Source organism: Aegilops tauschii, chromosome 4, assembly GCF_002575655.3.
Source record: "Aegilops tauschii subsp. strangulata cultivar AL8/78 chromosome 4, Aet v6.0, whole genome shotgun sequence".
In the NCBI taxonomy this organism is placed as follows: Eukaryota; Viridiplantae; Streptophyta; class Magnoliopsida; order Poales; family Poaceae; genus Aegilops; species Aegilops tauschii.
Genome location: NC_053038.3, coordinates 167,893,100 through 167,965,188, shown reverse-complemented (window position 1 = coordinate 167,965,188; position 72,089 = coordinate 167,893,100).

Below are 72,089 nucleotides of genomic sequence, written 5' to 3'. Positions count from 1 at the left end.
GGCCGACGCAACACTCACGGTCGAGGTGGACGGAGCAGCGCACTCGCCACACCTCCCCTAACTGCTCCAACTCCAATAGATGGCCACATGGGAAACACGACGCCGGAGTTCATCGTTAGGCTGCGTGAACCTCCACACAGCCGCTTGCGGCTCCCTTGTCCCTTCGCCAGGGTGATGGAGGTTGACCAGTCGCTCAGGTTGAGGCTGTGCATGAGTGGCTGCTGTAATGGCGCCATGTGGGTGAACGTTGAGTTCCCCACACCTCATGTCATGGTTCTCCGGCACGGCTGGAAGACTTTTGCCTGTGCCCATAGCCCTGCGGAAGGGCACTTTCTCCGCTTCAAGTTGTTGGAGTCTGATATTCTTTCCATCAAGGTCTTAGGGCGCTCGGGCGCTTGCCTAGGGTATTGCATGGAAACCTCGAGTGATGACGAAAGCTCCACCTCGAGCAACGATGACGGGGAGGACACTGACGACGAAGACAGCGATGACGAGCCCTCGGCCATCAAGTATGAAGACGAGGACTCAGACTCTGACTAAACATTGGATGCACCGTCACCATCAGCTAGGCGCTGGCAGCACCATCATCTGAAGTTGGATCCCAGACAGAGCGATTTGCCAGGGGTGCTTGTCCTGGACATCACTGCCACCTCCAGCTGGACCTCGGCTGGCTCATGGACTCTGGCTTCATCTTCCCTGACGGTGTCCCAGCCGAGCCAAGCTCCTCTGGTCCTGGCGGGGGTGACCAGGGCATTGCCTAGCCGCTCTCTCCGTCTCCGGCCTCTTCTTCCTTGCCAGGGAGGCGCCTTCCCGATCTTGTCAGGCTGTGTCCCGCCGGTCCTGAAGGGGTCAGGCTGGGCTCTTGCCGGAGCACTTATCTTTTTAGAAACAAAAAATGTAGGCAGTTGCCAAATTCGAAACAAATTCATGTAATCCTTCACCGATGTTAGTTCTCATATGATTTGTACTTGTTTGCCCATGCAATTCTGAAAATAAGAGCTTGTCGGATACTTGTGCATGTGCTTAAAACATGCTGAAGGACGAACCTTCAATATGCCTTTGTAAACAAAGTTTCCGGAAAAAACCTCTTGCCAGCCTTTAACGCAGCTACGACTAAACCGCGTTTATTGGGCTCAAAAACGGGCTAGGAGCGCGAATAAAGGCCGGTCCCTCGCCAATCCCGCCAGACGCAACTGTCACCAGCCTTATCGAGTGAACTAAAATCGAGGATAGGAGCGTGAATGATAGATGTGACAAGGTTTCCTTGCGTCCAAGTTTCTCATACATAGGTATAACATGGACCGATGGGATGTAACAAAGTGAACTTATCTCTCTTTGTTGTTATTCTTATCATCTTATATAAGAGAGGATTGTCGAGAATCAAATGCACGGGCTTGCTTGCTTCCATGCTCCTCCCGGGAAAGTTGCTCGTGAGGAAATCCTTATGTTTTCATCAAAAGAGAAAGAGGAAAGGAAGAAACATATGGCCCTTCGCAGTAAGTTAGTCACCTTATCTAAAAACTAGTGTAATCACAATAAGATAATACTTAAACAGGCAAGAAATCATGCATGCAAGTTTTGTGAAAACACTTTGTTTTATTCATCTACGCACAGGGTCTGCGCCTGGCTTTGTGTAACACCCTGAGAATCATGATACAGTGATCTCCCCTTTAAGATGCCATGTCATTATGTTTTTCAAACTAAATTGCCACTTGCTGAAAATCCAAACCAAATTCCATTTGAAATACAAGTCGAATATTTACTTCTTCTGTCATGCAAACAAAAATGTTCATGATGTTGCAAATTATACCCAAGTATTTTTCATGATGAAAACCACCTCTATTGGATTTCCAAAATCCCCCTTGGATTTAATGTAGTGTTCCAACAACATCTTAATGAACCTTTTAAACTCAAAAACGATTCTAAACTTTTCAAAATAACCTCAAACTTTTTGTGACAGTGTCAAAAATTGCAATTCAAATGATGAGCCAAGTTTCATATTTTGAAAAATCTTTCGATAGCTTAACTAAATAAAAATAGTGCCATTTATAAAAAACAGAAATCAGAGAAGGAGAAAGCCACTGTGCAATTGGCCCATCATCTCCACTGTACCAGGCCTAGCCCACCAACCGGCTCCTCCTTCAACCTCCTGTTGACAGGAGGCTCGATGGCTGCCGTGCGTCCTTCCACGCCGCGGATCAGCCACGTGTCGGCCATCCGCCGCACTCCCCGGCGTCCTACAAGTACCCCTCGACGCCCTGGCAAACCCGAGCCCTCTCATTCGTCCCCTCGTCTTGGCCCCTTCGGTTTAACAGTCGCCCGAGAAGCCCATGGCTGCAACGCCGTGAAGCTTGCGGCCACCGTCGTCCCCTTGCCAACTATGTGCGTCCATCTGCTCCATTGTCGACCACAGCCTCGACCACAACCACCAGATCAAACTGGGAGCCCCTACATCGACTGGATCGAGGTCATCTTCAATCTCCGCCCCGCCGCTCGCTATCTTCGATTCGGCCTCACCAGAGCCTCCCCGAGCCCACCTTGCTCACCTGCAGGCTCGATGTGAGCTCATATCCCCGTTCCCCCTTTCTTTCCCCTCAAATTTGTTGTCGTTAGGCCACCCCACACGTTGGCCACCATGACAGGGAGCTCGGCTCCGCGCGCCCACGGCCTCCTGTGCGCCCCACCTCGCCTCTAGGCGTGTCCTGGCCACGCCCGTGGCCCTTCCTACTGCTTGTGCCGCTGCTGCTCGCTGCACTGCTGCGTGTTGCCGCTGCAGCCCGCCCGCCCGTACTGCTGTTGTGCTCCCGATGCTGCTCCTTCTGCTTCTCCTGCTCAATGATGTGCTCCGTTCTGCTGCTGCCCCTGCATATTTGCTGCTAGTTGCTGCTGCTTAGGTCGATGCGCTGCTGCTTTTGCTTGCTATTGCCGCTGCTTAGCCATAGCTGCTGCTGCTTGCGGCTAGCCAAGGCCATGGCCGGGTGTGCCTGCGTGTGTGTATGTGTATGTGGCTGGCCCTATGCCAATTAGCTTAGGAACTACTCCCTCTGTCCCATAATATAAGAGCGTTCTTTACACTACACTGGTGTAAAAAATGATCTTATATTATGGGACGGAGGGAGTAATTAGTAGTTAGGTTAATTAGTTTCTACCCTATGACATGTGGGTCCCCTAGTGATTAAACTAAATAATCAAAATCAATTCAACTATAGTCAATGACGTCTGGGCCCCACTGAACAGTACCCACTGCTGACTAGTCAAATGTTGACTTGGTCAACCCAGCCCTCTAGTCCCACCTGTAAGCCACTGTGGCTAGCCCATAGTTGGGTACACATAGCCTTTTCCTTTGTAATTTCGAATTAATAATAACCTAGTAATTCCAGAATATTGTTTCAAACTTTGAAAAATTATAGAAAAATAAACGTAACTCGGATTAAAATGTTTTTTATATGAAAGTTGCTCAGAAAAATCCAACGAATCCGAATATGCCATATATTCATCTTTCACGATCCTCTATCACAGTGAACACGGATTCATCCCCTCTGATTCATTTGTCCAAAAAATGCCAAACGCTGGGAAAACATTCTCGGATGTTTTCTCTCTTTGTGATGCTTTGATTGCTCTGTTATTTATTGTGTTCCCCTTTCGCTACTTCTTTCTGGTAGATCCCGAGTCCGCGATTGAACCAGTGATCGACTACTTCACCTTCGAGGGTTATCTGTTTGCAGAGCTTCCAGGCAAGCAAACCCCCCTTTGATCATTCTGATATCACCCATTTCTTTCCCTCTCATGCTTGCATTAGAACTACTACTGTTTTTGTATGATCCTATTATGATGCATTGCCTTTTTTGTTAACTGCTTTCATACCTTACGTGTTTATCCTAAACTGCTTAGTATAAGTTGGTTAGTGATCCACCAGACACCCCTCTCCTTGTCCCAGTCGCCCCCGCTTGATGGCGGATGACTCGATCAACGTGATAGATGTCCAGACCCTGACACCGCACATCACCTCCTTAGTTGTACGACTCTGCAGAGTATCGAGTGCCGAAGGTGATACCTCGTCAGCACTTCTGATGTTAACCCTATAGCGTAACTATTCGGTCGTGGTCATCAAGGGTGATTCCTCCTTCACCACTCCCGATAACGACTCTGTCGTGCAACCCCTCAAGTGTGGACCACCGAGGGTGATTACTCCAAGTCCACACTGAAGGTTACATCGAGTGGGAATCCATCGAGGGTGATTCCTCAGGTTTACCCCTTGCTGTTTTGGACACACGGTTACTTTGACTTACCACAGAACCATGATGACATCGGGTCCGCCCCGAGGGGTACCCGCGAGTGATGTGAAGTCAGGTTGACTTGGAGGGTAACCGAGAGATAATTACATGGCACGGCGGGGCATTCTTAGTCCTTGTCGTAAGTCCACGAGACGGGGCGACGGGGTCACATGATCGTGAGTCTCTGCTCGTTACCGCGCACTACCAAGACACTAATAGTTTGGATATTTGATCCGAGTAGGCCATTGACCTTTTCGCACTGACCACCACACGGGAATAAGTATGGGCACTTAGTGTCGTATGTATCAGCTGAAAGCTCAACAGACGTCTGCAATGGAGGGGCGCGCACCAGGTTGGACTGCGTAAGCACCTGCCTTATACAAGGAGGTAGCTATGTCTACTCACCAGCCACGTACGCAACATGCAGGAGTTCAAAGGATGATGGGCCCAAGACCCCTGCGTGCTTAGGATGTAGACCGACGTGTTGGCCGCTCTGGTGAGCCTAGGTAGGGTTGCGGCATGTTGATCGGCTGAGCCCGGTCATGACCTGAAGATGTGTCCGACTAGAGTTGATCGAGCATGTTGGGTAAGTTTGTGCACCCCTGGAGGGAAGTATTTTATCTACTCGAATAGTTGTGTCCACGGTAATGGACGCTCGGAGTTGTATCCCGATCGATACAACTAGAACTAGATGCTGAGGCATGAGAAATGGATATGATGGCTCCGAGATTGCTTTCTCACATGGAGTCGAGGAAGTGATCTTCGGGCGATGTTACAACATACATACTAATGATATAATATGCTCATCTTATCTCTTCTAATGTTGCAAGATGCTTGAAGATGCTACTCTTCAATAGGCTAGGCTTTCCCCCTTCTCTTCTTGCATTCTACAGTTCAGTCGACAGATACAGCCCATTTCATTGATACTGATGCATATGTAGTGTAGATCCTTGCTTGCGAGTACTTTGGATGAGTACTCACGGTTGCTTTGCTCCCTATTTTCCCCCTTTCCATTCTTTCCAGATGTCACAACCAGGTGGTGGAGCCCAGGAACCACACGCCACCGTCGACGACGACTACTACTACCATGAGGGTGCTTACTACTACGTGGAGGCCGCCGAAGACCAGGAGTAGTTAGGAGGCTCCCAAGCAGGAGGCCTCGCCTTTTCGATCCATGTTGATGTTTGTGCTAGCCTTCTTAAGGCAAACTTGTCTAACTTAGTTTTGTAATCAGATATTGTTGCTTCCGCTGACTCTTGTCTATTCGAGCTTATGTATTCGAGCCATCGAGGCCCCTGGCTTGTAATATAAGGCTTGATTCATTTTAATTTGTGTCTAGAGTTGTGTTGTGATATCTTTCCGTGAGTCCCTGATCTTGATCGTACACGTTTGCGTGTATGATTAGTGTACGATTGAATCGGGGGCATGAAAAGTTGGTATCACAGCCAACTGCCTGTAGGTAGCCCCCTTTCCAACTCCTTGGCCGAAGTTTAGTCTAGCCTTTGAAAAACATTTACTAACATTGTTGTGTGGCTTACAGGCCCACATCGCAATTGGGTGGTTTTAGGATCTTTTTATTCCTCGTCTTTACTCGGGGACTCTGATCCCTCTTCTATGCGGGTTAAAGATTTTACTAACTCTAACTTTAGGTTCTCGTAAACACTTCCTACCGGAGAGCCCCTTCATTCCAGATGATCTCTTGCTTTATCAGAAGATTCCAAAGATACTCCTCAATGTTTTCCCGAGACCGTTGTGCTCATCGCCTTTACAATTCCCTACGTCCGATAAGTCCCTATGAATAACCACATATGGTTGCCATTCTTACATTCATTCCAGTTGTTCTTGTTATTACAAGATACATCGAAATATTCTCCGACTTTTAAGAATCGTTTTGCCTTCTGCCTTGCATCTCCATTTTCGCTTCAATAGGTCTACGGGTAGTTCCTCACACTTATCAAGGAATTTTTCATTCCTATTTTATCATGTGATTCACAAGATACTTTGAGATACTATCCGATTTTTCGGCAAATCAAACCTTGATTGATTGTCGATCTATGTCTATTCAACTTACTTGTCTTTTGGTCAGAGCATTGCATCTGATCCCTTGAATCGAAAATCACAATTCCATTGCATTTGAGCTTTGAATTAGTCAGTTATTTCTATAATTCAATCTCCTTGCATTCTTTCTTCTTCTTGTTGAGTATCGATGCTCACATCGGGTCTCTTGCGGACCACCAGATCCTTTGTTGGATTATTATCCGACAGTGCCCCTCATATTTAATCACCTTATGAGTTCTTCCCTAATACATAATGACATTGGTAAATTGTATCCTCTGCTTTTCTCAACCATGCTCTGCTTCGAGCTTGTGTTAATTACTCCTGGACTTCGCAGTATATGTTTCTAAGATGCCCCGATGGGTCGAACCTATGCCTTCTTTAATCTGTGTGAACCCGAAAGTTTTCACGGGTCATACTCCTATGGTATTTCACCAGGTAGGTTTTCACACTCAAATCATTTTTAATAGAGCAGTGAATGAATGGTCATGCATTGGAGAAGTGGGAGTCGACCTTGAACTTTTTGTTCATGCCTGGACACGATGTAGATCTTATCATGGAAGGTTGTCTTAAAATTAATTATCCCCTTGGTATAAGTTCATCTTATATCTCGAGGTTTGTCCTTTGCAACCGTGGTTCTGAGCAAGATTGTTCTCCTTGGATTCTATTTCTCGGACAAGTTAAAGTACTTGTCTTCTGTCGATCAATACATCTCCGCAACCTCTATTTTGATCTTTCTTCGAGTTTTATCCTCTGGTATCTCGAGAATATCAAAGAACTGTGTTGCTTCCTGTGAGTCTTCATCTAGTATTGCTTCTCACCAAATTCAGATTTCCCTCAGGTTCTGAGTTATTAGTCACTCGAGAACACCGATAAGTGAATCGATTCCGCACTTCGATTCAATAACCCTAAGTAATTTTCGTTGCTTACGAGTTTAATAATCCTTCAAGTCATTCCTAGACTGATCGGCTATATCATTATCGTGCTAAATTTTGACTGTGCTACCTGGTCCTTCTTCCCGGAGGACAATTTTTGACGATGAGCTAAGCTTACGTCGATCTTGCTCGTCATTTCTTTTCTCCTTGAACAACAAGCTTGATTTCGAGTTTGTGTCGTACTTGTGGTTCCAATAACATTTCGCTTCATCATTCCTTTGACTTGATGTCATCGTTGATCGATTACATCTTCATGAAATCTCTCGACAAACGTGCCATGATCATCATCAACATTCTGAGCTCTTTCAGGATATCAATCACCTTCATGATGAGAAATAACATCCTTGCCCCGATTTGTGTTATCATCGACAACATTCTTGCCTCCCCCCAACACAAACTTGTTCAAATAATGTTGTAAATACATCCTTTTTGACATGTCGCTGGATTGCTGCCGGGCCCATTGGCCACATCCTCATATTTTTCCCAATAAAATTGCATGAGTTGTTCTAGAAATTCCCGATGGATACTTTGTGTTCCCAAGGTCCGACCTTTACCTGATGACCATGTCAATGCTATCCCGAAGCATGACTATGGTACTCAAACATCAACAAGGAACATTGGAAGCGCAATGCTAAATGTCTCTTAATCTATTATCCAAACACCGGTGTATGGGTAACATCATGAAATCCCTCGTCCCTTTACCTAATTGGTTGTCTATTTGTTGTCCTGTCATGGACGAGAAGGATATATAGTCTTGATACCAGGGTATAACACATTTTCCTTTCCATTGTTCTGATTAATATACCAATCACATTTTCCTTTCCATAATTTTGTTTAACACTTCTTGTGATCTATATGATATAAGCAGTAATAATTCTCTACTTATGTAAACACCTCGGTGTACAACTCTGTCAGCAAGACCCTGTTACTATTGTTTGATATCTTGATGAGATGTATGTTGTGATTCCCTTCGTGTTGTCATGTGAACATCGAGTACATGGCACTTCACCATATTTGGGCCTAAGGGAATGCATTATGGAGTAGTTATTACATGATGGGTTGCTGATACATCAATTTCACATCATGTTTTCATACTGACAATTATAATTTTTTTACACATAATAATGCTTTATCGAGTAATTCTAATGCCTTTTCTCTCATAATATGCAAGGTTTACACAAAGAGGAAGAATGTCGGCAAATGGAATTCTGGACCTGAAAAAGCTACGTTAGAGTTACCTATTCGGCACAACTCCAAATGAGCTGAAAATTTACGGAGAATTATGTTGGAATATATGAAGATTACTAGAGCAAATAACTACCGGTGGGGGGCACCTGGTGATCACAAGACACCAGGGCGCGCCACGCTCCCCAGGGGCACCGTGGTGGGTTGTGGTCAGCCGAGCCCACCTCTGGTGCCCAACTTTTCTCGTACATAAGGTCTATTGACCAAGAAAAAATAAGGGGGGGTGGCTTTCGGGACGGAGCACCGCCATCTCGATGCAGAATTTGGGCAGGAGCACTTTTGCCCTTCGGCGGAGCGATTCCACTGGGGGAACTTCCCTCCCGTGGGGGAATAGAAGCCATCGACATCACAACAACCCTCTCATCTTTGGGAGGCCAATCTCCATCAACATCTTCAACATCACCATCTTCTCTAAAACCCTAGTTCATCTGTTGTGTTCAATCTTTGTACCGGAACCTCAGATTGGTACCCTTGGGTGACTAGTAGAGTTGAGTACATGTTGTAGTTGATTAATATATGGTTTATTTTGTGGAAGATTATATGTTTAGATCCATTATGCTACTTAATGCCCCTCTGATCTTGAGCATGATTATCATTTGTGAGTTGTTACTTTTGTCTTCTTGAGGTCATGGGAGAAGTCATGTTGCAAGTAATCATGTGAACTTGATATGTGTTCGATATTTTGATCATATGTATGTTGTGATTCCCTTAGTGGTGTCATGTGAACGTCGACTATATGGCACTTTTCACCTTCTTTGGGCCTAAGGGGATGCACTGTGGAGTAGTTATTAGATGATGGGTTGCTGATATGTCCATTTTACATCATGTTTTCATTCTGTTACTTATAATGTTTTTATGCATAATAACTCTTTATCGAGTAATTCTAATGCCTTTTCTCTCATAATATGCAAGGTTTACACAAAGAGGGAGAATGCTGGCAGCTGGAATTCTGGACTTGAAAAAGCTACATCACAGTTACTTATTCAGCACAACTCCGAATGAGCTGAAAATTTACGGAGAATTATTTTGGAATATATGAAAAATACTGGAGAAAATAACTACCAGAGGGGGGCCACCTGGTGACCACAAGACACCAGGGCGCGCCAGGCTCCCTAGGGGCACCATGGTGGGTTGTGGTCAGCCCAGCCCACCTTCGGTGCCCAACTTCTCTCGTACATAAGGTCTTTTGACCTAGAAAAAATCAGATGAGGACTTTCGGCATGGAGCACCGCCGTCTTGAGGGGAACTTGGGCAGGAGCACTTTTGTCCTCCGGCAAAGCAATTTCGCCGGGGGAACTTCTCTCCAGGAGGGGGAAATGAAGCCATCGTCATCACCAACAACCCTATCATGTTTGGGAGGCCAATCTCTATCAACATCTTCAACATCACCATCTCCTCTCAAACCGTAGTTCATCTCTTGTGTTCAGTCTTTATTCCGGAACCTCATATTAGTACCTGTCGGTGTAGTGTTGATTACATCTTGTAGTTGATGACTATAAGGTTTATTTGGCGGAAGATTATATGTTTAGATCCATTATGATATTTAATACCCCTCTGATCTGTAGCATGATTATCATTTGTGAGTAGTTACTTTTGTTCTTGAGTTCACGAGAGAAGTCATGTTGCAAGTAATCATGTGAAGTTGATATGTGTTCGATGTTTTGATGATATGTATGTTGTGATTCCCTTAGAGGTGTCATGTGAACGTCGACTACATGGCACTTCACCATATTTGGGCCTAAGGGAATGCATTGTGGAGTAGTTATTAGATGAAGGGCTGCTGATATGTCCATTTTACACCATGTTTTCATACTATTATTTATAATGTTTTTATGCATAATAATGCTTTATCGAGTAATTCTAATACCTTTTCTCTCATAATATGCCAGGTTTACACAAAGAGGGAGAATGCCGGCAGCTGGAATTCTAGACCTGAAAAAGCTACATCGGAGTTACCTATTCTGGCTTACTCCAAATGAGCTGAACACTTACGGAGAATTATTTTGGAATATATGAAAATACTAGAGCAAATAACTACTGAAGGGGGGGCCACCTGGTGACCACAACACACCAGGGCGCACTAGGCCCCCTAGGGACGCCCTGGTGGGTTGTGGTCAGCCCACCCCACCTCTGGTGCCCAACTTCTGGTACATAAGGTCTTTTGACCTAGAAAAAAATAAGAAGAGGACTCTTGTGACGGAGCACCTCCGTCTCGAGGCGGAACTTGGGCAGGAGCAATTGCCCTCTGCAGAGAGATTCCGCCGGGGGAACTTCCCTCCCCGAGGGGGGAATCAAAGCCATCATCATCACTAACAACCCTCTCATCTTTGGGAGACCAATCTCCATCAACATCTTCAACAACACCATCTCCTCTCAAACCCTAGTTCATCTTCATCTCTTGTGTTCAATCTTTGTACCAGAACCTCAGATTGGTACCTGTGGGTGACTAGTAGTGTTGATTACATCTTGTACTTGATTGCTGTATGGTTTATTTGGTGGAAGATTATATGTTCAGGTCCATTATGCTATTTAATACCCCTCTGCTCTTGAGCATGATTATCATTTGTGAGTAGTTACTTTTGTTCTTAAGGTCACGGGAGAAGTCATGTTGCGAGTAATCATGTGAACTTGATATGTGTTTGCTATTTCAATGATATGTATGTTGTGATTCCCTTAGTGGTGTCATGTGAATGTCGACTACATGGCACTTCACCATCTTTGGGCCTAAGGGAATGCATTGTGCAGTACTTATTAGATCATGGGTTGCTGATACGTCCATTTTACATCATGTTTTCATATTGTAATTTATAATGTTTTATGCATAATAATGCTTTATCGAGTATTTCTAATGCCTTTTCTCTCATAATATGCAAGGTTTACACAAAGATGGAGAATGCCGGCAGTTGGTATTCTGGACCTAAAAAAGCTACATCAGTGTTACTTCTGCACATCTCTAAATGAGGTGAAAATTTATGGACAACTGTTTTGGAATATATAAAAAAATACTGGAGCAAATAACTATCGGAGGGGCCCACCTGGTGAGCACAAGACACCAAGGAACGCCTGGGACCAGGCGCCCCCTGGTGGGATGTGCTCAACACGGCCCATCTCTGGTGCCCATCTTCTGGTATATAGGTCACTTTGACCTAGAAAAAATAAGAAGAGAACTTCCCTCCCAGAGGGGGAAATCGAAGCCATCGTCATCACCAACAACCCTCTCATCTTCAACAGCACCATCTCCTCTCAAACCCTAGTTCATATCTTGTGTTTAATCTTTGTAACGAAACCTCAGATTGGTACATGTGGGTGACTAGTAGTGTTAATTACATCTTGTAGTTGATTACTATATGGTTTATTTGGTGGATCATTATATGTTCAGATCAATTATGCTATTAAATTACACTGTGATCTTGAGCATGATTATCATTTGTGAGTAGTTACTTTTGTTCCATAGGTCACGGGACAAGTCATGTTGCAAGTAATCATGTGAACTTGATATGTGTTCGATATTTTGATGATATGTATGTTGTGATTCCCCTAGTGTTGTCATGTGAACGTCGAGTACATGGCACTTCACCATATTTGGGCCTAAGGGAATGCATTGTGGAGTAGTTAGTAGATGATGTGTTGCTAGAGTGATAGAAGCTTAAACCCTAGTTTATGCGCTACTTCATAAGGGACCGATTTGGATCCAAATGTTTAGTGCTATGGTTAGATTTTATCTTAATACTTCTCTTGTAGTTACGGATGCTTGCGAGGGGGTTAATCATAAGTAGGAGGTTGGTTAAAGTAAGAACAACACCTAAGCACCAGTTCGCCCACATATCAAATTATCAAAGTAGCAAACACAAATCGAACCAATATGATGAAAGTGACTAGATGAAATTCCCTCATACCCTCAAGAATGCATTCCCTATTATAAGAAACCGTTTTGGCCTGTGCTTTGCCACAAAAGGATTGGGCTACCTTGTTGCACTTTATTTACTGTTACCATTACTTGCTTGTTACAAATTATCTTGCAATCGAACTACCTGTTACCGACAATTTATGTGATTGCAGAAAATATCTTGCTAAAAACCACTTGTCATTTCCTTCAGCTCCACCTTGGGTTCGACACTCTTACTTATCAAAAGAATTACGATTGATCCTTGTTGTGGTGGAACACGATCAACTATGGTGCCATCAGGCCCTTGTGGTTCGGCAAGGGGGAAGGGCATGTTGCACAAAGAGCAGAAGCCAGGGAACAACACGACAGAGGTGACGCTGCTGGTTTTTACCTAGGTGCGGGCTACTGAGAAGCGTGAAACCCTACTCCTGCTTTGCTGGATTGAAGGGAGGACCATGGTGGACACGCAACGCCCAAGCCCCGCAAGGTCGCCTCGAGGGAAGTAGCTACACGCATACGGGTGTACAAGGGTCCGAATCCTTTTTTAGGTTTCCATGGCCCTCCTTTTATAGGCTAAGGGGTTACCACAATGGCAAAACAGTCATTATCTACTGATTAGACAGCCAACCTTACTATCATACCTAACTCTGGCAGTTATGACAAAGTGCATTAAATGCACTGCTAGGTGTCATGCTCAGGATGCAGCCCGGCAAGCCTGTCGCGCTGCCTAATAATCTTCTACATGTCTACATGACATGCCTCTGGACGGGTGTCATATCGGGGGAATCTCCGTTCCAAATGGCTGCCACATTCCAAATGACAGCCACTTAATCACCTGGGTGATCGACATCACACTAACAAGTGACTTGCATCACTGTGCGGTGGAGCGGTTGGGTCTTGGCGGGGAGATTTGCCCTTCGCAGCCCCGGCAAGCCTGACGGGGAAATCTTGGGACTTGTTCTTGGTGAGGCCTCGACCTGACCAGGTTCGCCTGCCCGGTAAGGGAGGTCTTTTCTTAGTGACATCTTGTTCCCTTGACTTACCTTGGTCTTCTTGATCCTCCCTTTGATTCCTCAAAGAGCTATGTCTCTGGCCTAGTCTCGACTTGGGAGCTTGGTGCTGTTGTATCCTCATCATTGCGCCTATGTACAGTCTGGGCAACTTACGTGAAGGTTTGTTGCACCGACTGGAGCCCCGGGCCTAGCCCAAACGTGTTGCCGAGCACCGTTGGGGTAGGCCCTATCAGGTACACAGGCGGGGCGCTTGAGGTGGCTCTCTTCTTGATACTTTCCTTGCTTCTTCATTAACCTGTGCTTGCGTCAGTTTTCGGTTTTCCTGCGCGTCGCGCGATGCCAAACGCGGTGTTGCCATCTATGTCATGGCTCGTGAATGACTTTTATTCACAGGGAGGTAATTGCCATCTCACAGTTCCCACTACAGTCGTCCTTTCTGCCACGTACACCGCATGCATCGCGCGGGGTAGGTAATGGATGTGTATGGCGCAGGAAAGATCATTGTGGCAGAAATCCAATCGTCCCGGATTGGTGCAAGAGGGCGGTCGACGAGTCCGGCCACCGTCAGCGGCATAAACGGGTCGGATTTGTAGGAGCCCGATGAGGACATCAATACCATTATTACACCCACAGCCCCTGCTGCTATACATACTGGACCAATTACTAGAGCTAGCGCACGCCAATTGAATTACCAAGTACTTTCGTTTCTTGGTGACAATTCTAATGTTCATGAGAATATGATGCTGCCTAAATTGGATACATTTGTGTTGATTACTAATGAAGGGCCTAGCATGGACAAGAGGAATGAACAATGGAGCAGGATCAAGCATGGAGATGAAGGCGTGCGCGAAGGGATCCAGAATGGCGTTTCTAGTGCATATTTGAGCACTTTGAAGCCTTCGTGATGACCTACAAGGCATGGATGAAATATACAAGATGCCCCTTCATAAATTTCGTCCATAGCTTCTTTTAGGTGCTGCGCCACCTTATTTTTGGGCCAGGCCCATGTAATTTTGAAATACAGAAGTACAGGCTGTTTTTAGAGTCTGTATGTTAGGGTTGGTTTCGGACCCCTCCTACAAGGGGCAACGAAATCCCCCCCCCCCCTCTTCCTCCATATATACAGCCCTTAGGGCGTCGTTTAGACTGTGGGTTTTGTTTAGATTGAAAGTTTGACATAGCTACAACTTCGCATACTTCGTTTGTGTTCAACGACCAGACCAAGACGTCACAGAACCCCACCTTCATTAATAAAGATTTTCTCTTATATTCGCAATATCCAGATTGCAATCTTAGTTTCTTGCTTGTTCTTCATTTGCTCACAGGAAATAGACCCTCGTGGTCAGGTTGATCGTGCTTCGGCGTGGTCAATAACCCCTCGGAAGTTGGTTTAGCGATTGCCAAGGCACAACGTCTTCGCACGTTCGTAGTCGGATCGTCAAAGTCGACTCCCACAGAAAACGATAGCTATCTCATCGAACATCGGGACACCGTCGCCTCTATCAAGTGGTATTATATTTCCAGGTTGCTCGGTGAGATTTTCCAGTTTTTCGTAGTTTAGATCGAGTCTGTTCTTCATATCGATAGTCCACGAAAAAACCAAAAAAATTTAGGGTTACTTCATCATATCCGAACCAATCTGATCCTTTGTATAGTCTTTTTAGAGTTTTGCTTTGTTGAATATGTGGTTCCATCATCGTGAAATTCAGATAGTGACAAAAGAATTTGAGGAACAAATGATCCTTTGGATAGTCTCTTTGCTATGGTTTTGTGTGGAAAGAGGCATTATTTTCATTTGAGGACGTGCCTTCCTCTTTGCCTCTTGCTGTCACTGACATTTTGCAGGAGTTTGCTGACATCTTTCCACAAGACGTGCCACTGGGATTACCACCTATTCGAGGGATTGAGCATCAGATTGACTTAATTCCTGGTGGATCGCTACCCAACCGTGCACCATACCGTACCAACCAGAGGAGACGAAGGAGACTATGTGTCAAGTCCAGGAGCTGCTTGACAAAGGTTATATACGCGAATCCCTTAGTCCTTGTGCTGTTCCTATTATTCTAGTGTCGAAAAAGGATGGAACATGGCGTATGTGTGTCGATTGTAGAGGCATTAATAATATTATTCATTATCATCATCCTATTCCTAACCTAGATGATATTCTTGATGAATTGAGTGGCTCTACAATATTCTCCAAAGTTGATTTGTGTAGTGGATACCATATAGTTCGTATGAAAGCGTGAGATGAATGGAAAACAACATTTAAAACTAAGTTTGGTTTATATGAGTGGTTAGTCATGCCTTTTGGGTTAACTAATGCACCTAGTACTTTCATGAGATTAATGAACAAAACTTTACGTGCTTTCATTGGACGATTTGTGGTAGTCTATTTTGATGATATACTGATTTATAGCAAATCTTAGGAAGAACACTCAGAACATTTACGTGTTGGTTTTATTGCTCTACATGATGCACGTTTGTTCGGTAACCTTGGGAAGTGCACCTTTTGCACCGACCGAGTATCATTTCTTGGCTATGTGTTACTCCACAGGGAATTGAAGTTGATAAAGCCAAGATTGAAGCTATTAAAAGTTGGCCGCAGCCCAAAATGGGCACACAAGTGAGGAGTTTCCTTGGCCTCGCTGGTTTCTATAGGCGTTTTGTGAGAGATTTTAAGAGCATTGCGGCACCTCTCAATGAGTTTGCAATGAAGGATGTGCCTTTTGGTTGGGGTACTGCACAGGAAGAAGCCTTCACGGTGTTGAAAGATAACTTGACACATGCTGCTTCACTCCAACTTCCTGATTTTAATAAGACTTTTGAGCTTGAATGTGATGCTACTGGAATTGGATTAGGAGGTGTGTTATTACAAGATCGCAAACTTGTTGCATACTTCTCTGAAAAAATGAATGAGCCTAGTCTGAATTATTCTACTTATGATAAAGAATTACATGCTCTTGTTCTTACTTTAGAGACATGGCAACATTATTTATGGCCCAAAGAATGTTATACATTCTGATCTTGAATCTTTGGAACATATTAAAAGTCAAGCTAAACAGAATCGTAGACATGCTAAATGGGTTGAATTCATTGAGACTTTCTCTTATGTCGCTAAACACAAGAAGGGTAAATAAAATGTTATTGCTGATGCATTGTCTCGTCGCTATACTATGCTTTCACAACTTGACTTCAAAATATTTGGATTGGAGACCATCAAAGAATAGTATGTGCATGATGCTGATTTTAAAGATGTAATGTAGAATTGTAAAGAAGGAAGAATATGGAACAAGTTCATCGTTAATGGTGGATTTGTGTTCCGTGCTAACAAGCTATGCATTCCAGCTAGCTTCGTTCGTCTTTTGTTGTTGCAGGAGGCGCATGGAGGAAGATTAATGGGACACTTTGGCGTGAAGAAGATGGAGGACGTACTTTCTACACATTTCTTTTGGCCAAAGATGAGACGGGATGTTGAGCGTTTTGTTGGTCGCTGCACTACATGTCAAAAACCTAAGTCATGACTCAATCCGCATGGTTTATATATGCCTTTGCCTGTACTAGTGTTCCTTGGGAGGATATATCTATGGACTTTGTTTTAGGTTTACCTTGAACAAAGATGGGGAGGGATAGCATATTTGTTGTCGTGGATAGATTCTCTAAAATGGCACACTTTATACCATGTCATAAAAGCAATGATGTTGTTAATGTTGCTGATTTGTTCTTTCATGAAATTATTTCTTGCATGGTGTACCAAATACAATTGTTTCAGATCATGATACTAAATTTCTTAGCCACTTTTGGAAATGTTTATGGGCTAAGTTGGGGACTCAACAGCTTTTTAGTACTACATGTCACCCCCAAACTGATGGACAAACCAAAATAGTCAATAGAACATTGTCTACTATGCTTAGGGTTGTTTTGAAGACTAACCTTAAAATGTGGGAAGAATGCTTGCCTCATATTGAATTTTCTTATAATCGTTCGCTGCATACTACTACTAAGATGTGCCCTTTTAATATTGTGTATGGTTTCCTACCTCGTGCACCCATTGATTTGTTTCCTCTTCCATCTTCGGAGAAGGTTAATTTTGATGCTAAACAACGTGTTGAATTGATCTTAAAAATGCATGAGTTAACTAAGGAAAATATTGAGCGAATGAATGCTAAATATAAACTTGCGGAAGATAAGGGTAGAAAACGTGTTGTGTTTGCACCTGGAGATCATGTTTGGTTACATTTGCGTAAGGATAGATTTCCTGATTTGCGCAAATCAAAGCTAATGCCACGTGCTGATGGTCCTTTTAAGGTGCTCGAGTAAATAAATGATAATGCATATAAACTTGACATGCCTGTAGATTTTGGGTATAGTCCCACATTTAACACTGCAGATTTGAAATCTTATTTGGGTGAGGACGATGAGCTTCCGTCGAGGACGATTTCATTTCAAGAAGGGGAGGATGATGAGGACATCAATAACATTGTTACACCCAAATCCCCTGCTCCTATATATTACTGCCTAAATTGGATACATTTGTGTTGATTACTAATGAAGGGCCTAGCATGGACAAGAGGAATGAACACTGGAGCAGGATCAACCATGGAGATGAAGGCGCACACGAAGGATCCAGAATGGCATTTCTAGTGCATATTTGAGCAATTCGAAGCTTCCGTGATGACCTACAATGACATGGACGAAATATAGAAGATGCCCCTTCATAAATTTCGTCCATTGATTATTTTAGGTGCTACGCCAACTTATTTTTGGGCCAGGCCCATGTAATTTCGAAATACAAAAGTATAGGCTGTTTCTAGAGTCCGTATGTCTGGGGAAATGAGAGTTAGAGTTGGCTTCGGACAGCTCCCACAAGGCGCCACGAAATTCCCCCTCTTCCTCCATATATATAGGCCTTAGGGCATCTTTTAGACTTTGCGTTTTGTTTAGATTAAAAGTTTGCCATAACTGCTACTTCGCATACTTCGTTTGTGTTCAATGACCAGACCAAGACGTCAAGATCCCCACCTTCATTAATAAAGCTTTCCTCTTATATTCGCAATATCCAGATTGCAATCTTATTTTCTTGCTTGTTCTTCATTTGCTTGTAGGAAATAGACCCTCGTGGTCAGGTTAATCATGCTCCAGCATGGTCAATAACCCCTCGAATGTTGGTTTAGCGATTGCTAAGGCGCAACGTTTTCGCACGTTCGTAGTCGGATCGTCAAAGTCGACTCCCACAGAAAATGATAGCTATCTCATCGAAACATCGGGACACCGTCGCCTCTATCAAAGCCCCCAAGGGAGGGAGTTGGAGAATCAACCCCTAGTCCCAGCTCATCTATAAAGGGAGGGCGAGGGGGGAACGGAGGCATTCATCCTGGCATCTTCTCCTTCTTCTTGCTTGCCTTATTTTTCTTTACGCCGAGGGAAAGAGGTCGGCGCCTGGGTCCAGGCCTCGGCTTGGGAGTGATGATTCCGGAGGCTCGTGTTGATACTCGGGGAGTGAGTCTGGTCCGTGGCCGAGGGAGACGCGGTGGTTGTGGTTGGGGCAGTCGTAGTTGGTGGCAGCGCACCCATGGCTGGCGCATCGACTCCGATATGGAAGGAGCGGCGCCTCTCCTTAATCGCAGAGCGCTTGCACCCTCCATACGAGCTATCCATCTGGGGCAGGGGTGTCGCCTCTGTCGCAAGCTGCTGGAGTTCGAAGAACAGTTGGTGGAGTCTTTGGGGCTTCTTTGGCCCGCCTGTGGCACTGTGCTCGGTATCTTTAGTGATCCCAGCGCTGCCCTCTCCGGCGAGGCCGGGGGCGACGGTGAAGATGGTGACGCCATCCTGCCCACCAATGTGGGGGCGTTGTCCTCAATGCACCTTGGGCGCCGCCACCAACATCAGTAGCCTCTCCATGGGAAGTGACGGGCCAGGGGCCTGGTAATGCGGAGCATGCCCCGTCATCACCACCACAAGCACCGAGAGGACCAATGACAAGGGCTCGTGCACGCGCCACCGAAATCAAGGTTAACTCCTTCCTCTTCGAGCTCATTTCAAATTCACATGAGAGTTGGGTCCTACCTCAAATGGAAGTATTATGCATGCTTAGGTACCAAAGTGATGATCATGAAGAGGCTAGCACGGAGACACAAGCACCTACGGACAAGGATAAGGAAGAAAGGAACGAGAAGTACGAAGGAAAGGTGTTCCCGGACACCCCGGGTACATGGACAGAAGGACCCCGGGTGCCTGGACAAGCAGTCGCGGGGAGGGCCAACTCCCTTGGACACCTCGGGTTCCAGGCATCCACCTGGGCCACGCCCCTGCCTACCCCGGGTGCCCGGCCCTAAGGCCCCGGGTGCCCGGCCCTTCGCCCAGCCACCACCTAGGCTGCACCCCGGGTGCCCGGCCTTTGGCCCTGGGTGCCCGGCCCCATCAGCCACCAGGCCGCAGCACCCCTGGCCGGACCGGGGTGCCCGGTCCTTCGGCCCCGGGTTCCTGGCCACCTCCGACCGCGCCCTCCTCCGGGTGCCCGGGCCCCTTTACCCCGGGTGCCCGGACCCCTCTGACGTGCCTACGCATTTTAGGGTTAAAATGGACCATTGTACCACTCTTTTCCCCAATTTCATCGCTAGCCTATATAAATTCTTTCCCTAGTTCATTTGTGGGGTTAGCAAAGTATTTCATAGACACTAGAGCGCTTTGCTCCTTGTATCCCCTCCTCTTGGAGATCAAGACCCCACTTTGGGAAGAACCCATGTGGATTATCAAGGCCTCCTCTTGGAGAAGATCAACATCAAGACCTCATCTCCTAGGAGTGGGAAGAACTTTGCCCTAGTGCTATTTCCCTTGAATTGTGCTTGTATGCTTGTGGATCTCTTTTATACTACTCCAGTGGATGTGTTATTTGGGTTTGTTTGAGTGATTTCCTCCTTGTATTCTTGTGTGTTCTTCCTCTTTTTTCCCCCTCCAAGTGTGAAAAGATCCCATCTAGGGTTTCACCCTACAACACCCGCGTCTTCCCAGAGCGATAGTGGCGAGGAGGAAACCGGTGAAGACGAGGAAGGTTGATGGTAGGCCGTCGGGTCGGAGTACGGTGGCATCGACGCCTTCGTCTCATACTGCCTTCTTGTCGCTCCGTTCTTTGATTCTTCCCCTGCCCCGGCACCATCATCACCAGCCTCTTCTGCCCTGTTGCCGATGGAAGCTCTCTTGGTGCCTTCTGCCGCGTGCACCTCGCCTAGGCGTTCCTTTTGCCCTTTTCGCACTCGAGACGAACACTTGGAGAAGGAGGGCAATACAGGCATTATGAGGCATCTACCCTTTTTATATTTCAGAGGATGTAGGCGCTCGCCAAATTTTAGTCTTAAATATGTAACCTCTTTTATCCATGTTTGTGCTCTGTAAGGTTTGTACTTGTTTATCCGCATATTAATGAAAAAGACAAGCCTTGCCGGGTACTTGTGCATGTATCTTATCCATGCAGAGGAGGAACGCCTCTATATTTTTAAGTAAACAAGTTTTCCTGGCAAGCTATCTTGCCGATGCCTTCTGTTGTTGCTGCGGGGCTTGGCCTGCCGGGCTTAAATCTATAGAAGGGAACCAACTCCTTGTCGATCATTCTCTGTCAGATGCCACTACAACCATCTTGACCGAAACAACGTTCGGATCAAAGGATGGGAGCACAAATGTTTTGAAGGCGACAATGTTTCTCTATGCACAAGTTTTCTTCTTACAAAGACATGTATGGATAAAAAGAAACATATCTATTCGGCTTGTCGGGGATCGATATGTAAGCTTGTTTTCCCTCTCTTCTTCCCAGGATCAAGTCCGCAGCAAGAGCCCTGTAGTTAGTGCAGGGGAAAACATAGCAGCATATGACCTTATCTAAATGACCATGTCTAGTTTATGCTAAGCTAATCATGCATTCATGTTTTAGGGTGCGAGCACTTCGTTTTATTATCTGTGCTCACGGTCTGCACCTGGCTTTATACAAAGGGTTACATGTGCATCAGCAAGGCTTGTACAAAAGGGCCCGGCAGCTACGCCTTACGGGTAGAACTTGCAAAGATGCTCAATATTCCATGAGTTTTGCATTTTGATGCCATCTTCGGTCTCCAGACAGACAGCGCCAGGTTTGGTGACTCGTACTACCCGGTAAGGGCCTTCCGTCTTCGCGTCAACTCATTGGAACCCTTGGTGGAATGAACACGCTTAAGGACGAGGTCACCTTCCTCAAGGCTCCGGGCATGAACCATGCGGCTGTGATAGAGGCGTAGGGCTAGCTGGTAGCATGCAGCACGCACAGCAGCCCGGAGGTGGTTCTCCTCAAGGAGCACGACATCGTCATACTGGTGCTGCTCTTGCTCTACTTCATCCTAGGCAAATATTTGAGGTGACCCGTAAATGAGTTCCGTGGGGAGCACTGCTTCTGCCCCATAGACTAGGGAGAAGGGTGTCTGGCCAGTAGCTCAATTTGGTGTCGCACAGAGGGACCAAAGAACCACCGGCAGCTTGTCGATCCAGTGTATGCTGCACTTTTGCAGCTTATCAAAAGTCCTTGTCTTGAGCCCACGCATCACTTCAGTGTTCATCCTCTCAGTTTGTCCATTGCTCCTGGGATGAGCAATAGAGGAGAATGAAACCTTGCTTCCAAGGGTTTGAACGTATTGCATGAAGGCGCGGCTTGTGAATTGGGTGTTGTTGTCTGTGATAACTCTGGCAGGTACTCCGAAATGGTACACCAATACTTTCAAGAACTTGATAGCTGATTGTGCGGTTACCTTCTTCACAGGCTCCACTTCCGGCCACTTTGTAAACTTGTCGATTGCAACGTATAAGAATTCAAAGCCCCCGGTAGCACGGGGGAAGGGGCCCAAGATGTCGAGCCCCCAGACCAAAAATGGCCATGACAAAGGGATCGTTTGGAGAGCTTGAGTAGGTTGATGGATATTCATGGAGTGAAACTGGCAGGCTTCACATCTGGTGACTAGCTCAATTGCATCTTGGAGGGTCGTGGGCCAGTAGAAACCTTGTGAGAAAGCTTTTCCAACCAAGGCTCTTGATCCAATATGGGAGCCGCACGTGCCTTTGTGTATTTCTGCTAATAGTTCCTTCCTCTCTTCCTGGCAAATGCACTTCAATTTCACATCGTTGGGACTCCTTCTGTATAATGTGTCATCAACAAGCTGATACATATTGGCCCTTCGAGCTAGTCTTTCAGCTTCTTCTTGCTCTTCGAGTAGTTCTCCAGTTTGGAGGTAGCGGACTATGTGTTGCACCCAAGTTGGAGCTCGTGGCTCGACAACTAGGACCAATGTCACCTCCTCACTCATGGGAGAGCCTACCTTGATCGCAAGGACTTGTGGTCTTGTTGAAGAGTGCAACTCATCCAGTGAGGTATGGTTATTCCTGACAGCTTCTTTATCGGGGACCTGTGGAGGCCCTTCCAGTAAAGGCTTGCCGGAGTCTAGCTTCCTCCTTTTCCTAGCCATCATCAACAGAGATACAGGTGGTTGTGTCAGATGAACGACAAAGGTCCCTGGTTCCACAGGGAGCTTTTGTGCGGCACACTTTGACGAATAATCAGCAGTGCTATTTTCCGCATGTGGCACGTGCTCTGTTTGCAATCCGTCAAAGTGTTCCTCCAACCTCCTCACTTCTTCGACGTATGCGTCCACTAATGGACTCTGGTAAGCCTTGTTAGCCTGTCTCACCACAAGCTGCGAATCTCCATGGATGATCAACTTCTTCATCCCCAACTGTACTGCAATCCTGAGTCCGGCAAGCAACCCTTCATATTCTGCAGTGTTGTTGGTAGCTTTCTCCCAGGGAAAATGCATTTGGACCACATACTTGAGGTGCTCTCCGGTGGGCGCGACGAACAACACTCTAGCCCCTGCACCTTGCAATGAGAAGGCACCATCAAAGTACATGATCCACTCTTGGGGTGCCTCCTTGCCAGGGATAACTATTTCTCGCGTCTCTTCATCTAGATTAGGTGTCCATTCTGCAATGAACTCCGCCAGTGCCCTGCTCTGAATGGTTGACGTACTTTCATACTTCAGACCAAAACTTGACAGCTCTAATGCCCATTCAACTATTCTGCCGGTGGCCTCAAGGTTCCTCAATATGCGTTGCAAAGGGAAACGAGTGATAACTGGGATCTCGTGGGCTTGGAAGTAGTGGCGCAACTTCCTTGAGGCCATGATGAGGCCGAAGATCAATTTTTGCACTCCAGAGTACCTTGACCTAGCCCCCTGCAATAGGGAGCTAACAAAGTAAACTGGTTGCTGCACCACCCTCTTCTTTGTCGTGGCCTTGGGATTGCCTTTGCCACCCTACTCTTCTTTCTCCTGGTCCGTACCTAACCTTGCCATGACCGGTTCACTTCCTTCTCCGGGGAGGACAGTTGCTGCGGCTGCTCCTTCATCTACTTCCTACTGCGCCACCACCGCTGCACTAACCACTTGATTGGTTGCCGCCAAATATTGCAGCAACGGCTCTTGTGGTTTAGGAGCGACCAAGGTGGGAGTAGAGGAAAGATAGGCTTTTAAGTCCCGCAGTGTTGCTTCTGCCTCCGGGTTCCACTTCATGATCCCTGCCTTCTTCAGAATTTTGAAGAATGGCAGGGCGCGCTCGGCAGACTTGGAAAGGAACCTACTGAGCGCGGCAACACATCCAGTTAAACGCCTTACGTCCTTGACCATCTTGGGTGCTTGAATCTGCTCGATCGCTATGATCTTGTCGGAGTTGGCCTCTATCCCCTGGTGAGACACAAAGAAACCAAGTAGCTTGCCGGAGGGAACGCCATACACACACTTCTCAGGGTTCAGCTTCAAGCTGATCTTGCGCAGGTTTGCAATGGTCTCTTCCATGTCCTGAATGAGCGTTGACCCATCCTTGGTTTTGACCACTGTATCATCCATGTAATCCTCAATATTCCTGTGCAACTGAGACTCAAACCCAATTTGCACTGCCCTTGCAAAAGTGGATCCAGTGCTTTTTAACCCGAAGGGCATCCACACAAAGCAGTACGTGCCACATGGGGTTATGAACACGGTCTTCTCCTCGTCCTCCTTGGAAATGAATATCTGATGGTACCCGGAGTATGCATCCAAGAAGAAAAGTGGATCCAGTGCTTTTTAACCCGAAGGAATCCACAATCTGATCGATGCACAACAAGAGGAATGGGTCCTTTGGGCATGCCTTGTTCAGGTATGTGAAGTCTATGCAAAGCCTCCATTTCCCATTCACCTTGCGCACCACCACCGTGTTCGCCAACCACGTTGGATGCAACACTCCTCTGACCAAACCAGCTACTTCTTATTTCTTGATCTCTTCGACAATGAATTGTTGTCGTTCCAAAGCTTGTTTTTTGACCTTCTGCTTGACGGGCCGAGCGTGAGGGCGGACGACAAGGTAATGTCAAATGGTTGCCAAGAAAACACATCCACATTCGCCCGCAGGAAGGCAACGAGTGCGCTTTCCTATTTGTCATCGAGGGTGGAGCTGATGGTGACCGTACCACTAGCGCCACCCAGCCCTACCGGGACCTTCTTTACAACAGAAGAGGCAACTTTGGATCTCTTGCTAGTGGAACTCTTCGGAAAATTGTCGATGGGCGCGGCGCACTCCGGAGAGGCGTGCTTCCCAGATTCTTTGTCGGCATCCCTATTAGCTCTCTTTGCTTTCTTCTTTTCCTTGGTGGGAACTGCAGGTTCTACGGCCTCGGCAGTGACCGCATCCCGGTACATCTTGTCCACACATATGATTGCGTCCTTCTTGTCTGACGGGATGGAGATGACGACCATTGGTCCTGGCATCTTTAGAGTATTATAGGCATAGTGGGATGCCACCATGAAATTTTCCAGAGCTGGATGACCAAGGATCCCATTGTACGACAAAGGAAGCTCGACCACGTCGAACACAATCTTCTTGGTCCGGTAGTTCAGTTCTCCTCCAAACATCACAGGCAGTGTGATCTTTCCCTTAGGACGACTCCTGCCGGGGTTGATTCCTTAAAACATGCCAGTAACCTTGAGCTCTTCATCTGATATTTGCAATTTGCTGATTACCTTGCGAGAAATCAGATTCAACACTGCCTCGCCGTCAACCAACATCTTTGTGACCTTGAGGTTGCGGATTGCTAGTGAAACCAACAATGGCAAGCACCCTACCACGATAGTGCGGTCAGGGTGATCTTCTTCGTCAAAGATGATGGGCATGCGGGACCATTTGAGTGGTTTACGAGAATCTGCCGCTGGCTCTGCGACATTGACCTTACGCGCCCACTGTTTAAGCTGGCAGTGAGAGGAGTGCAAAGATGCGCCTTCGTCAATGCATAGGGCCTCAGTGGCTTTCTAGATCTCTTGCTCACTAGTTTCCTCTTCATCCCTTTCATCACTTTCGTCATCACCTTCCTTCTTCTCATAGCCTCTAGCAGGTTTCTCTTGATGCCGAGGAATCTTGCCGCGGCGGCCTTCTCTGCCGCCTCGGCCGTTCCCGCCAGCACCTTCTTTGTCTCTTTCCTTGTCACGCTTCTCGTACTCAGCTTTCTGCTTCTTGACAAGTTGCTCAACTTGGTGACACTCTTGGAGATCATGGCCCTTGGTCCGGTGGATCTTGCAGTATGGTCTATCAGCCTTCCCAGCCTTCTAGGCTGCCGCAGCCTCCCGACAATCAGTGCAGGTGGCAACTTCCTTGCAGGGGGCTTCGGTCTTGGCCTTCTTGCCGGTACTAGGAGTGCCAGAACCCTCAATAGCCAGTACTGCCTTTTCCTTGCGTTTCTTGTTCCACTTTTTATTCTGCCTCTTCGGGTTAGTGGCATCGTCGTCATCTTCTGAGTCAACTTCAATGCCATCCTCTTCTCCGGGGATCTGCCTCCCATCCTCTATACGGGCACATTTATCTGCCAAGGTGTATAGCTCATTCATAGTCTTGGGCAACCGGGCGTTCATCTTGGAACATATCCTCCTGTTACGTACGTTGGACTAGAACACGGTAATCACAGCTGCCGGGTGGATATCTAGAATGTTCCTGTGCACTCGGCTAAACCTCTGCATGTACTTCCGCAAACTCACCCCTTCCTTTTGTGGAAGGAGCTGCAAATCGTTGGGCCGTCTTGGTTCTTGATGGTCGCCCGTGAAAGCACCAACAAACTCATTGCACATGTCAGCCCAGGACGAAATGGAATTCTCCGGTAGGTGCATCAGCCATGATCTCACGTTTGGCTTGAGTGCCAAAGGGAAGTAGTTGGCGAACACCTTCTCATCTCTTCCGCCGGTGGCTTGAACAGCGATTGTGTAGATGCTCAAGAAGTCTACCGGGTTCAGCCTTCCATCATACTTTTTTGGTATTTCTGGTTTGAAAACACGGGCAGATGGCCAACATACTTGCCGCAGCTTGCGAGTGAAGGTAGGGCACCCAACCTCGAAAGGAAAGTACCTGCCTTCACTGGCATGGGTTTGTCGACATCTAGGCCATTGCGCCTGTCACATTCGTGGCGGATTTCGCGGCGCCGTTCTATAGTGACGCGCTCGTCTTCTCTCCGCCGATCTTCCAGGACCTACCGTTGGTCTCGATGGGCTTGAGGATCAGACGAAGCCATTGATGCCTCATCGGGCTCTTGGTCGCGCGGTTCTAGTTGCAGCCTCTATGTCGGCTATCGTGGAGGGGATTGCACCGCTTGAGTGGCTCGATCAACACGGTCAGCGGCCCAGGCCGTGGTTGTGGCTTGCGGGCGCCGTGGCAGGCCTGCCCGCTGTGATCCTTCCGCTTAGCAAAACCGATCAAACTGTGAATGGTGGCTCTCCACTCATCCATTTGGTCGGCCGTTGGCAGGAATCTCAGTAGGAGCTAGGCTCGCGCCATAGCTATCGAAGTAGTGCTTGGCATAGATGACGACGCAGATCGCGACGTCGCTCGACTCCTAACGGTACCGGTAGTGGCGTCGCCATGCTCTTGTCGTTGTGAGCCAGTCGCCATGGCGGTATGGTGGTGAGAAGGATGCACCTGGGGTTGACGACCCCATTTGGCGCTTCGTCTTGGTTACACTGCCCTGGGAGCTGTGCCCGTAATAGGGATAGTTGGGGGACCGTGACTGGCACCAGAGCTGGCGTTGTTGCCGCGGCTGCGCCCTCCAGTGCGGTGGGGAGGTGGAGACTAAACATTCTCCCCACCCGCGCCTTGTGGAACACGACCGTCGGGATGCTGTTGATGCCGCCCTCCCCGGCGTCTTTCGCTCCTGCTTCGGCCACATGGGGAATGACGACAGTGCCGCCTGCGCCGGTCACGTCCCCCACAGCGCCCGCGTCCCCCAACGCCACCGAAGCACCCATAGTATCAGTGGCTGCATGCGAGGGGGCCTTCAAGGTGGAAGGGTGAGCTGTTGCGCTAGACTTTTTCTTGGGTGCCATGGATGATGAAGCTAATGATGAAGAAGACGATGATGAAGATTGACGCTCTGTTCACGACCTCATGTTTGCACAAGTGTTGCCCCCTACTTGGCGCGCCAAAGATGTCATGGTGGAAGACGACCACAAATGGGGCCATCAGCCCCTTGTGGTTCGGCAAGGGGGAAGGGCACGTTGCTCAAAGACAAGAAGCGATGGAACAACATGACCGAGGTCACGCTGGTGGTTTTTACCCAGGTTTGGGCCGCTGAGAAGCGTAAAACCCTACTCCTGCTTTGGTGGATTGAAGGGAGGACCGTGGTGGACACGCAGCACCCAAGCCCGGCAAGGTCGCCTTGGGGGAAGCAGCTACACGCGTACGGGTGTACATGGGTCTGAATCCTTTTTTAGGTTGCCATGGCCCTCGTTTTATAGGCTAAGGGGTTACCACAATGGCAAAAGAGTCATTATCTACTGATAAGACAGCCAACAGTGCTATTATACTTAACCCTGGCAGTTAGGACAAAGTGCATTAAATGCACTGCTAGGTGTCACGGTGAGGATGTAGCCCGGCAGGCCTGCCACGCCACGTAATCAACTTCTACCTATCTGCATGACACGCCTCTGGACGGGTGTCATATAGTGGGAATCTCCCTTCCAAACGGCTGCCACGTGCCAAATGACAGCCACTTAATCACTTGGGGATGAACACCACACTGATAGGTGGCTCGTATCATTGTGCGGTGGAGCAGCAGAGTCTTGGCGGGGAGATTTGCCCTTAGCGGCCCCGGCAAGCCTGCCGAGGAAATCTTGGGACTTGTTCTTGGTGAGGCCTCGACCTGATCAGGCTCGCCTGCCCGGTAAGGGAGTTCTTTTCTTAGTGACATCTTGTTCCCTTGGCTTGTCTTGGTCTTCTTGATCCGCTCTTTGATTCCTCAAAGAGCTATCTCTGGCTTAGTCTCGACTTGGTAGCTTGGTGTTGTTGTATCCTCGCCATTGCGCCTGTGTACAGTCTGGGAAACATATGTGAAGGTTTGTTGCACCGACAATCCCCTATACTTGTGGGTCATCAAGACTCTTTTCTGGTGCCATTGTCGGGGAGTGAAGCACTCTTGCTAAGGAAAAAATATTACTACGTGCCGAAATTTAAATTCACTTGCTACGATGGAAAACCATTCTTTGAGGAGTTTGTTCGAGGTATCTTCACCTCGACTGGAACCACAATTAGTTGCCCCTCAACCTACTGCACCTACTGAAAATATTGGTTACGAAATTCCTTCGGGTACGATAGAACAACTGCTAGCTAATCCTTATGCAGGAGATGGAATAGAATATCCTGATATGCACTTGATCTATGTGGATGAAATTGTGGATTATTTAAGCTTGCAGGTTTACCTGGAGTTGTAGTTCAGAAAAAGGGTTTTCCCTTTATCTTTGAAGGGAAAAGAATTGACATGGTATAGGCTATGCGATGATATTGGATCTTGGAATTGGAATCGAATGAAATTGGAATTTCACCAAAAAAATTATCCTATGCATCTAGTTCATCGTGATCGGAATTATATATATATAATTTTTGGACTCGTGAAGGAGAAAGTATCTCTCTAGCTTCGGGGAAATTTAGTCAATGTTATATTCATGCCCCAATCATGAGCTCTCAATAGAAATTATTATTCAGAATTTTTATGCTCGGCTTTCTCATGATGATCGATCCATGCTCGATACTTCTTGTACTGGTTCTTTATGAAGAAGACTATTGAATTCAGGTAGGATCTTTTTAGAAAGAATTATACGCAAATCTGAACATTGGGAACTTGACGAACTTAAAGAGTCAGGTATTAAGCTTAAGTTTGATTGTGTTAAATCTTTTATGAATACCGATGCCTTTCACAAGTTTAGGACTAAATATGGACTTGACTCTGAGATAGTAGCCTCTTTTTGTGAATCATTGGCTACTCATGTTGATCTCCCTAAGGAGAAGTGATTTAAATACAATCCACCTATTAAAAAATAAATGAAAGAACCGGTAATAGCTAAAGATGAAACTATCATTTACAATGGTTTCAACCATGGTTCGCAAAAGTAATATCAAAGCACCTAGACCTTCAGAACAACTCAAAGTAGAACCTAGTGTTGCTATGGTTAAAGATCTCCTGGTAGAAAATATTGATGGGCATGTTATTTACTTCTGCGATGAAGCTACTAGAATTGCTAAACCCGATGAAAAAGTTAAACATAGAACTGTTGTTGGCATGCCTGTTGTCTCAGTTAAAATAGGAGATCACTGTTATCATGGTTTATGTGACTTGGGTACTAGTATGAGTTCTATCCCTTTCACCTTATATCAAGAAATTATTAATGATATAGCACCCGCTGAAATAGAAGACGTAGATGTTACTATTAAACTTGCTAATAGAGACACCATCACACCACTTGGGATTGTTAGAGATATTGACGTCTTGTGTGGGAAATTAAAATATCGTAATGATTTTCTAGTGCTTGGTTCCCCACAAGATGATTTTTGTCCCATTATTTTTGGAAGACCTTTATTGAACACCGTTAATGCTAAAATAGATTGTGAAAAACAAAATGCCGGTGTTAGTTTTGGTGATGAGTCTCATGAGTTTATTTTCTCCAAGTTTAGAACAACCTCATACGAAAGAATTACCTAGTAAGGATGAAATAATTGGCCTTGCTTCTATTGCCGTGCCTCCTATGATCCAGTAGAAAAATATTTGCTAGACCATGAAAATCATATGCATATGCATGAAAGAAATGAAATAGATAAAATTTTGTTTGAACAATGACCTCTGCTCAAACACAATTTGCCTATTGAAACTCTAGGAGGTCCTCCTCCACCTAAAGGTGCTCCCGTGTTGGAATTTAAAGCATTGCCAAACACTTTGAAATATGCTTATCTTGATGAGAAAGATATATCCTATTATTATTAGTGCTAACCTTTCAGAACATGAAGAAGAAATATTATTGAAAATTCTGAAGAAGCAATGAGCTGCTATTGGGTATACTCTTGATGATCTTTAGGCCATTAGTCACACTCTCTATCAGTACAAGATTAATACAGAACCTGATGCTAAACCCGTTGTTGGTCACCAATGACGTTTGAATCATACAATGAAAGAAGTGGTAAGAACTGAAATATGAAAGCGTCTTGAAGTAGGTATAATCTATCCCATAGCTTATAGTAGATGGGTAAGTCTCGTTCATTGTGTCCCTAAGAAGGGAGGTGTTACTGTTGTTCCCAATGATGAAAATGAGCTTATTCAACAAAGAATTGTCACTGGCTGTAGAATGGTAATTGATTTTAGAAAATTAAATAAAGTATCTAGAAAATATCATTACCCTCTGCCTTTTATTGATCAAATGTTAGAAATACTATGTAAGCACACACACTTTTGCTTTCTTGATGGATATTCTGGTTTTTCTCAAATACATGTTTCACAACCTGATAAAGAGAAAGCCACCTTTACTTGCCCTTTTGGAACATATGCTTATACACGTATGCCTTTTGGTTTATGCAATGCACCTGCTACCTTTCAAATATGTATGACTGCTATATTCTCTGATTTTTGTGTAAAGATTGTTGAGGTTTTCATGGATGATTTTTCTGTTTACGGAACTTCTTTTGATGATTTCTTAAGCAAGCTTGATCGAGTCCTGCAGAGATGTGAGCAAAATAATCTTGTCTTGAATTGGGAGAAGTGCCACTTTATTGTTAATGAAGGTATTGTCTTGGGGCACAAAATCTCTGGATGAGGTATTGAGGTGGATAAAGCTAAAGTTGATGCAATTGAGAAAATCCCATGTCCTAAAGATATTAAAGGTATTCGTAATGTCCTTGGTCATGTTGGTTTCTATAGGAGATTTATTTAAGACTTCTCTAAAATTTCCAGGCCTCTTACAAATCTTTTACAAAAGTATGTTCCATTTGTTTTTATGATGATTGTGTAGAAGCATTTGAAACACTTAAGAAAGCCTTGACTTGTGCACCTATAGTACAACCACTTGATTGGAACTTGCCTTTTAAAATTATGTGTGATGCTAGTGATTATGTTGTTGGTGTTGTTCTAGGACAGAGAGTTGATAAGATATTAAATGTTATTCATTATGCCAGTAAAACTACAGACAATTCTCAACGAAATTATGCTACTACCCAAAAAGAATTTTTAGCAGTTGTGTTTGCTTGTGATAAATTCAGATCTTATATTGTTGATTCTAAAGTAAATGTTCACACTGATCATGCTAATATAAAATACCTTATGGTAAAGAAAGATGCTAAACCTAGACTCATCACGTGGGTTCTTTTGCTACAAGAATTTGATTTACAGATTACTGATAGAAAAGGAGCTGAGAACCCCATAGCTGATAACTTGTCCAGGTTAGGAAATATTCTTGATGACCCACTACCTATTGATGATAGTTTTCCTGATGAACAACTTCCTATTTTAAATGTTTCGCATAATTCTCCTGGATTTTCTGACTATGCTAATTACATTGTTGCTAAATACATACCACGCAGTTTCACATAAAGAATGAGTAGATGGTATTATTAGATGTTGTGTACCTAAGCATTAACAGGAACAAATCCTATGGAAATGTCACTCCGAAGCTTATGGAGGACATCATGCGGGAGATAGAACTACTCACAAGGTATTGCAATCTAGTTTTTACTGGCCTACTCTCTGCAGGGATGCCCATAAGTTTGTTTTATCTTGTGATGAATGTCAAAGAATTGGTAATATTAGTAAGCTTCAAGAAATGCCTATGAATTATTCACTTGCTATTGAACCATTTGATGTTTATGGTTTTGATTATATGGGACCTTTTCCTTCATCTAATGGGTATAGACATATTTTGGTTGCTGTTGAATATGTTACTAAGTGGGTAGAAGCTATTCCAACTAGTAGTGCTGATCACAGTACTTCCATTAACATGCTTAAAGAAGTTATTTTCCCAAGGTTTCGAGTCCCTGGATATTTAATGATTGATGGTGGTTCACACTTTATTCATGGTGCTTTCCATAAAATGCTTGCTAAATATGATGTTAACCATAGAATTGCTTCACCCTATCATCCTCAATCTAGTGGTCAAGTTGAACTTAGCAATAGATAAATGAAACTAATATTACAAAAAATTGTCAACAGGTCCTAAAAGAATTGGTCTAAGGAATTAGATGATGCACTTTGGGCCATCATAACATCTTATAAAAATCCTATGGGTATGTCTCCTTATAAAATGGTTTATGGAAAAGCTTGTCATTTGCCTCTTGAGTTAGAACATAAATCATATAGGGCAATAAAAGTACTCAACTATGATTTCAAACTTGCCGGTGTCAGGGTACAAGAAAGGGGTGTATGTTACCCCATACTTGTGCACGGACAGTAAACCTCTAGCCCGACGACTCTCAACATCCAAAACCAGAAGATATTAGCTCTTTGAGGAATCAGAGAGCGGATCAAGAAGACCAAGACGAGCCAAAGGAATTAAGATACCACTAAGAGAAAGCCTCCCTTGCCGGGCAGGCGAGCCTGGCGAGGTCGAGGTTACTCCAGAGACAAGTCCCAAGACTGCCCCGGCAAGCCTGTCGGGAACGCCAAAGGCGAACTACCCCGCCAAGCCTCCACCACTCCACCTCACAACGATGCAAGTCATCGATCGGTGCGGTGTAAAGCCCCCAAGTGACTAAGTGGCTATTTCTTGACACATGGCAGCTACCTCCAAATGACACCCGTCTAGAGGCGTGTCAAGCCGACAGAGAAGAAGGTGGCCGAACAGCCCGGCAAGGCTTGCCGGGCATGCCATGATGTGACACTAAGTGGCGAATTTAATGCGCTCTGCCCTGTCTACAGAGTTAGGTATGATAGCACTATTTGCTATCTAATCAGTACACAATGACTGATTTGCCATTGTGGTGACCCCTTGATCTATAAAAGGAGGGCCATGGCAACCATAGAAAGGATTCAGACCCTTGTACACTCATACATGCGTAGCCTCTCTCGCCCCAAGGAAACCCTGCCGGACTAGAGCGTTGAATCTCCACCACGATCCTCTCATCAATTCACCAAAGCAGGAATAGGGTTTTACGCCTCGCGGCAGCCCAAACCTGGGTAAAATTACCCGTGTGATCTCTGTCGTGTTGTGCTACGTTCTCAGCTCTTTGTGCAATGTGCTCATCCCCCTGAAGAACCACAAGGGGTTGACGGCCCCATAGGTGGCCGTGGTTTCCCACGACATCTTTGGTGCGCCAGGTATGGGGTAGCGCTTGCGTATGCAGCGCATCATCTTCATCATCATTTTCTTCAGCAACGACTTCATCATCCGTGACGCCCAAGAAAAGGCAGGGGATGATGGGAACATAGAGGGGGAGCAATATCACTTCCCCCACACCCTGTTCAATCTCCATCACCTCCCTCCACCACAGCTGTTGCAGCGGCAACAATCAATAATGACGGCGGGGAGCCAACCCCAACGGTTTGGGCAGGGTGACCGCTGTGCAAGTTCTGTCAAGGGGAAGGGATGAAAGTGTATGAGTATGAAGTTTCTCTCTCCACCACTCTACTTATTGACAAATCGAGCCACTCTGGGTTTTAGCATTGTCAATGTCGATGAGCGTTGTGCGAAACTCGGTTCGGCATTTACCTTGCTTAGGGTAATCCCGAGTGGAGCGCTGGTGTGAATCCATTCACCGACGCCCCGGCAAGTGCGCCTCGGCAAGTGCGCTCCGGCAAGGCCGTCCACATTAGCGTGACTTCTGTGCCTGCTGCCACCAGATTCTTTAAAGTGTATGGAGAGGAGGAGAGAGAAATTGATCATGCCCTGCACCGCGTCCGGCCGCCCACCAGATACATATGATTTTTACCGGCCCCTTCCGGGAGCCGGAGGACAACACGCATGGCATCCATCCTGTCGAGGATGTGCGAACGCGGCAAGCGGCCGCGGCCGGAGGGAATGATAGGAAGCAAGGGTGGAAGCTAAGTCCATGCAGTCATTGCTACCTTATCAATTTAAGATTTCGCATTTGTTTATCCCTAGAGTACCAAAGTGTTCGTATGAGGAAATCCTTCATGTGATGGCACCTTGCTAGTTCTCTGTCTGCACCCTTGTTCTGTTCCAAGCCTACTCGCAGAATGGGTGGCTGAGTCAAAACCTACCAAAGAAAAACCTGCCGGGACACATCCTCGCCAAGATGAATGTTAAGGGCCTGACCCTTACGGCAATTGCAGCAATGTGATACCGGCAGGTAACCAAAACATGCATAGGGACTAATCATACAAACACTAATGGGAGAATTTAAAAGGGATAAACACGCAATCAAAGATTAAGCGAAAACATCAGTTTCACACAAGCATAAATCATACGGTGTCTAAACACATGCATCATGTTTTGTTATAGGACAGCGAGGTGGCGGGGATAGTTCAGTGCCAGGCCTGGCAACCTTGTGATGTCGTTGGGATGGAAAGGACCTTGTCAGCGAGGGGGCAGCCTTCTCCTCGGCAGCAGAACTGTCTGCACCCTCCGACGGCTTCTTGAAGCCATCAGCAAGGTCAAGGTCCGGGTGGCGGCAGGCGATATTGCTCAGAACCATGAGGAGGGTGTTACGGGCTAGCTTCCGAGATTCAGTCATGAAGCGACCGGCCCTTCCCTCCTCATGCACATTCAGCTTTTCGATCAGCTCGTTGAAGAAGAGCCCTAACTTGACGCTGGGGACCTCTTGCCTACTGACGAAGAAGACTAGCCCTTCCATGCCCATCGCTACAGTTTGAGCAGTGAGGTGGTTGACAATGTCTACCAAACTCTTGATCCAGAGGTCGACCTGCTTGGAATGGTTCACCAAACTTTCCTCTACATCCTTCCGAAGACGCCTTGCGGTGTCCAGGTCTTTTGTCAGCTGCTGCTCACGAGCCCCTCTCACACCCTGATTTTCATGCCACAACACTTAAGCTAATAAATCATGATAAAATGTGGTTTGACAAAAACTTTTGAGTGTTTTGTCTTTGCTTTTATTGAATGTTTGACTCCTGTTTGCAAGTGCTCTAAAAATCAAATAAATTCTCCAACTCTTATACCCCTTCTCCTTGATCCAAAACCTTGCCCAATGATCATGCCATGTGTATAGGACATAAAAATAATTTCTTACAAAAATAATTTGGCCAAATAGTATTTTAAAAAATTAGTTTCCAAAAACCCCTGAATTGAGAATTGCACAACAAGTACTTGATTTGGGGTGTGAAAAATCTTTCAAAAGGTATATTTGAAACCTATTAGGTATAGGACTCCCATAAACCACAAAAATATAATTTTAAAAGTTATTTTTCTATTTTATTTAAAGGATTTTTCTTAAGGCCAGAAATGGTCTTTAATAGGTTAAAATTATTTTAAAGCTTCAAAAATATTTGAGAAAATCAGGGAAACTCAGTGGACATATATTTTCCATATATAAGAGTTTCAACACATGGTCATGTTAAAACTATATGTCAAACTCCTCAAATACCCTTTCTGGACATTTCAAGCTTTTGAAATGTTTACAAAGGAAATATTCTCCATTACATACAAGAAAATTCTAGCATGTCAAAAATGACCTACTTGAGGATCCTACAAAGTCTCATGTCATGGAGAACAATATAGCCCCACCAAACCCTCTCAAAACCATTCCTGTCCTTTTTCAAGTTTGAACAACTTTACATTATCAAACTTGTCCAAATGCTCTCAAACTGGTCCACATGCTAAAATGGTCTGATAAATCATCTAGACCAAGTGGCACAAGTTGGAGAACAAGTTAACTTGATCAAAGTGCCCCAAAACCCTTCCTGTCCAGAACTAAATTTGAACAACTCTACATTGGCAACTTTCTCATTTTGATCCCAACTTTTGTGGACATGTTCAGAACCTTAAATTATGACACCACACCAAGTGGTGCATCAAGGAGAATAGCTTTCCATGACTAAATCTCGGAAAGACCATTTCTGTTGATTTCTAGGGTTTACAAAATTTCCATTGGTAACTTTGCCCAAATGAACTCAATCTTGGTGGAACCTCTTATTTTCTCATGGCATTTGACCCTGTCAAGCCTCATGACAAGGGAAGTCCATTTGCTTGCCCAAACCTACATCAAACACCTTCTGGCAGAAATTTATAATGCATGTTTTGTACATTTCCAGTAATCTCCATGAGCTCAAAATTTTCCCACAGCCTCATCTGCTCCTCCTCTACCTCTTGCATGCTTACCTGCCCAAGGAGCAATGATTAAGGGGGGCAGAGACCCATTTTTCCTCTCTGGACAGCCACTTTCCCCTCCCTTTCTCATCTCTCTCACTCCTCGCAAGTTCCAGAGCATCCGAAGCCTCCATCCCTCTTGTTTATTCCTCCTGCAGACGCCAGACGCAAGTGGCCATGCGAGGACGCGGGAAAAAGCCGCACATGCCGGCCAAAGACGCGCTCTGGAGCACGCTACCGTGCTCCCGACCGTTGACACCGTCCTCCCATCCACCTCGGGCCGCCCAAGCACGCCAGTCGACGCGTCTCGGCGTGAGCATCACGCCAGCAGGTCTCCCACTTGCTCTCGTGCCCTCCTCTCGCCCCTGCGGCGCGTGCCCGAGCGCCGCTCGCATCCGCCAATCGCCGCCCGCATCCCTGGCCCGCCTCGCGCTCGCTCCTCTCTCTCTCTTTCTCTCTCTCTCTCTCTCTCTCTCTCTCTTTCCTTGGTCGTGGACCACGCCCAGGAAGACCCCCGACTCGAAGCCAAGCCCTCCCGTGGCCTCCAGCGACAGCTACGGCTTCGCCGGCGCACAGCCCCACTGTGCACCTCGCCCCCTTCTCTTTAAGGCCACCCCGAGCCCCCTATCTACTCCTTTGGCTCTCTCTCTCCCTCTCGTGCACCCCCTGGACCTACCCACTACCCTCCTCGCGCTCTCCATCCTCCTCCTAGGCCGGAGCCGAGCCACCGACCGCTGCTCAAATCCGCAGGCCTCGGCCCCTCTCTCTTCCCCCTTGACAGCCCCGCACCCTGTTGTCACCACTACAAGCCCTTCCCTCGCCGCCGTTCATCCCCAGGAGCGTCGTATGCTCGAAGCCGAAGATGGCCGATGGCCTCTTCTGTGCTCGTCCAGGCCGTCGCTGCTACGGCTCTCCTTGGCAAGCGAGCCGTACACCGATGGATGCGGCCCATCCTCTTGAGAACGATGGTGGGCGGAGCATCGCCGGAGACGCTCTGTAGCCCCGGCTATAGCCGTCGGGAGCGGCTCCTCCCCGCGGCCAGAGCCGCGCGGGAGGTGGAAGACGACCTGCCGCCGGGGCCCGCACGTCAGCGACCCAGCAGGCGGGCCCGTCCGTTTAAGTGGATACGGCTCCAGCGGATCCGCTTCCCCCGCGCAGAAGCGTACTCCACGAAGGCGTCTTCGACGTCGCCCTATCATCTATGTGGTTGAGCTGCTGGGCCGGCCCAGTGGCGCCCTGCCGTTAAGCCTCGCCCAGTGCACGCTGTTGCCGCCCAGATCCAGCCCGTTTGGGGAAAATTCCTTTTTCTTTCCTGTACAATTTGTAAAATCCATAAGTAATTCAGATTAACTCCAAATTTGACTATTTAAAATTCTAGTGACTCCAGAAATCGTGCTCTACCTGCTGGTGCAACATGCACATTTTTCCAGGAAACCTTTCTTCACACAAATTAAATAAAATTCCATTTTCCATTTCTGTGATGAACTTTAGAAAATCACAGAGAGCTCATATTTGATCCAAATGCCATGATTCAAATTTCTAGATGCTTCTAAGTTCATAACTTAGGTTATGAACATTTTTATTAATACTTTCTGTGCCACACAATATAATGAGCCATTTCTTCATATTTGTCAACTTTGCAAATTCATAGGAAATTCATTTGAACTCCAAATCCAGTGAAACCAACTCCTAGATGTTTCTAAAATTATGCTTTGTTAAATGGGTGCCTTTGCTCATTTTTCAAAAATATATTTCTGTACACTTCTTGCAAATCCATAAATCCATTGATTCTATCATATTGAAATGTTCAGAAAATACCACTGATCCAATTCCAATGAAACCACTCTGGTTATTTTTCATATAACCAAGGGAGTACTAGAAAAGTCAACTTCATATTTTTAGAGCACTTTTATTTTTGCCTTGTTGTGTTGCTTACTATGATTGTTTCTGACGTTAGTTGACAAAGTAGACGGAGTATCTGGAGAAGGACCAGAAGACTTGAAGACTCTGGTGAACCAGGCAAGCAGCCCTTTGACCATGTCTATGAAACCCTTTTTATGCATGACATATAGCACCATATTGTTGTTGCAACAGAATGATGATGAGCTGGTAACCACTTTGATGGTTTGCCTCCATTACTTCCTCGTTGATACTTGCATTGTGCATGACCCTACCTTCTTATGAGGGTTATGCCAGTGGGAGTAGGTACGATGCTAAAGTAGTTGCTACGCAAAAAGGGATGGGAATATGCATGGTGATGGAGACAAAGTATTTTCAAAAGACTTTTCAAAAACCCTGTCGGGTGCCACTTATGCCCGAGGGAGATAATGAGTTGGGTAACCACTTGATGACGAAGTGGTGTACCGAGGCAAGTGTGTGTGTTGTTTTCAAAACGGATTGGTTTAATTTGCCACCATTATTCCAACCTTACATGCGCAACCACTCTACCCTTATATGGGAAAGGGCATTATTCATTACCTAGGTCGATACTAGCTTGGAGCCCGCATTACTAGTGACGGGAGAGTCGTTGCTGCGCTCTCTCGGGACGGGGTCGTGCAAGGTAGGGCAGCCATGACTGTTTTTACAGGGCACCGGACACACTGTTGGTACCCCGTGCTTCTGGTATGTGATGAATATGGGAGCATGGCTCGAAAATCTTAAGATGAGAAATGTTGGGCACGGGGGTTGCTACCAATCGAGTGGACTCTATGTTAGTGTCGTCTAGGGAAAGATAATTATCGGGTGCTTACCCCGGGTACTTGAGGTACCACGGGTCATGGATGACACGGAAGTTCCCAGGATCTTGTGGGTAAAGTGGGCAACCTCTGCAGAGTGTAAAACTATTCGAATATCCATGTCCACGGTCAAGGACGTTGGCTAACCGCTCTTGGGCTACGTCCACATGTTTACAAAACAGTGTGTGTGTTTGGATAAGTGGGGAGAACTACTTGGCTCAAGTCAAAGGACTTGACATGATTGAGTTGGGTTGATGCCCACTCTATTTATGTTGATATCTGTAACCTGTCCTCATGGTTAATTGAATTCTCCTAATGCATGTCTTACAAGTTGTTGAACATGTCATTGCACTCAAAACTAGCTTTCTGCAAAAATTTACCTATATCATGCATTGTTGTATCTTGAACCAAAACATGGGTTGCTTGCGAGTACATTCAAAGTACTCATTGGCTTGCCACTGGTTCTTTTTGGCCAGGCATGAAAGACAAGATATATTGAAGAGTTCTTTGGTGACGATCGTGCGAGCTAGGACGTTTCCCAGTTAGAATGCCTGTAGGGTTAAGGAAGATGGCATGGATCCAAGTTATCGACGAAGATTCCCGCTGCGAAGTTATACTCAAGACTTGACCATAATGGTCATAATTTATGTAAGACGGTATGAATGGATGTAAGACTCTTGTTATACAGCTTCTGTGCGTTCGGTGAGCATTGATCTCTGGGATCACTGTACACGTGCATTCGGTGATCACGACTTATGAGTCGGGGTCCCCACAGAGCTAGTATCAGAGTCATCCTGACTGTAGGAAGCCTTAGCTAGCATGGTCGTTAGTTAGGGTAAAACTATTTCCAAAACTACTACTAGTTTTCAAAACTATCTATACTTCTCTTCCCTTCTCAGTTTTTCAAAACCTAAGGTATACTTTCCTTATTGGTCTCTTCCCCTTCAAAACTTTTGGTCGCTGGAACCCGTATGCCCTAGACCACTGGATTCCTTGTATTCCTCCTCGATAATATAGAAGGAAGATGCCTTGCCAGACATTCACCCACATCTCCTGAACACAGGATTGGCGATAGCACAACAAGACGATACCAAAAGAAGATACATCCTCGAGAAATGAGGAAATGAAGACCCAGGAGATGGTGATACCCTTGACACTGCCCAAGGATGATGCAACCTTAGCCTATGATGATCAGGGCATAGGAAATGCAAGATCATGATATACATCGCTAATAGAGCAACCACGTCCTTACCGTTGTTGCATCGGCAATCACCGGTGGATGAGAACCTAGCCATTTGGTCCGCCTCACTATAGTGAGCAGGAAAACGGTTCTCTTCGTCCCCCACTCTTGGTGTCGATGTTGTTATCAACATAACCGATAGGTTGGACCTCTACTATGCCTTGTTAATGTCATTGCATAAATGATTGCTTACCCGAAACCCTTGACGCCTTAAAAGGCAAAAGGGATCGTGATGATTAAGAAGACAACAGAAGACCGAGTCAATGCCAGCTACAAGGAGGCACCTTCACCCCATCACTTCAACAGGCGAGAAGTTGTTGAAGACTCTTCAGGCTCAACCCAGATCTTTTCATCGAACAACTACAACAGACGTAGCAACACCTCAGGAAAACTCAGAAGACTGCACGAGGCACAAGGCACGACTACTGAGTCCGGGAACCCCTAGGGTAGGATGAGTCGTGTACCCCCTATGCGCAGTCAAGTCCGTATGATGGTTCGAATAGAACCATGATTGTGTGTTGCTTGTTTTTTATTGTTTGTGTTTTGATATCAGTCACACTTTTGCCCTAGGCAACAAGTACACGACTATATCACCTTCCTTACCTTGTTTCTTTTGTTTGGCCCTTTCGGCACTTGTTTGTTTGCACTTGCACTATAGAACCCCCTTTAGGCATCCCACCTCCTCAATGCTACTTCTCCCTCTCATCTCTCTTATCAACTGAAGCCTAGCAAGGCAAGATGCACCAAGGGGTCCACCTCAGCAGCCAACTAGCAATGAAGACTTTTGCTACAACCTCCATGACCGAGTGCTACCCCGTAGAGTTATGTTTAACCCTCCAGACTAGGAACCCATTCCTAGACCCATTGAGACCTCACAAGGCACCCCAGCTCGAATCCTTAACCATGTGCTTAACCCATAGAATTTCAAGAAAACAAGTTAAGCTACAGAAGGCCTTGCTTATCACTGGGTTCATTATGGAACTAATGGGCATAGTGAACGAGCACATTATCATCCTAAGATAGCACCAGAGCTGACGATGCCATAGGAAAGACCAAATTGTGGATATAGGAATAAAGGACAAATGACTTGATGAGTTTATATCAGTGACCTTGAGGAATTATCTGAGACTTTGGTGGATTATGAGGCTTTCATATTGGTAGATGAACCTAGTGGGATCAGTTAATAGAGTAGCATGACTCTCATTGCCCCTGAGTATATTGGACAAACATGATTGTAAGCTAAAATTCTTGGAAGTTTAAGGGTTTGACTTAGCCACGGGATATTGATAAGAGATAGTTGATATTACGATAATGACTTGGGGAAAAGTGTAGAAATTCTCGTTGGGCATGAGATTTGGATTTAAATAGGTGATCCTAGTAGAGTATAGATGCTGAGTAAGTCTACAGGATTTAGAGTAAATTGGATTTAGACTGATGATCTTGATTATGATACCATGTTTCTCGATGGACAATAAACTAGGAGATTGGAATTGATTTAAGGATCTATATAAGCTTGAGGTTGGAAGTTACTTGACCCCGATAATGGGAATTGGTGGACTTACTATAGTAAGGATATCCCTTTGAAGTATTTGGGGACTATAGGACATTAGAAGATTCGTGTGAGACACCATAGACTTTGGATTTGTAGAATTAATGGATCATGTAGTGATTGATGGAAGTTAATGGGCTGGTGGAGTTGATTCATAGGAACGGAACAAGATCTTGGAGTGGCTTACGACGTGTTTCCTTAGGATAAGGATGCATTATATTGACCTTGGAAGAATAAGCTGAGCACTTGGATTGTGATGTTTAATTCAAGCTTAGCAGCTTGTACATTCTGCCCATGGATTATTTTTGCATAGATATGAGTTTGGGGATAGTTGACATGTATAGTTTTGTTAGACCTCCCCTTGGGAGTCATGAGGATATGAATAGCATGAGTAATGATTGGAGTTGACCTATACAAGATAATGCTTTCAGTGGAATAAGGTGATTTGTTTGAAGGACTAGGTAGAACAGTTGGCGTCTCAGAAATTGTGCCCAAGGATAAAATAATGAACGTTCACTCACACCCTAGAATCCCTGAAACCCTTAAGCCCCACCAAGCTACAACATGGTTGGGTCCTGACCTCGGGCCTTGAATCAAGGTCGAGAAGACCTTGGCCAACACTCGACCATAACCACCACCAGTACCCCTGCCTACTTTATGTACCTCATGAACAAAGTCATCATAGAGTACATGGACAAGTTGGGTGTCATCTTTATTTGATGACATACTTGTCTACCTGAAGACGGAAGAAGAACCGTTCAGTTGGTTAGGGAACATTTGAAGACCGCCACATCAAGGAGGAAGAACTATACCAACCACCATTGTCAAGAAGTAAACATTCGCGTCAAAGACCAGGTGTATCTGCAACCACTTCTCTCAAAGGAACCAAGCATTTCCATGTCAAAGGGAAGCTCACGCCAAGATTTATCGGCCTTCTCCAAGACCACTGCAAGATGAAGAATAAACGGCTACTAGCTAGAGTTACCTCTTGAGTCACCCACTGGGTACAACGTTTTTCCATACGACACCACTCCGGAAACATTTCTGACCTCCTAACTAGCCCGATCTCTACAAAGGCATGGATCACCGAGCCATCGACCTCCAGGCCAATCTGACCTAGGCGAGAGACCCATTAGCAACCGAGAACAAGAAGAACGTCATACACGAAGCCACACCGTCATGACCTTCAAGGATCAATGGAGAACCGCACAGAAGCGGAAGCAACATGAGGACGTGAGGACTACCCCAGATTTAAGTTTCGTATTCCTTCCCGCGCCTAGTTTGGGAATCTCGGGGACGAGATTCTTTTAAGGGGGGTAGGTCTGTCACACCCTGATTTTCATGCCACAACACTTAAGCTAATAAATCATGATAAAATGTGGTTTGACAAAAACTTTTGAGTGTTTTGTCTTTGCTTTTATTGAATGTTTGACTCCTGTTTGCAAGTGCTCTAAAAATCAAATAAATTCTCCAACTCTTATACCCCTTCTCCTTGATCCAAAACATTGCCCAATGATCATGCCATGTGTATATGACATAAAAATAATTTCTTACAAAAATAATTTGGCCAAATAGTACTTTCAAAAAATAGTTTTCCAAAAACTCCTGAATTGTGAATTGCACAACAAGTACTTTATTTGGGGTGTGAAAAATCTTTCAAAAGGTATATTTGAAACCTATTAGGTATAGCACTCCCATAAACCACAAAAATATAATTTTCAAAGTATTTTCCTATTTTATTTAAAGGATTTTTCTTAAGCCCAGAAATGGTCTTTAATAGGTTTAAATTATCTTAAAGCTTCAAAAATATTTGAGAAAATCAGGGAAACTCAGTGGACATATATTTTTCATATATAAGAGTTTCAACACATGGTCATGTTAAAATTATTGTTCAAACCCCTCAAATACCCTTTCTGGACATTTCAAGCTTTTGAAATGTTTACAAAGGAAATATTCTCCATTAAATACAGGAAAATTCTAGCATGTCAAAAATGACCTACTTGAGGATCCTACAAAGTCTCATGTCATGGAGAACAATATAGCCCCACCAAACCCTCTCAAAACCATTTCTGTCCTTTTTCATGTTTGAACAATTTTACATTATCAAACTTGTCCAAATGCTCTCAAACTTGGTCCACATGCTAAAATGGTCTAACAAATCATCTAGACCAAGTGGCACAAGTTGGAGAACAAGTTAACCTGATCAAAGTGCCCCAAAACCCTTCCTGTCCAGAACCAAATTTGAACAACTCTACATTGGCAACTTTCTCATTTTGATCCCAACTTTTGTGGACATGTTCAGAACCTTAAATTATGACACTAACCCAAGTGGTGCATCAAGGAGAATAGCTTTGCATGACTAAATCTTGGAAAGACCATTTCTGTTGATTTCTAGGGTTTACAAAAGTTGCATAGGCAACTTTGCCCAAATGAACTCAATCTTGGTGGAACCTCTTATTTTCTCATGGCATTTGACCCTGTCAAGCCTCATGAATAGGGAAGTCCATTTGCTTGCCCAAACCTACATCAAACACCTTCTGGCAGAAATTTAAAATGCATGTTTTGTACATTTCCACTAATCTCCATGAGCTCAACTTTTTCCCACGGCCTCATCTGCTCCTCCTCTACCTCCTGCATGCTTAGCTGCCCAAGGAGCAATGATTAAGGGGGGCAGAGACCCATTTTTCCTCTCTGGACAGCCACTTTCCCCTCCCTTTCTCATCTCTCTCTCACTCCTCACAAGTTCCAGAGCATCCAAAGCCTCGATCCCTCTTGTTTATTCCTCCTGCAGACGCCAGACGCAAGTGGCCACGCGAGGATGCGGGAAAAACCGCACATGCCGGCAAAAGACGCGCTCAGAAGCACGCTACCGTGCTCCCGACCGTTGACACCGTGCTCCCGTCCACCTTGGGCCGCCCAAGCGCGCCAGTCGACGCGCCTCGACATCCGCATCATGCCAGCAGGTCTCCCACTTGCTCTCGTGCCCTCCTCTCCGCCCGCATCCGCCAATCGCCGCCCGCGTCCCTGGACCGCCTCGCGCTGGCTCCTCTCTCTCTCTCTCTCTTTCCCTGGTCGTGGACCACGCCCAGGAAGACCCCTGACTCGAAGCCAAGCCCTCACGTGGCCTCCAGCGAAGGCTACGGCCTCGCCGGCGCACGACCCCGTTGTGCACCTCGCCCCCTTCTATTTAAGGCCACCCCCTCGCCCCCTATGTACTCCTTTGGCTCTCTCTCCCTCTCGTGCACCCCCTGGACCAACCCACTCCCCTCCTCGCGCTCTCCATCCTCCTCCTAGGCCGGAGCCGAGCCGCCGGCCGCTACTCTAATCCGCAGGCCTCGACCCCTCTCTCTTCCCCCTTGACAGCCCCGCACCCTCTTGTCACCACCACAAGCCCTTCCCTCGCCGCCGTTCATCCCCAGGAGCGTCGTATGCTCGAAGCCGAAGATGGTCGATGGCCTCTTCCGCGGACGTCCAGGCCGTCACCGCTACGGCTCTCCTCTGCAAGCGACCGTACACCGATGGATGCGGCCCATCCTCCTGAGAACGACGGTGGGCGGAGCGTCGCCGAAGACGCTCTGTAGCCCCGGCTATCGTCGTTGGGAGCCGCTCCTCCCAGCGGCCAGAGACGCACGGGAGGTGGAAGACGACCTGCCGCCAGGGCCCGCACGTCAGCGACCTAGCAGGCGGGCCCGTCCGTTTACGTGGATACGGCGCCAACGGATCCGCTTCCCCCGCGCAGAAGCGTACTCCGTGAAGGCGCCTCCGACGTCGCCCTATCATCCACGTGGTTGAGCTGCTGGGCCGGCCCAGTGGCGCCCTGCTGTTAAGCCTCGCCCAATGCACGCTGTTGCCGCCCAGCAGCCAGTTTGGGTAAAAACCTTTTTCCTTTTTCTTTTCTGTACAATTTGTAAAATCCATAAGTAATTCAAATTAACTCCAAATTTGATGATTCAAAATTCTAGTGACTCCATAAATCATGCTCTACCTGCTAGTGCAACATGCACATTTTTCCAGGAAATCTTTCTTCACACAAATTAAATAAATTCCCATTTTTCCATTTTTGTGATGAACTTTAGAAAATCACAGAGAGCTCATATTTGATCCAAATGCCATGATTCAAATTCTAGATGCTTCTAAGTGCATAACTTAGGTTATGAACATTTTTATTAATACTTTCTGTGCCACACAATACAACGAGCTATTTCTTCATATTTGTCAACTTTGCAAATTCATAGGAAATTCATTTGAACTCCAAATCCAGTGAAACCAACTCCTAGATGCTTCTAAAATTATGATTTGTTAAATGGGTGCCTTTGCTCATTTTTCAAAAATATATTTCTGTACACTTCTTGCAAATCCATAAATCCATTGATTCTATCATATGGAAATGTTCAGAAATAACCACTGATCCAATTCCAATGAAACCACTCTGGTTATTTTTCATATAACTAGGGGAGTCCTAGAAAAGTCAACTTCATATTTTTAGAGCACTTTTATTTTTGCCTTGTTGTGTTGCTTACTGTGATTGTTTCCGACGTTAGTTGACAAAGTAGACGAAGTATGTGGAGAAGGACCAGAAGACTTGAAGACTCTAATGAACCAGGCAAGCAGCCCTTTGACCATGTCTACGAAACCCTATTAATGCATGACATATAGCACCATATTGTTGTTGCAACGGAATCATGATGAGGTGGTAACCACTTTGATGGTTTGCCTCCGTTACTTCCTCATTGATACTTGCATTGTGCATGACCCTACCTTCTTATGAGGGTCATGCCGGTGGGAGTAGATAGGATGCTAAAGTAGTTGCTACGCAAAAAGGGATTGGAATATGCAAGCTGATGGAGATAAAGTATTTCCAAAAGACTGTTCGAAAACCCTGTCGGGTGCCAGTTATGCCCGAGGGAGATAATGAGTTGGGTAACCACTTGATGACGAAGTGGTGTACCGAGGCAAGTGTGTGTGTTGTTTTCAAAATGGATTGGTTTAAGTTGCGACCGTTATTCCAACCTTACATGCGCAACCACTCTACCCTTATATGGGAAAGGGCATTATTGATTACCTAGGCCGATACTAGCTTGGAGCCCGAATTACTAGTGACGGGTGAGTCGTTGTTGCGCTCTCTCGGGATGGGGTCGTGCCAGGTAGGGCGGCCATGACTGTTTTTACAGGGCACCGGACACACCGTTGGTACCCCGTGCTTGTGGTATGTGATGAATATGGGAGCATGGCTCCAAAATCTTAAGATGAGAAATGTTGGGCACGGGGGTTGCTACCAATCGAGTGGACTCTATGTTAGTGTCGTATAGGGAAAGATAATGATCGGGTGCTTACCCCGGGTACTTGAGGTACCGCGGGTCGTGGATGACACGGAAGTTCCCCGGATCTTGTGGGTAAAGTGTGCAACCTCTGCAGACTGTAAAACTATTCGAATAGCCATGTCCATGGTAAAGGACAGTTGGGTAACTGCTCTTGGGCTATGTCCACTTGTTTACAAACCGGTGTGTGTGTTTGGATACGTGGGGAGAACTACTTGGGTCAAGTCAAAGGACTTGACATGATTGAGTTGGGTTGATGCCCACTCTATTTATGCTGATATCTGTAACCTGTCCTCATGGTTAATTGAATTCTCCTGATGCATGTCTTACAAGTTGTTGAACATGTCATTGCACTAGAAACTAGCTTTCTGCAAAAATTTACCTATATCATGCATTGTTGTATCTTGAACCAAAACATGGGTTGCTTGCGAGTACATTCAAAGTACTCATTGGCTTGCCACTGGTTATTTTATTGGCCAGGCATGAAAGACAAGATATATTGAAGAGTTCTTTGGTGATGATCGTGTGAGCTAGGATGCTTGCCAGTAAGAATGCCTGTAGGGTTAAGGCAGATGGCATGGGTCCAAGGTATCGACGAAGATTCCCGCTGCGAAGTTATACTCAGGACTTGACCATACTGGTCATAATTTATGTAAGACGGTATGAATGGATGTAAGACTCTTGTTATACAGCTTTTGTGTGTTCAGTGAGCATTGATCTCTGGGATCACTGTACACGTGCATTCGGTGTCACGACTTATGAGTTGGGGTCCCCACAGTCCCACTGGATTCCACCGCGCTCTCCAAGGTGCAAATCCTGGCCTTCAAATCTTCATTGGTTCCGTTGGCGGTCTCGAGACCTTGACTCTTGGAGGAGAGCTGCGATTGGATATCGTTTGGAAGGATCTCTATTTTCTGTGCCTCCTCCTTGAGGTTCGCGACCTCCTTGGCACTCCCGGCAAGCTCTTCAGTCAACTTGGTCACCTGTTGGTCGAGGTCGGTCTTGGCGGTGGATGCAGCGGCAAGAGCATCAGTGAGCTTCCTCAGTTGGGTGGCAGAATCAGCAGTGAGGGCATCCAATGCAGCCTTGTGCTTGTCCTCTAGCTCCTTGGTGCGCTGCTGCACTAGGGCTTCCAGATCGTCGTCCTTGGCGCAGAGGGTGGCCTCAAGCTTCTCCTCTCGAGAAGAAATGTCCTGCTCTCTGGCGTCCAGAAGCGCCTTGCACTCCGCCATGCGATCCTCCTGGGCAATGACATCCTCCCTCGCCATCGAGATTGTCTCCTGCTGCCTCATCAGGACATGGAACTGCTTGCCGTGCCAGTCGCGCAACTCGCTAACTTTGTCCCTCAGTTGCTGATCCACCTTGTTGGCGGACTTGCACTGCTCCTTGAGCATCTGCCATTTCTTGCTGTGTCGTCCCTACATCTCCTTAATGCCTGCCACCATGGACTCCAGAAAAGACAAATCCATCGCGACAGCGACAGAATCATCTACCTCTTCGACCCGTTGGTACAATGACGCCAGAATGCGCTACAACTCTTCATCAAGTTTCGCGCTCGTTGCCACTGTCGAGCTGGGGCTCCGAGCCTAGGCTGCGCGAGCACCAGCGCCAACTAGCTCGAGGATGGTTGCAAGGCCGCCGCCATAGTACCAAACGAGGGGAGGGGATCCATGGTTTGGAGGGGGACTTTCTCCTCGACCTCGCCCCCGCCCCTGGTGCGCCGTTAGGAATCTGCTCAGTTTCTGTCAGGGGCTCCTGAACACTCCCGGCAGCATGTACCTGTCCCTCCGCGGCAGTGATCTTGGCGGCTTCATCCGTGGCAAATCTCCCTATGCTGCCCACTTCTTCCAGTAGTTCAGGCTCTTCAGCCTGAGGGACTCCAAGAGAAGACAACATGTAGATAATAAAGAAGCAAAAGTATTAGAGAAGCCCGAAGCATGGAGCGAGATGATAAAAAAAGAGAGAAGGGGGGAGAAAAGAACAGATGAATTACCCGGAGGAGTCTGCCGGGAGGAAGCCTCAGTTTTCCCCGGCAACTTCAATTGTCGGGCCATGACTTCCGTCCCCTCCCGCGACAACCACGGCGTCGTCCTGGGCAAGCTCTCCCATGGAAGCCATCGTCGGGGGCTCCTCAACTCGATCGGCGTGCGGAGTAAGTCCGTCCCGAAGGGGCTCGTCCTGGGTCATCTCTCCTCCTCTTCCAGCCAAGAAGGTTGGGAACTCTCCTGCATCGCTCCCCAAAGGAGGGGCCAATCCCATGCTTTTGTGTCGCGGGCTCAGCTAGGGGCTCGGTATCGAGTCCTTTGTGCTGCTCCCCGCCAGGACCGTGCCCTCCACAGTCTTTGGTGGCTCTACGTGCTTGAGCCGTTTGGACCCGTGGATGAGGGTCACTGTCTCCTCCTCCTCGTCCCTGACAAAGGCAGCAAGCAAAAGATCAGTCAACAAGAGCAAGCAGGCATACCGAAACTACTACAGGGAAAGGAGATCGTTCCCTCTTACTCGTCATCGATGAGCATGGAGCCCACCTCAAACTCAATGGGCGGTGAGGGCGCCCGACCTCTCTTCTAGGGCAGTGGAATGGAACTTCCCGACAGCTTTGAGCCTTGCTGAGGCGAGAGGGGCTCTGATGAGGACGAGTTCTACGAGGAGCTCGAGATGGACTGTGAGCTGGAGTCAACTCCCATAGCCGCTGATTGCTTGGCTGGAGGGTTTTTAGCCCTGGCGAGGTGGGAGGACTGCCGACACACCGCATCCGGCTTGTTGCCCTTGGAGGTAATCTTCTTCACCTTCTTCGCGGCAGGCGCGGGATCAGGAACCACCGCTCCCCGGTTGGCTACCTACCTGCGAGGGTGCTGGTCAAAGACTGGCTCGGGGGCTTGAGGGTCTGCCGCGAGCCACACCTCCTGGGGTTCCTCCGCCTCCTCAACCCCCTCTTCCTCCTGGGCCTCTTCCGCTGCGGTGTATAGAGCCTCAATCCCAGAAGGCCCGTCCCCGACATGCTCATCCCCGCCAGGCTCGTTCCCGGTAAGCTCACTCCCGGCAGGATCATCCCCGGTAGCCTCCTCTGTGGCTTGCGCCTCGTCTCTGCCATGGGAGGAGACTTCGCCCTCAACCTTCCCTGTCTCCTTCGCTGCCTTCCTGGCCTTTGCCTTTGCGGCGGCTCAAAATGACCTATCCTCCTCGAGCCACCTGATGATATACGCCTCCTCCACCTTGGAAGTGCGCTTGTACATATTGGCCTCCACCTGGTAGCCTTTTCCACCAGGCCGGAGGACCACGCAAGCTCTTCGTCAAGCGCGGGTAACTACCAATCACCCGAAACTCCATGAGCATTGCAATCTGGCATCCATTTCAGGATCTGGTCCCGGCAGAGTTGATGTTCACTGGGATGACGTTTGCCAGCAACTTGAACGGCCCAAGGATGCTGAACATTTGTTTCCACAATCAAGCATGGCCATAGATCGACAGATTGTTGGTCGGGCCAGGGAGCCACCTCATCCTATCTGCAGTATCTCCATACTGCCAAGCGAACCTATCCCTCTTCTGTAGAGGCACAATGCAGCGTCGGACGAAGTCGGCCCCCACATGACCGATAGTCAGCGCGGCAGCCTTTAGGCGGGTGATCCTGTTTATTGCCGGGTGAAGCCTGTCATCGGTGAGGCCAAATTCTTTCAACACATTGTCCCGCACAACGCACTCTTCCCGTGCCTGGCAGAATTCTAGGGCTTCCTCGTCTTGGATCCAACACCAATCTCCTCTCCATTCCTCCCATTTGCTGCGCTGTTGGCCAAGGATGTAGCCCCAATTCTCCCTCGCCACCCAAGGCATCCATCTTATATTCCCGGAGCGGTGGACCTTGTTCTCCACCCGCGGGACAAAGTAGTGCCTGAACAAGTCGACATTGGGGGCAACCCCGACAAAGTTCTCGCACAAATGAGCAAAAATCGCCATGCACGCCATTGCGTTTGGCGTGAAATCCAAGAGATGGAATCCATAGATCATCATCATGGCTTCGAAGAAATCTGAGAAGGGAGGACAGAGGCCATAGATGAAGTACCCACAGAAGAATCGGTATGAATCTGGCGGGTCCTATTTCCCCTCCACCAGGACTTTGGGTGTGCCATGCCCATTCGGAACTTCCCTCCCCCACAGATATATGTACCTTGCCTTCAAAACATCATCATCCAGGTTCGACGGGAAGAAGACCATGTCTCCCCGTTGTTTCTTGTCCAGCTTCGCTGCTCTTTTCTTGCTCCCCCCGCCGGTCGTGTCCTACGCGGTAGTTGCCCACTTCCCTTTGGGGGCGGCGGCCTTCTTCCCCATCTCTTCGACCTGCGGCGAGGAGGGAGAGGAGGAAGCTAGAAAGGGATCAGTGCCGAATGCAGACGAGGAAGAAGGGCAGTTGTTTTGCTTGCAGAAGAAGATGGTGGAGAGCGAAGCAGACGATGAATGAGCAATGCCCTTTCAAGTTTTTCTCTCTTAAGGGAAAAATAAGCGGGGGAGGACGCGACTTTTCAGAAGTTAGCATTTTACATTAACTGTAGCAGTGCCACGACCCCACGACCCGTGGTAATTACGCGAAGTGGACGTTGGATTGACTAGTCATCATGGCAAACCAGTGCAGGCGCTGTATTCTCCTGCCACGTGTCCGTGCACTGTTTGGTGCCTAACCCAATGTGCACGGTGATACGTAGGGCTCAGGCCCAAGGGATTCTGTTGTGGTACATAGACAGGGGTGCATGTTCCCCCTTACTTGTGCACGGACAGTAAACCTCCAGCCCGACGACTCTCAACATCCAAAACAAAACCAAGCAGAAGATATCAGCTCTTTGAGGAATTAGAGAGCAGATCAAGAAGACCAAGATGAGCCAAAGGAAGCAAGATACTGTTGGGGAACGTAGCAGAAATTCAAAATTTTCTACGCATCACCAAGATCAATCTATGGAGCCATCTAGCAACGAGGGAAGGGGAGTGCATCTACATACCCTTGTAGATCGCGATGCGGAAGCGTTGCAAGAACGCGGATGAAGGAGTCATACTCGTAGCGATTCAGATCGCGGTTGATTCCGATCTAAGCACCGAAGAACGGTGCCTCCGCGTTCAACACATGTGCAGCCCGGTGACGTCTCCCACGCCTTGATCCAGCAAGGAGAGAGGGAGAGGTTGGGGAAGACTCCATCCAGCAGTAGCACGACGGCGTGGTGGTGATGGAGGAGCGTGGCAATCCTGCAGGGCTTCGCCAAGCACCGCGGGAGAGGAGGAGGAGGAGGTAGGGCTGCGCCAGGAGAAGGAGAACTTCGTGTGTTTGCAGCCCCCAATACCTCAACTATATATAGGGGAGAGGGAGGGGGCTGCGCCCCCTCTAGGGTTTCCACCCCAAGGGGTGCGGCAGCCCCAAAACCCATCTAGGGCGGCGGCCAAGGGGGGAGAGGGGGAAACTTGCCCCCCAAGCAAGGTGGAGGCGCCCCCTCCCCAAACCCTAGGCGCCTTGGGCCTCTTGTGGGGGGGCGCACCAGCCCACCTGGGCTGGTCCCCTCCCACACTTGGCCCATGCAGCCCTCTGGGGCCGGTGGCCCCAATTGGTGGACCCCCGGGACCCTCCCGGTGGTCCCGGTACATTACCGATAACACCCGAAACTTTTCCGGTGACCAAAACAGGACTTCCCATATATAAATCTTTACCTCCGGACCATTCCGGAACTCCTCATGACGTCCGGGATCTCATCCGGGACTCCGAACAACATTCGGTAACCACGTACATACTTTCCCTATAACCCTAACGTCATCGAACCTTAAGTGTGTAGACCCTACGGGTTCGGGAACCATGCAGACATGACCGAGACGTTCTCCGGTCAATAACCAACAGCGGGATCTGGATACCAATGTTGGCTCCCACATGTTCCACGATGATCTCATCGGATGAACCACGATGTCGGGGATTCAATCAATCCCGTATTCAATTCCCTTTGTCTATCAGTATGTTACTTGCCCGAGATTCGATCGTCGGTATCTCGATACCTAGTTCAATCTCGTTACCGGCAAGTCTCTTTACTCGTTCCGTAATACATCATCCCGCAACAAACTCATTAGTCACAATGCTTGCAAGGCTTATAGTGATGTGCATTACCGAGTGGGCCCAGAGATACCTCTTCGACTACACGGAGTGACAAATCCCAGTCTCGATTCGTGCCAACCCAACAGACACTTTCAGAGATACCTGTAGTGCACCTTTATAGCCACCCAGTTATGTTGTGACGTTTGGTACACCCAAAGCATTCCTACGGTATCCGGGAGTTGCACAATCTCATGGTCTAAGGAAATGATACTTGACATTAGAAAAGCTCTTAGCAAACGAACTACACGATCTTGTGCTAGGCTTAGGATTGGGTCTTGTCCATCACATCATTCTCCTAATGATGTGATCCCGTTATCAACGACATCCAAAGTCCATGGTCAGGAAACCGTAACCATCTATTGATCAACGAGCTAGTCAACTAGAGGCTTACTAGGGACATGGTGTTGTCTATGTATCCACACATGTATCTGAGTTTCCTATCAATACAATTCTAGCATGGATAATAAACGTTTATCATGAACTAGGAAATATAATAATAACCAATTTATTATTGCCTCTAGGGCATATTTCCAACAGTCTCCCACTTGCACTAGAGTCAATAATCTAGTCCACATCACCATGTGATTAACACTCATAGGTCACATCACCATGTGACCAACATCCAAAGAGTTTACTAGAGTCAACAATCTAGTTCACATCACTATGTGATTAACACTCAATGAGTTCTGGTTTGATCATGTTATGCTTGTGAGAGGGGTTATTAGTCAACGGGTCTGAACCTTTCAGATCCGTGTGTGCTTTACGAATATCTATGTCATCTTGTGGATGCTACCACGCGCTATTTGGAGCCATTTCAAATAACTGCTCTACTATACGAATCCGGTTTACTACTCAGAGCCATCCGGACTAGTGTCAAAGTTCGCATCGACGTAACCCTTTACGACGAACTCCTTTTCACCTCCATAAACGAGAAAGTTCCTTAGTCCACTAGATTCTAAGGATAAGTTCGACCGCTGTCATGTGATCCATTCCCGGATCACTATTGTACCCCTTGACCAACTCATGGCAAGGCACACTTCACGTGCGGTACACAGCATAGCATACTGTAGAGCCTACGTCTAAAACATAGGGGATGACCTTCGTCCTTTCTCTCTCTTCCGCTGTGGTCATGTCTTGAGCCTTACTCAATACTCACACCTTGTAACACAGCCAAGAACTCCTTCTTTGCTGATCTATTTTGAACTCTTTCAAAATCATGTCAAGGTGTGCGTTCATTGAAAGTATCATCAGGCGTCTTGATCTATCTCTATAGATCTTGATGCCCAATATGTAAGCAGCTTTATCCAGGTCTTCCTTTGAAAAACTCCTTTCAAACAACCCTTTATGCTTTCCAGAAATTTTTTACATCATTTCGGATCAACAATATGTCATTCACATATACTTATCAGAAATGTTGTAGCGCTCCCACTCACTTTATTGTAAATACAAGTTTCTAACAAACTTTGTATAAACCCAAAAACTTTGATCGCTCCATCAAAGCGTATATTCTGACTCCGAGATGCTTGCTCTAGTCCATGGAAGGATCGCTGGAGCTAGCATACCTTTTAGCATCCTTAGGATCGACAAAACCTTTCTGATTGTATCACATACAACCTTTCCTTACGAAAACTGGTAAGGAAACTTGTTTTCACATCCATCTGCCAGATTTCATAAATGCAGCTAATGCTAACATGATTCCGACGGACTTAAGCATCGCTACGGATGAGAAAATCTCATCGTAGTCAACTCCTTGAACTTGTGGAAATACTCTTTGCCACAAGTCGAGCTTCATAGATGGTAACATTACCGTACACGTCCGTCTTCTTCTCAAAGATCCATTTATCTCGGATTTCATGGCTTCTAACCATTTGTCGGAATATGGGCCCACCATCGCTTCTCCATAGCTCGTAGGTTCATTGTTGTTTAACAACATGACATTCAAGACAGGATCACGTACCACTCTGAAGTAGCATGCATCCTTGTCATCCTACGAGGTTTGGTGGTGACTTGATCCGAAGTTTCATGATCACTATCATAAGCTTCCACTTCAATTGGTATAGGTGCCACAGGAACAACTTCCTGTGCCCTGCTACATACAAGTTGAAATGACGGTTCAACAACCTTATCAAGTCTCCACCATCCTCCCACTCAATTCTTTCGAGAGAAACTTTTCCTCAAGAAAGGACCTGTTTCTAGAAGCAATTACTTTTGCTTCCTGATCTGAAATAGGAGGTATACCCAACTGTTTTGGGTATTCTATGAAGATGCATTTATCCGCTTTGGGTTCGAGCTTATCAGCCTGAAACTTTTTCACGTAAGCATCGCAGCACCAAACTTTTAAGAAACGACAACTTAGGTTTCTCTAAACGGTGTCGTCTCAACGGAATTGCGTGGTGCCCCTTTTAAAGTGAATGTGGTTGTCTCTAATGCCTAACCCATAAACGATAGTGGTAATTCGATAAGAGACATCATGGTATGCACCATATCCAATAGGGTGCAGTTATGATGTTCGGACACACCATCACACTGTGGTGTTCCAGGCGGTATTAATTGTGAAACACTTTCACAATGTCTTAATTGTGTGCCAAACTCGTAACTCAGATATCTCTATGATCATATCATAGACATTTTATCCTCTTGTCACGACGATCTTCAACTTCACTCTGAAATTCCTTGAACCTTTCAATAATTCAGACTTGTGTTTCATCAAGTAAATACACTCAGCATCTACTCAAATCATCTGTGAAGTAAGAACATAACGATATCCACTGCATGCCTCAGCACTCATTGGACTGCACACATCAAAATGTATTACTTCCAACAAGTTGCTCTCTTGTTCCATCTTACTGAAAACGAGGCCTTTCAGTCATCTTGCCCATGTGGTATGATTTGCATGTCTCAAGTGATTCAAAATCAAGTGAGTCCAAACGATCCATCTTCATGGAGTTTCTTCATGCATATATACCAATAGACATGGTTCGCATGTCTCAATCTTTTCAAAAACGAGTGAGTCCAAAGATCCATCTACATGGAGCTTCTTCATGCGTTCTATACCAATATGACTCAAATGGCAGTGCCATTATTTTATATCTTTTGGCACGAACATGTGTATCACTGCGATCGAGATTCATTTTAGGTGCAAGACCATTGAAGGTATTATTCAAATAAACAGAGTAACCATTATTCTCCTTAAATGAATAACCGTATTAGGATAAACATAATCCAATCATGCTCAACGCAAACACCAAATCTCGATGGTAGAGGGAGCATGCGATGCTTGATCACATCAACCTTGGAAACACTTCCAACACATATTGTCATCTCACCTTTAGCTAGTCTCCGTTTATTCCGCAGCTTTTATTTCGAGTTCCTAACACTTAGCAACTGAACCAGTATCTAATGCCCTGGTGCTGCTAGGAGTACTAGTAAAGTACACATTCATATAATGTATATCCAATATACTTTTGTCGACCTTGCCTGCCTTCTCATCTACCAAGTATCTAGGGTAGTACTGCTTCAGTGACCGTTCCCCTCATTACAGAAGCACTTAGTCTCGGGTTTGGGTTCAACCTTGGGATTCTCCACTGGAGCAGCAAACGACTTGCTGTTTCATGAAGTATCCCTTTTGCCCTTGCCCTTCTTAAACTAGTGGTTTTACTAACCATCAACAATTGATGCTCCTTCTTGATTTCTACTCTCGCGGTGTCAAACATCGCGAATAGCTCAAGGATCATCATAACTATCCCTGATATGTTATAGTTCATCACGAAGCTCTACTAGCTTGGTGGCAGTGACTATGGAGAACTATCACTATCTCATCTGGGAGATTAACTCCCACTCGATTCAAGCGATTGTGGTACTCGGACAATCTGAGCACATGCTCAACGATTGAGCTTTTCTCCCTTAGTTTGCTGGCTTAAGAAACTTGTCAGAGGTCTCATACCTCTTGACGTGGGCACTAGTCTGAAATCCCAATTTCAGTCTTCGGAACATCTCATGTGTTCTGCGACGTTTCACAAACGTCTTTGGTGCCACAATTCTAAACCATTAGAACTATCACGTAGTCATCAAAACGTGTATGTCAGATGTTTCGCAACATCTATAGACGACGCTGAGGTTCAGCACACCGAGCGGTGCATTAAGGACATAAGCCTTTTGTGCAGCAATGAGGACAATCCTCAGTTTACGGACCCAGTCCGCATAATTACTACTACCAACTTTCAACTAAATTTTCTCTAGGAACATATCTTAAACAGTAGAACTAAAGCGCAAGCTATGACATAATTTGCAAAGACTTTTGACTATGTTCATGATAATTAAGTTCATCTGATTAATGAACTCCCACTCAGATAGACATCCCTCTAGTCATCTAAGTGATACATGATCCGAGTCAAACTAGGCCGTGTCCGATCATCATGTGAGACGGACTAGTCATCATCGGTGAACATCTCCATGTTGATCGTATCTTCTATACGACTCATGCTCAACCTTTCGGTCTCTTGTGTTCCGAGGCCATGTCTGTACATGCTAGGCTCGTCAAGTCAACCTAAGTGTTTCGCATGTGTTCCGAGGCCATGTCTGTACATGCTAGGCTCGTCAACACCCGTTGTATTCGAACGTTAGAATCTATCACACCCGATCATCACGTGGTGCTTCGAAACAACGAACCTTCGCAACGGTGCATAGTTAGGGGGAACACTTCTCTTGAAATTTTAGTAAGGGATCATCTTACTTACTACCGTCGTTCTAAGCAAATAAGATGCATAACATGATAAACATCACATGCAATCAAATAGTGACATGATATGGCCAATATCATTTTGCTCCTTTGATCTCCATCTTCGGGGCACCATGATCATCTTTGTCACCGGCATGACACCATGATCTCCATCATCATGATCTCCATCATTGTGTCTTCATGAAGTTGTCATGCCAACGATTACTTCTACTTCTATGGCTAACGCGCTTAGCAATAAAGTAAAGTAATTTACATGGCGTTATTCAATGACACGCAGGTCATACAAAAAATAAAGACAACTCCTATGGCTCCTGTCGGTTGTCATACTCATCGACATGCAAGTCGTGATTCCTATTACAAGAATATGATCAATCTCATACATCACATATATCATTCATCACATCTTCTGGCCATATCACATCACATAGCACATGCTGCAAAAACAAGTTAGACGTCCTCTAATTGTTGTTGCAAGTTTTTACGTGGCTTGTATAGGTTTCTAGCAAGAACGTTTCTTACCTACGTAAAACCACAACGTGATATGCCAATTTCTATTTACCCTTCATAAGGACCCTTTTCATCGAATCCGATCCGACTAAAGTGGGAGAGACAGACACCCGCTAGCCACCTTATGCATCTAGTGCATGTCAGTCGGTGGAACCTGTCTCACGTAAGAGTACGTGTAAGGTCGGTCCGGGCCGCTTCATCCCACGATGCCGCCGAATCAAGATAAGACTAGTAACGGCAAGTAAATTGACAAAATGGGCGCCCACAACTACTTTGTGTTCTACTCGTGCATAGAAACTACGCATAGACCTAGCTCATGATGCCACTATTGGGGAACGTAGCAGAAATTCAAAATTTTCTACGCATCACCAAGATCAATCTATGGAGTCATCTAGCAACGAGGAAAGGGGAGTGCATCTACATACCCTTGTAGATCGCGATGCAGAAGCGTTGCAAGAACGCGGATGAAGGAGTCGTACTCGTAGCGATTCAGATCATGGTTGATTTCGATCTAAGCACCGAAGAACGGTGCCTCCGCGTTCAACACACGTGCAGCCCGGTGACGTCTCCCACGCCTTGATCCAGCAAGGAGAGAGGGAGAGGTTGGGGAAGACTCCATCCAGCAGCAGCACGACGGCGTGGTGGTGATGGAGGAGCGTGGCAATCCCGCAGGGCTTCGCCAAGCACCGCGGGAGAGGAGGAGGAGGAGGTAGGGCTGCGCCAGGAGAAGGAGAACTTCGTGTGTTTGCAGCCCCCAATACCTCAACTATATATAGGGGAGAGGGAGGGGGCTGCGCCCCCTCTAGGGTTTCCACCCCAAGGGGTGCGGCAGCCCCAAAACCCATCTAGGGCGGCGGCCAAGGGGGGAGAGGGGGAAACTTGCCCCCCAAGCAAGGTGGAGGCGCCCCCTCCCCAAACCCTAGGCGCCTTGGGCCTCTTGTGGGGGGGCGCACCAGCCCACCTGGGGCTGGTCCCCTCCCACACTTGGCCCATGCAGCCCTCTGGGGCCGGTGGCCCCACTTGGTGGACCCCCGGGACCCTCCCGGTGGTCCCGGTACATTACCGATAACACCCGAAACTTTTCCGGTGACCAAAACAGGACTTCCCATATATAAATCTTTACCTCCGGACCATTCCGGAACTCGTCGTGACGTTTGGGATCTCATCCGGGACTCCGAACAACATTCGGTAACCACGTACATACTTTCCCTATAACCCTAGCGTCATCGAACCTTAAGTGTGTAGACCCTACGGGTTCGGGAACCATGCAGACATGACCGAGACGTTCTCCGGTCAATAACCAACAGCGGGATCTGGATACCCATGTTGGCTCCCACATGTTCCACGATGATCTCATCGGATGAACCACGATGTCGGGGATTCAATCAATCCCGTATTCAATTCCCTTTGTCTATCGGTATGTTACTTGCCCGAGATTCGATCGTCGGTATCTCGATACCTAGTTCAATCTCGTTACCGGCAAGTCTCTTTACTCGTTCCGTAATACATCATCCCGCAACTAACTCATTAGTCACAATGCTTGCAAGGCTTATAGTGATGTGCATTACCGAGTGGGCCCAGAGATACCTCTTCGACTACACGGAGTGACAAATCCCAGTCTCGATTCGTGCCAACCCAACAGACACTTTTAGAGATACCTGTAGTGCACCTTTATAGCCACCCAGTTACGTTGTGACGTTTGGTACACCCAAAGCATTCCTACGGTATCCGGGAGTTGCACAATCTCATGGTCTAAGGAAATGATACTTGACATTAGAAAAGCTCTTAGCAAACGAACTACACGATCTTGTGCTAGGCTTAGGATTGGGTCTTGTCCATCACATCATTCTCCTAATGATGTGATCCCGTTATCAACGACATCCAATGTCCATGGTCAGGAAACCGTAACCATCTATTGATCAATGAGCTTGTCAACTAGAGGCTTACTAGGGACATGGTGTTGTCTATGTATCCACACATGTATCTGAGTTTCCTATCAATACAATTCTAGCATGGATAATAAACGTTTATCATGAACAACGAAATATAATAATAACCAATTTATTATTGCCTCTAGGGCATATTTCCAACAGATACCACTAACAGAAAGCCTCCCTTGCTGGGCAGGCGAGCCTGGCGAGGTCGAGGTTGCTCCAGAGACAAGTCCCAAGACTGCCCCGGCAAGCCTGCCGGGAACGCCAAAGGTGAACTACCCCGCCAAGGCTCCATCGCTCCACCTCACAACGACGCAAGTCATCAATCGGTGCGGTGTCAAGCCCCCAAGTGACTAAGTGGCTATTTCTTGACATGGCAGGCACCTCCAAATGACACCCGTGCAGAGACGTGTCAAGCAGACATACCAGAAGGTGGCCGAATAGCCTAGTAAGCCTTGCCGGTCGTGCCATAATATGACACTAAGCGGCGCATTTAATGTGCTCTGCCCTGTCTGCAGATCTAGGTATGATAGCACTGTTTGCTATCTAATCAGTATGCAATGACTGATTTCTCATTGTGGTGACCGGTTGATCTATAAAAGGAGGGCCATGGCAACCATATAATGGATTTGGACCCTTGTACACTCATACGTGCGTAGCCGCTCTCGCCCGAAGGCAACCCTGCCGGGCTAGAGTGATGCGTCTCCACCACGATCCTCTCATCAATCCACCAAAGCAGGAGTAGGGTTTTACGCCTCGCGGCGGCCCGATCCTGGGTAAAATTGCGCGTGATCTCTGCCATGATGTGCTACGTTCTCTGCTCTTTGTGCAATGTGCTCATCCCCCTTGCCAAACCACAAGGGGCTGATGGCCCCATAGGTGCCCGTGGTTTCCCATGACAGCAGGTGAAAAGAGGTTATCTAAAATTCGCTCACTAGATGAATCGAGAACCCAAGCTTATGAAAATGCCAAACTATTTAGATAAAAGATTAAACGATGGTTTGACAAAAGAATCCAAAAGCAGGAATTCAAAGTTGGAGAATATGTTATTTTGTACAACTCTCGTTTCAGATTCTTTGCAGGAAAACATCTCTCTAAATGGGAAGGACCATATATTATAGATGAGGTTTATCGCTCTGGAGCAATCAAAATAAATAATGCCAAAGGTTGTCAATGGGCAAATAATTAAGCACTATATCTCAGGTACGCCTATTAATGTTGAAAGCAATATTATTCAAACAATGACACCGAAGGAACACACAAACTTTCTGGAACACTCCAGAATCCTGCAAAAGAGGAGGTATGTGATACGGTAAGTAAACTGACTCCGAAAAATCCACAAAAATATTTTCTGTCAGTTTCGGAATATACAAAAATTAGGAAAATAATAAACAATGCGGAAGGCAACCCAGGAGGGCAAAAGACACCAGGGCGCGCCTGCCTTGCCTGGCGTGCCCAGGTGGGTTGTGCCCACCTTAGGAACCTTTCGGACTCCATTTTCCCCTCGTTTTTCTTGTTTCCCAAGATAAAAAATTCTTATATACGTCCCCGAAAGTATTGACCATCGTATCACGGAGAAATCTTCTGTTCTTCTTTCTTGCTGTTGTCTGTTAGATCTATCAAGCCAGGCATCTCCCTCATCCAACAATGTAGAAGAGGATGCTTTGTTGATGAAGATGGAACTTAAGAGGGAGGAACCAAAGGAAGCCGTCAAGGGGGACAAGAGCAAGGAAGCTACGGTAGATCAAGCCTTAGCAGTAGAGTAGGCTGTGCCAACAGAAGAAGAAGAGGATATCCTTCAACCATACTACGATTATCTTACCCCTACTGAAATTGAAGCCTTTAGGATCATTGAAACTGTTCGTGTGCAAAACAAATATCTTTTGAAAAAATCCTGTTGCAAGAGCACATCATCGCCCTCCGGAGCATCATTCGTAGATTGGAGTACCTCGTGAGCTTGAAGCATGACACCACCTCATCACCATCACCTTCTTCACCACCAAAGGAGACTTGAGTACATGGTATGGGCACTCCCCTTGGCTTGTGCCAAGCTTGGCGGAGGTGCCCCAGTATCATTTCACACCACTTCTTTGCCTTTATCTATCTTCGTTCGATCCTTAGTTATCTTTTGAATTAGTTGAATAAAAAGTTCAGTTCAATCTTTTTTGAGTGATTTCTTAGTGATCTATCTATCTATGTAATCATGTGCGAGATATATAATAAAGTTTAGTCCGAGTTTTGCTTTCTTTACTTTTATGTTTCAATCAAAACAAAAGGAAATAATGAAAAAGATCATACTCTAATTTTATGATAGGTAATGACATCACATAAGGAAAAGTATAAGTGGTAAAAGTTATTGCAGATTGACAAACATAGCATTGGTCAATGATGCAATTCATGAAAGAATTAATAAGGGAAGAGAAGATTCACATGCAAATACACTATCTTGGACATCTTTTATGATTGTGAGCCCCCATCAAAATATCATATGCCAAATTTTTTGACATTCGACAAGAAAGACATTGTAATTATTTATGCTTGTTCATATTCACACAAAAGTTATCCATAGATCCTTTAACATGTGGTGCTTGCTCCCTATCTTTGCTAGCCAAAAAATTCCGCACTAAGTAGAGATACTACTTGTGCATCCAAAAACCCCTAAACCCAAAATCTTGTTTTGAGAGTCCAACGTAGCTACCTATAGATTAAGTAAGATCCTTTGAGTAAGTTGTCATTGGTGCAATACGGAAATAAAAATTGCTCCCTAAATCTGTTGGATCATTTAGTGTAAGAGAAAATTGAGTGTTGTACAAACTTGTGATGGAAAAATAATAAATGCGACAGACTGCATAATAAAGGTTGCTATCATAAGGGTCAATATAATTGACGTTCTTTTGCACTAAGAGATTGAACATACAAACCAAAAAGCGCATGACAACCTCTACTTTCCTCTACGAAGGGCCTATCTTTTACTTTTATGTATTTAATTTTATGCAAGAGTCTAAGTATTCCTCCATATTGCTTTTTATTTTTTCTTTTGCAAGCATCATGTGGTGAGGAAAGATCTAGGCACATATATCCAGTTGGATGTGAGTGAGCATGAGTTATTATTGTTGACATCACCCTTGAGGTGAATACGTTGGGACGCGAAACTATAAGCCCCTATCTTTGTATGTGTCTAGTTGAAACTTTTTGCTCATGGGTATGCGGTGCGTGTTCACAATCATAGAAGATTATATGATGGTTGAATATGTGGACTTGCCAAAAGGCTCTGATAGGAGACCCTTCCTGAAAAGATGATGAATTGTAGTTGCAAAGTTGACTGAGAACATATTTTGTTGGTTTTAAATAGAGTTTATGGTTCTATTTCGATATTGTGATGAATTGTTACTTGTTCATGAGAAGTTATATGATAAAGTTATGTGATAAAGTTCTATGATAAAGTTATGGGATAAAGTTCTATGATAAAGTTATGTGATAAAGTTCTATGATAATGTTTGTTGCTATTATAATAATAAGCATGATGCTTCTCTGTCTGTATTTTCTTTTTATCGACACCTCTCTCTCTAAGCATGTGGACATGTTTTTCGATATCTGTTTTTCGCATGAGGAAAAGCGAGGCCTAAGCTTGGGGGAGTTGATACGTCCATTTTACATCATGTTTTCATATTGTTATTTATAATGTTTTTATGCATAATAATGCTTCATGGAATAATTCTAATGCCTTTTCTCCCATAATATGCGAGGCTTACACAAAGAGGGAGAATGCTGGCAGTGGAATTCTAGACCTAAAAAAGCTACGTCAGAGTTACCTATTCTGCACATCTCAAAATGAGATGAAAATTTACGGAGAATTGTTTTGGAATATATAAAAATGATGGAGCAAATAACTACCGAATAGGGCCCACCCGGTGAGCACAAGACACCAGGGTGCGCTTGGGCCCCCAGGCACGCCCTAGTGAGTTTTGCTCAACACGGACCACCTCCAGTGCCCATCTTCTAGTATATAGGTCACTTTGACCCAGAAAAAATAAGAAGAGGACTTTCAGGATGGAGCACCGCTGTCTCGAGGCGGAACTTGGGCAGGAGCACTTTTGTCCTCCGTTATAGCGATTCTGCTGGGGGAACTTCCCTCCCGGAGGGGGAAATCGGAGCCATCATCATCACCAACAACCCCCTCATCCTTGGGTGGCCAATCTCCATCAACATCTTCAACCACACCATCCCCTATCAAACCCTAGTTCATCTCTTGTATTTAATCTTTGTATCGGAACCTTAAATTGCTACCTGTGGGTGACTAGTAGTGTTGATTACATCTTGTAGTTGATTACTATATGGATTATTTGGTGGAAGATTATATGTTTAGATCCATTATGCTATTAGATACCCCTCTGATCTTGAGCATGATTATCATTTGTGAGTAGTTACATTTGTTCTTGAGGTCACGGGAGAAGTCATGTTGCAAGTAATCATGTGAACTATATATCTGTTTGATATTTTGATGATATGTATGTTGTGATTCCCTTAGTGGTGTCATGTGAATGTCGACTACATGGCACTTCACCATAGTATATTAGATGATGGGTTGCTAGAGTGACAGAAGCTTAAACCCTAGTTTATGCGCTACTTCGTAAGGGACCGATTTGGATCCAAATGTTTAATGCTATGGTTAGATTTTATCTTACTTCTTTTCTCGTAGTTGCAGATGCTTGTGTGGGTGTTAATCATAAGTAGGAGGTTTGTTCAAGTAAGAACAACACCTAAGCACTGGTCCACCCACATGTCAAATTATCAAAGTAGCGAACACAAATCAAACCAATATGATGAAAATGACTATATGAAATTCTCGTGTCCCCTCAAGAACGTTTTGCCTATTATAAGAAACCTTTTGGCATGTCCTTTGCCACAAAAGGATTGGGCTACCTTGCTGCCCTATATTTACCATTACCATTACTTTCTTGTTACAAATTATCTTGCTATCAATCTACCCGTTACCAACAATTTCAGTGCTTGCAGAAAATACCTTCCTGAAAACCACTTGTCATTTCCTTCTGCTCCTCGTTGAGCTCGACACTCTTGCTTATCGAAAGGACTATGATTGATCCCCTATACTTGTGGGTCATCAATTGCTAGAGTGACATAAGCTTAAACCCTAGTTTATGCGCTACTTCGTAAGGGACCAATTTGGATCCAAATGTTTAATGCTATGGTTACATTTTATCTTAATATACTTTTCTCATAGTTGCGGATGCTTGCGAGGGGGTTAATCTTAAGTGGGAGGATTGTTCAAGTAAGAACAGCACCCAAGCATCGGTCCACCCACATATCAAATTATCAAAGTAGCGAACACGAAACAAACCAATATGATGAAAGTGACTAGATGAAATTCTCGTGTACCCTCAAGAACGCTTTGCTTATTATAAGAGACCGTTTTGGCTTGTCCTTTGCCACAAAAGGATTGGGCTACCTTGCTGCACTTTATTTACCATCACCGTTATTTGTCCGTTACAAATTATCTTGGTATCAAATGACTTGTTACTGACTATTTTAGTGCTTGCAGAAATACCTTACTGAAAACCACTTGTCATTTCCTTCTGCCCTTGTTGGGTTCAACGCTCTTACTTATCGAAAGGACTACGATTGATCCCCTATACTTGTGGGTCATCAGACCACGAAGCGCTTGATCTCCAAGACAACCTCACATAGTGAGAGTACACTATCTGTATTCTTGATCAGGCAGAGCATATCACTCGATGTCGGAACATCAGGTTTCCCGAGGTTTAGTGGTGTCGTCATTCTGAGAGAGAAGATACTTGGGAACGATAGGATCATCTTCGACTTGAGTACCCCACTCTCTTTCCAATGCTTTCTGAATCTTGGGACGAGATTCTTTTGAGCGGGGACGAGTTGTCACATCCCTGTCCTGGTAATGTCCTAGCCTAGCCTTCTTTGTGTCGCACCATGTTTAATTTTTTTGAAACTTGAATTGGGGATGGTCAAACCCTAGCACTAAATGAAATCAAATAGGTTCAACTAAAAATATTATCAATGAACTGAAAATGCCCTTCAAAAATGTTCATGATTTGTGGCACAAGGTGAAAACCTAAAAAAATTGTGCACATTTTTTCAGGACATAAATGGCTTTGAATTAATCCAACAAGTATTTGAATTGGAGCTATTAAATTCGATATATAATTTTACTGCTCCAATAATTCTAGAAACTTATGAGGGGCTCTGGAATAGTCCAACTAGCCCACACAAAAATTATCAAGAGCAAACAAATTGGTTTAGTATTTTTACTAAATTAAAACAAACTACAAAAACAGAAAACAGTAAAGAATAGAAAATAAGAGTTCGCCTAGGCTAGTTACTTGGGAAGCTCAGCTGGCCCAGCCCAAGCCCCACTATCTTCAACCTCCTATCAGTAGGTAGGGGCATGTGCCCGCAGTGCGCACGCACGCGCTTGGCCACCTCCAACAAGCCGCTGCCGATGGAGGCCACTAAGAGCGCCACGCGGTCCAGCAGAGGTGTTCCATTCGAGCCCGCCCCTCTTCTATTCTTCTCCCTCGCTCCTCTGCTAGCATCCGAGAGCGCCATGGCTCTATCGTCGCTGCCCACATAACCAACGGCCACCATATACCTCGCCTTCTTGTCCAACAGCTCCGTCACACCATCCGCTTCGTCTCCATCGAGTCACGCAACTAGGGACACCCTGCCTCGTCCTCACCACTGACATCTTCAACCACGGGCGTCCGAGATCGGCGCCACTGCTCTGCCATCTTCAGGCCACCTCAATCCCACTAAGCTATCCTAAAACCTTCCCGTGAGCTCCGCCATTCTTTCCCCCTCTTCTCCACGTCGATTTCTCACTGTAGCCACTGTTCCGATGAGAACCAAATCGCATCACCGCACAGACTTGTCGCCGGTGTTCTACTGGTGATGTTTTGGTCATGAATGTATGTCCAACAGCTTCGTAAGCACGCGTAAGCTCATAGGTGCCCTCAGTTGGTCGAGCTGCATGTCGTAGCGACGAATTCGTCGTCACCCGAACCCAATTATTTGGATCCCTGTTGTAGCCTGAAATGTGAAGCTCTCGAGCATGAGCGGTGAGATGCACATATCCTGTGATCCACTCAGAAGCCAAGTATTTGGATCCCTGTTGTAGCCTAAAATGTGAAGTGTTGCATAGAATTGGAGAATCAACTCGTCGTTCAAGTGATTCTTGTCAAGGACAAAGGGCAACAGTCCAACATCTCGAAAACATTCCATGTCCTCAAGAATAAAAGTGACTACTTGTCATGGAGGAAGCATGACCACCTATGGGGCAGGGTTGCCCCTTTTGTGGTTCGGCGGGGGGATGGTCACATTGCACAAGGAGCAGAAACAGTAGGGCAGCGCGGCGATGGATAACTCTCTTATACCCTGGTTCGGGCCACTTGCAGCGTACAACCCTACTCCTGCTTTGGTGGATTGATCTGGAGGAACTCGAGAACATATAGTGCTCAAGCCTCGACAAAGGTGCCTCGGGGAGAGCAGATACACGTGTACAAGTGTTGAGGGATCCAAACTTCTAACCCTTTGCTAGGTTGCCTCGGGCCTCCTTTTATAGCTTAAGGGTCAACCATAGTGGCAAAATAGTCATTAGAGCATGATTAGATAGCTAATAGTACTATCATACCTAATTGTGGCAGTAAGGACAAACTGCATTAAATGCACTGCTAGCTATCGTGCAGAGGTTGAAGCCCGGCAATGTTGCCGCACCGCTTATCCAACTACCTCTTATTCGCGTGACACGCCATCAAGACGGGTGTCAACAAAGTTAATCTCTTCTCCAGCAGGTTGCCACCCGACAGGATCAACCTAGCCACTTGAGAGCTTGACACCACACCGATTAGTGACTGGCGTCTCATGAGGTGGAGCGGTGGCGTCCTGGCGAAGGCTTGCTAGCATGGAGCTTGCCGGCCTCCGCCTCGTGGTCTTGTATTGAGCATGGTGGCTCCAGAGAGCCAGCTGGGGCGGCTTGGTCTTGGCCCCCAGGCGCGGTCTTGACCTTGCCGGACTCGCCTGCCTGGCAAGGGAGACCTTCTAAGGGAATTCTTAAGTCACTTTGAGCTTCTTAATGCATTCCTCGATCTCATGAAGAGCAGTTTCTTTTGCTTATCTTATGTCATGCATTGGTACATGATGTATGATCGGCCACATGAGTGTGAACAAGTCTGGGTGGGAAACACAAATGGTTGTTGCACCGACAGGAGCCCCCGGACCTGGTCCATACGTGTCGCCGGGCGTCGTTGGGGTAGGCCCAATCAACGCACAGGGGCGCCCATACTAACCTTGCCAGGGCTGGTGCTTGTGTTTTTGAGTTATTCTTTGCTTCTTCATGCACCTGGACTTGGTCTAGCTCCCAAGTCTCCCATGGCATCTTCAACACCCAGACGGCGCATATCGTTCATGTTGCAAACCAGCGGCACCTACGTTCACGGGAGCCCATTAGGGCACCCGCGCATGAACCGGGGGTAACTGCCATTTTACATTTATATCACCACTACGCCTGCCGTTTCCGCCACACGCGTCGCTTTGCATTGCATGGGGTTGGTGGTGGACGTGGAGGGCACTGGAACGTGTGCCTTGACAAAAAACGCAACGCCTCGGATTGGCGTAATGGGGCGGCCGATGAATCAAGATGCCATCAGGGTTGCAGAGGGCTCCATTGGGGGAGCGGGGCAGCTGCTCTAGAGTAGTGGAGAGCCAGCATCCCCCTCCTTCCTCTCCTTTTATAAAAGGAGGTACGTCAGAGTGGCGATGCTCATCCACCATCTCTTCTCCTTCTCCATTTATGTTTCCACCATTGCGAGAGGAAGGGGCCGCCCTCGCACGTCGACTGTGGCAACAAGAGCTTCTTCCCGACACCATGTCCCGGCCTCTGCTGCAGCTGCAGAGGCTGGAACCAGTGCCCAAGGTGGTGTTACCGGACGCGGACAGGGCCGATGCAACACTCACGGTTGAGGTGGACGGAGCGGCGCACTCGCCACACCTCCCCTAATTGCTCCAACTCCGATAAAAGGTCACATGGGAAACACGGCGCTGGAGTTCATCGTTAGGCTGCGCGAACCTCCACGCAGCCGCTTGCAACTCCCTTGTCCCTTCGCTAGGGTGATGGAGGTTGACTAGCCGCTCGGGTTGAGGCTGCGCATGAGTGGCTGCTGTAATGGCGCCATGTGAGTGAACCTTGAGTTCCCCACTCCTCATGTTATGGTTCTCCGGCAGGGCTGGAAGACTTTTGCCTGTGCCCGTAGCCTTGCGGAAGGGCACGTTCTCCGCTTCAAGTTGGTGGAGTCTGATATTCTTTCCATCAAGGTCTTAGGGCGCTCGGGCGCTTGCCCAGGGTATTGCATGGAAACCTCGATTGATGACGAAAGCTCCACCTCGAGCGACGGCGACGAGGAGGACACTGACGACGAAGATGGCGATGGCGAGACCTCAGCCGTCAAGCATGAAGACGAGGACTTGAACTCCGACTAAACATTGGACGCACCGTCACCATTAGCTAGGAGCTGGAAGCACCATCATCTGCAGTTGGATCCCCGGCAGAGCGATTTGCCGGGGGTGCTTGTCCTGGACGTCACCGCCACCTCCAGCTGGACCCCGTCAGGCTCGTGGACACTGGCTTCGTCTTCCCTGCCGGTGTCCCAGCCGATTCGAGTTCTTCTGGTCCTGGCGGGGGTGACCAGGGCATCGCCTAGCCGCTCTCTCCGTCTCCGGCCTCTTCTTCCATGCTGGGGAGGCGCCCTCCCGATCTTGTCAGGCTGCGTCCCGCCAGTCGAGAAGGTGTCAGGCTGGGCTCTTGCCGGAGCACTTATCTTTTTAGATCAAAAAAATGTAGGCACTTGCCAAATTCGAATCAAATTCATGTAACCCTTCACCATATTAGTCCTCATATGATTTGTACTTGTTTGCCCATGCAATTATGAAAAAGAGCTTGCCGGATACTTGTGCATGTGCTTAAAACATGCTGAAGGATGAACCTTCAATATGCTTCTGTAAACAAAGTTTCCGGCAAAACCTCTTGCCGGCCTTTAGCGCAGCTACGACTAAACCGCGTTTATTGAGCTCAAAAACGGGCTAGGAGCGCGAATAAAGGCCGGTCCCTCGCCAGTCCCGCCAGACGCAACTGGCACCAGCCTTGTCGAGTGAACTCGAATCAAGGATAGGAGCGCGAATGATAGATGTGACAAGGTTTCCTCGTGTCCAAGTTTCTCATACATAGGTATAACATGGAACAATGGGATGTAACAAAGTGAACGTATCTCTCTGTGTTCTTCTTCTTACCATCTTATATAAGAGAGGATTGTCATGAATCAAATGCACGGGCTTGCTTGCTTCTATCCTCCTCCCGGGGAAGTTGCTCGTGAGGAAATCCTTATGTTTTCATCAAAAGAGAAAGAGGAAAGGAAGAAACATATGGCCCTTTGCAGTAAGTCAGTCACCCTATCTAAAAACTAGTGTAATCACAATAAGATAATACTTAAACAGGCAAGAAATCATGCATGCAAGTTTTGTGAAAACACTTTGTTTTATTCACTACGCACAGGGTCTACGCCTGGCTTTTTGTAACACCCCGAGAATCATGCTACAGTGATCTCCCCTTTAATAATGCCATGTCATCATGTTTTTCAAACTAAATTGCCACCTGCTGAAAATTGAAACCAAATTCCATTTGAAATACAAGTCGAATATTTACTTCTTTTGTCATGCAAACAAAAATGTTCATGATGTTGCAAATAATCCCCAAGTATTTTTCATGATTAAAATCACCACTATTGGATTTCCAAAATCCCCTGGATTTAACGTAGTGGTCCAACAACATCTTAATGAACCTTTTAAATTCAAACATGATTCTAAACTTCTCAAAATAACCTCAAACTTTTTGTGACAGTGT